This window comes from Oreochromis niloticus, linkage group LG19 (genome assembly GCF_001858045.2).
Source record: "Oreochromis niloticus isolate F11D_XX linkage group LG19, O_niloticus_UMD_NMBU, whole genome shotgun sequence".
Taxonomy (NCBI): Eukaryota; Metazoa; Chordata; class Actinopteri; order Cichliformes; family Cichlidae; genus Oreochromis; species Oreochromis niloticus.
In genome coordinates this window covers 26098493-26170581 of record NC_031983.2, presented here as the reverse complement: position 1 = coordinate 26170581, position 72089 = coordinate 26098493, and the positions used below count along the sequence as shown (strand labels likewise).

The window sequence follows — 72089 nt, the reverse complement described above, 5'->3', positions numbered from 1 at the left end:
TTTATTTACCTTAAGAAGTAAGCTACACCTTGTCTCTGTTGTGTTCACTAAAGCTTTCAAAACTGAAGCCTGCATGCTAATGAAGCAGCCCATTTAGATTCAGCTCATCCTTCATCGTGCACTGTGGAATTGGTAACGTGTCGGTTTATAAAAGTAATTCTTATCATGTTTCAGTTTCAAGAATATTTGCTGAATATCTGAAAATCAAAGTTTTGAAAGAAGTTGAACTATTAGCTTAGCATAAAGGCTTGAAAGAAGGAGAAACAGCCATCCTGTATCTATGTTGGTATAAATGAATCTGCATGCACTCCCTCATAAGGCTCACTTTAAATTAAATATGCAAGATTATTTAACAGTATATGCAGCCAGGGACTACACCGCCAAGGTCTCCATCAAGGCCACAAGTCAGCTGATCAAGTACTGTGGGGTCTTCATACAGCGATTGCAGTAATGAGGATGTTGCACAGGTTTGTTGCAGAGAAAAGAGCTGAGAAGCTGTCATTTCACTGGTCGATACACATTCCCACCTTATCTATGGCCACGAGCTGTGGGCAGTGACGAGTAAGATCACGGATAAAAGTGGCAGGAATGAGCTTCCACTGAAGGGTGACTGGGCTCTCCCTTACAGATAGGATGAGGTGTTTGTCCATTCAGGGTGGGTTCAGAGTGAGATATCTCTTGGACACCTCCTAGATGACTTTTTTCAGGCATGTCCCCACGGGGGAAGACCCCTGGGAAGACCCAGGACACACTGGAGATATGATGTCTCACGGTGTCTGGGGAACACCTCTGTTTCCCACAGGTGCGTGGGGAGAGGGAGGTCTGAGGGTCCCTGCTTCAGCGGCTGTAGCCATGAACCCATGGATGGATAGATGGATGGATGGATGGTGTTTCTTAGAGCTCCACAAGTGTACATTTTTCAAATCTCAAATTTTAGCCAGAAAAGATAAAACCCCCAAATCCTGGGAGGCTTTCAACAGGCTAAGAGCTTCATATTTATTATTTTTACACAACAGCTGAATCGATTTTCTAACATACCTCTTAGAGAAAAAGCTAATTTGCCAAAGTCGGCATGCTCTTTTGATTTGGTCTGTCCCCACCAGGGTTTTAATAGTTTTGCAATTTTCATTAGTTTTTATTTTTATTTCGTTTTGACTTCAGATTTTCAATTTTATATTAGTTTTAATTAGTTTTTACCAATTGTTTGCTAGTTTAGTTTAGTTTTTATTTTTTGGAAAATCCTTAGTTTCAGTTTAGTTTTGATTAGTTTCAGTTATAGTTTTAGTTGTGTTTGCAATAAAGTGTAACAAAATCCCAGTTTCATCATATCAGTCATTCTCTTCTGCTTATCCTTGGGTATGTTGCTATTCCAGCTACCATACCCTGCACCCTGGACAGGTCGCCTGTCTGTCGCAGGGCTAACACGCAGAGACAGACAACTCACATTCCCACCTATGGGTTCTTTAAATAAATAAATAAAGGCAGATGAACAACCATTGATACCAGGCAACTATAAAATGTATATCTTGGCCCCAATGAGACTATTAACTCTTGCAGCACCGGGTGTTAAGGCAATTGACTCACACAGTTATGTAGATATCCCAGTCCTGTTGTCTCGGGATGCATCACGCTGCCTTGCCTGGGGTTAGCTTCTGTTTCTGGGGATGAGGGTTGGGCGTGCTCCCTTACCTTCTCCAGGTAAGCTAGGTTAGCCTTCTTGTGTGAGCTTTTCAAGTGCACTTTAAGGTTTGTGGGATTTTTTTCCCTTTAGAAATGTCCCTCATAATTTGTCTCGTTCCACTACAAGACACTTGCTTTATCCAAAACACAGTCATATTCAAAGTAATCCCAAATTGGACTCTGGCGCTTTCTCCAGACTTTTCCTGACATGATTCTGCGTGTGGACGGAGCAGCAACACAGACGACTCGACTAACGTACTGCCACCTGCTGGCATAATGAGACACAGCAAGAAAAAAACCTGGAAACTAAACTTCATTTTCACCCTTGACTATTGTATGACACGCAAACATCAACGAAAACTACACGCATTTTTGCAATAAATTCAGTTAATTTTAGTTAGTTTTGTGAACACTCATTACAGTTTTAGTTAGTTTTCCTTTTTTTGTTTTTATTTTTATTTCCGTTAACGAAAATGTTTTTTCACTTCTAGTTTTCGTTATTTCGTTAGTTTTCGTTAACGATAATAACCTTGGTCCCCACCTGCACGCACTACACTTAAAAACATTCTTATTTTTTTTTTGGGTTGGTCTCAAAGATGAATTCACTCGCAGATTCAGTCTTCAGTCTTTGCGAATAAAGGTCCACAGCTGACAAAGATATAGCTGCATTAGATTGCTAAAGAAAAAAGATGATTAACTGTTGCATTTTTTTTTTTTTAAAAAGGGCAGTTTTTCAGATACAAAGATTTGAGGATATCTAAGTTTTCCTTTCCAGTAATCACAGTCCCTCTAAATGACTGCATACCCAATTTTCTTTAGTACATGTTAAGGAATACATAATTTCAGCTAATAGAAAACATCTGTATTTACACTTGGTATCTGAAGCCAAAGCAAGACATTCCTGCCAGCTGTATAATTAATATAGCTTTAAAAAAAGTCTCATTTTCACTTCACTGCCAGAGGGTTTGTGATTATAATTTGCTCTCATCCCTCTTTTTTTTGTCTTGGAACTTACACTCCCCTCCTTCGCTGGAATGTCTCCTCCACTTACAAACTATGTCAGCATGGGACCTGGTATTTTCTCTGTGTTCAGCTCCTCATATCTAGGAAGTAATTTTGCCTGTTAGCAATTATTAATAACACAAATCAGATGAAAGCCCGAATGCTGAAAAGCTAGTTTATCCGACAGATGTTTGAACTGATGCGGACGTTTAGTGCCAAGCTGCAGCATGTTCTCACTGGCTTCGGATCAGTTTGTATTTAGGCTGTGAGTGTTAGAGAGGAACACGCCGCAGCAGCATCCTTTTCATTCAAGGCCTATTTCATTAACTGCTGTTTACACGGCAAAAGGTGAAATGTGGATTTTTGGTGATCACATATTCACAGTATTTGTTATGCTATTAGCTGAAATGTGAATCAGTTACTCTGGAAAAGCTGCTCTCGCAGGATTTTGATCCCAGCGATGCTTCAGATGATTTCTTTTCACCTGAGGAACAGGCTGTCTGTCAGGATGTTAATATGCTTCTGGCTCAGATCCAAACGATACTTAGACAAAATACACAGAGCAGCAGTAAATATTGGCTGTGTTGATATCAGTGAGTACCGGAAGCATGAACTTGCTCCCAGACCTTACCATCATTTTCCTAGAGAGGCATTTAGTTAGCGTCATCTCTTTTTACATCAGACCCTCTGTGAGGGATTAGGCAGTCCTCACTGGCATTGAATAACATGGGAGGATTAGCACTTTTGCCTGTCACCAAATCAGTCTGACGGATTAGCAATCTCCACTGCCACTCCAGAGAATTCACTCCTGCTCTAAACGTATTCAAGTCAGTGTGACAGCCAAGGTGACATTGGAGTGAAAGGGAAAGAGTCATTTTCGTCAAACCCTCTGACAGAGTGTGGCACTGCGCTGTGCATCGACAATTTTAGCCTTCACGGGCATTTAGTGGGAATGGGCAATCGACAGCATGGGCGTTAGCAGTCAGGTGAGCTAGCAGATCTTTGAGTAAACTGGTTTCTTTTTTCAAATACAAAGATGTAATCTGCCTGGGCTTTCAAACTCTGGTACCTTTTTTGGGTCATTTCATGGCATAGATTCCAACTGCTTTTTGTAGACCACATGGTTGTGCTGGTGTCATCAGACCTTGACCTCGGAGTGGGGTAGTTTGATCCTGTGAAGCAGTCTAGAAAGGAGTCAGCACCTCAAAGTCTGAGGCCGTTGTTTTCACAGTGGTTTTCACCTGCTGAATGAGAGTCACTACTCCAAGTGAATATATAAGGATCTCTGGTTTCACGAGTGATGCAGAGGTGGAGCATGAAATGGGCGGATTGAGTAATCTGAGCATTGAACTGGACCCGCTGTGTTGCAGAGAAGGCAGAGCCTGAGGACAAAGCTTTGGTTTAACCAGTTGATTTTCATTCCAACCGACACCTATGGCCACATGTTCTGGGTAATAACCAGAAGAATGAGACCAAGCAGTAGAGTTTCCTTTGTAGGATTGCAAGAGATGCTTGTTTGGACATTTGGTGGGGACTGGGGCAGCTGAAGTGCTTCAGGCATTCCGTTAAAATGCCTCTTTGGCATCTTCTTCAGGTCCAGGGAGGCAACCTGGGGCAGTGCGCGATCTTGCTGTAGATGTCATATATATCTAATCTGACCTGCAAATGTGTTAGGACCACTCAGGAGTAACCAGAAAGTGTTGTGGGCGACAAGTCCATCTGGAACTTCCTGCTCGGCCAAGAAGAAGAAAAGGTATGGCTGGACCAACAGATGGATACATGGATATATAGATGTGCATTTAAAATTTCAGAAAATAGAGACAAATGCCAAACGACATCTTTTATGTGCCAACAGTGACATCTTTCAAATTGGATTTATCCCACCAACAGAACAAAATGCAGATATTCATTTGAACTTGACACGACTGACTAATTATCTAATAATTACAGCCCTATTAGAAATCTGCATTCTCATGAATTCAGGCTCCTCAGATTTGCAGTTCTCGATTAACACTGGCCAGCAGTAGCATGAGAAGATTACCTGCTTTCCCAGTCTCTTCTTTAGGTGAAACTGTTCCTGCTGTGCACTATTTGTGGATTTTTACCACAACAGTGACAGAAGCCCGAGGCTGCCTGTGACAGAGAGAGAAGCTCTTCTCCTGTGATTTGTTTACAGCGGATCCGCAGACTTAATGTAAGAGCATCAAATTATTGTTTGTGTGAGCTCAGTGGATGCTTTCACACAATATTACACCTGCCGCATAATTGGCTGCCTGCAAACATAGCCAGAGACTGCCAAATGTGAACTCCTTTGGGAATGGAGCAGGTTTGGGCCACATAAATGTTCGCTGAATCAAATCTCAGGCTAGCACACGTTCACATGCATGAATATTCCAAAAACACTGCGCAAAGTCTCATATCCACTTGAAAGACTTGTTACTAAGTGGGAAGGGAAATTTTCCACTGCTATGCAGTGGCTAGACTTCATACTGACTTGAAGGAAGAGAGTGTTTGGATAGAGCTTCTATTATATGTTTAAACAGTGTTTCATTCATGTACTCATTTAAATGACTGGTATCCCAAAAAGCACTTGGGAAGCTAGTAAAAAAACAAACCATACAGCTGAGACAGATGCAGAGAAAATCATTTAGCTGGAAGCCAGGCATTTCTGTCCCTCGGTGGACTCTGGGTGTTTGCATGAGCTCAGCCGTCTCAGCATTAGCAGTCTTACAAATTGCACCATTCAGAAAAAGCAAGTATATGCCAGAAAATCAATATAAAAAGCTGCAGACAAAGGGGCCTCTATAGCAAAGCCCATGTTTTACACCGGATGGAGGACTACAGGTGGCACACATCCCTTAGCACCTTATCTATTTTCTATCAATGAAACTAAAAGGAACAGAATAAATAGTCGCAGCTGCTCAAACTACCTGAGACACAACTCTACTTTTTAATTTTCTAGGCCTGAATTTAGATCACACAGAAGGTTGTTTTAGACAAAAAGATGAAGGGATAACAGGTTTGGACAGTATGTTATGAAGTTTGTCATTGTGCAACACTTAGGACTGTAAGTGCTTGCTAGGTATACACATAGACTGCAAATAAAATACAAACACAGCCTCCAGGTCTGCAAAGTGAAGCCAGTGCAGGAGCGCCAAAAATCTGCATTGTGTCTAATCACCGGAAGGGGGCGACTACTGAAAAGATTTCTATTGGAAAACAACCCTTTGGTTCTCTCGATCTATGACCTCAGCAAACATTTTTCTAATAAGTTTTCATGTTTTACTAAATGTAAACATGATGCTTATTTTGTAAATTATTTTTCTCATTAGAGTCAAAAAGGACAATCAAGCAGGTTATGCTAAATTTCAGACCTACTTTCAACCTACTAGTTGAAACCACATGGGCGTGCAGTGTTCCTTGGATTCTTAGTGTGGAAATAAAGAACTTGACCTTTTAAATCCAAAGGCACAAATCATGTGTCTACAAAACACTCAAAGACCCAGAAACATTAAAAAAACTTCACTTATCAGTCACCATGGCCATGTTTCTGTCAGAGAGTCTCTTTCAGTGTCTGTGTACAGCTTTCAGTTGTAACTCAAGAAAAGACACAATGCGTCATGGCTTTATTAAGTAGAGCCATATAGACTAGACTTTTATTTTGAGCCAAAATGCTTTTGAGTGCACTTTACAAGCAAACTTATGACCATGTAGACTTCTCAAGGAGGCAGATCACCGAAGCAAAATAAAATCCCCAAACTCAGACAAAGTCTTCCTCATGTCAAACTTTGGTTTGACCTTTTATAATAAGACCAAAATATAAAATATGCAGTACTATAACTCAGGTTTAAGCAATAAAACTTCATCGGAAAAAAAAGGAAATATTTGGGTATCAGGTGGCATAACTGTTAGCCATCGGTACTGGCTACATATAAACACTTCTCTGTTTATTTCTCCAAAACACCCCAAGACAAAAATCAGATTATCCTTGGCCTTATATAAGAAGCCAACAGAACTGAGTATTGATTACTTTGTGTCAAAAGTACTGGAGAGCAGTAGTTTTGCAAATTATTATCCAAGAATGGCAAATCAGTGCAGAAATGTTGAGTGCACTTAGCACATGCCCAGGCAACCAGAGTGCACCCTGCTAGTTCTCTTCCGCTTCAGTGATCCATTAAGGCTGATAAGTGGCCAGAAACATTAAAGCGACTTTTGTCATTCACAGAAACAGTGTTTTTATGTTTTAGAGAGCAATCAGGAGGAAACAGCTTGATTCATTTTCTTTAGCCTTCTGTAGATCAACAGGTCATGTGTTACATGGTTTGGCAAGAGCTAGCATGCAGATGAGAATGAGGCAGCCTCATGCAAAGACCTTCTATTTTTAGAAGGAGAAATGATACTAACCTTTCTTCCCTATGAAAGGAAATTTAGCTTCATTTGATATTCCTGTTAAAGACAACTGAAGGCCTTTTCTATCTCATAGGCAAGTCACCTGCTTAAACTATGAAATACAAAGCAGCAACTGGTACAACTAAAAAGGAAATTACAATACTGTGTTACAAAAGAATTCCCTTAATGTACTTTACAACAGATTAATGAGATACTGTACAACTCTGCATATGTCTCAGAGCGCCTGCTTACTGTTCTCTTGTGAGACCTGCGACTTGAGGAAAATGTAACGGAAGCACCAGAACTTCTTAAGTAAAATATTTCGGCAATTATTCTGCCTTTAATGAATCCCATAGTGAATAACTGAAAAAACTCTGCCTCCAAAGAATAGAGAGATGGATCTGCTACCTACAACGTCCGAAACTTTCTTGGAGTTTTGATCTTGGAATCAGCATATTGATGATGAACAGATGGATGGATTCACAGGGAGGGCGTGGCCTATCCTAGTTGTCACAGGGTGAAGGTTTAGTGCACCGTGGACAGGTTGTCAGTCAATTACAGGCCAAATACAGAGAGAGAAAACCATTCATGTTAATATACTGTGAAATCACTCATTAACGTAACATGTGTATCTGTGGGTGATACTCCAAAGACTAGCAAGGAGACATACATGCAACATTCTTGCTTTAGGGTGACAGCGCTAACCGGTACACCCCTGTGCTGTACAGCACATGTCCGGGGGAACATGCATACAGTGTGACCGCTAACTGCACCCAAGCATGAAACTCCAATGCATCCTCAATGTCAACTGTGACTGTGAAAATGCTGTGTTGAGTAATTAATAAATCAGCGAGGCACATGAAAGAACAGTATATCAATGCTTTCCAAATGAAACCCCCATGAAGAACACTGTGCTCTGCAAGAGCATGAAACAAAGAGACAGTGAGAGAGGAGAGCTGAGATGCTAACACAAACTGAGGCATATTTTGGGCTTGGATCGTTAAGCTCAGTGTGTGTGCAGGTCAGTGGGGAGTGGTGATAATTGTACTCAGGCACGGTACAGGGCAACTACTGTGAGTATAGCCCTAAATGCTATTTGGGTTACCACCAGTGGACGCAAATTATCTTTAAATTGCAATAAAATGTATTTTTGATGATTAAAAAGACTCGTAATGAAATCATATAAAGAAAAACCAGTCTAAAGTGTGAAGCAATAATAATGAGTAAGAAGGCAGCTACATTTGTATGGGCAATGAGTTTCAGGGAACACATGGTTTAAGCAATAATAATGAGTTAAAGAGAAGCTGACAGCTTTATAAGGATGAAATGAAAACGTGCCATTACTTGTGCCTCAATTCAAAACTCTCAGCTCCACAGTGGCGAGAAATGAGTGTCATTTCATTCCAGCTGGTAGAGCATTTACTCATTATGTCAACAATATGACACCATATACAGTTTTTCTTGAAACACCTGGATTTTATGTGGGATTTATTCATTTTATTCAGGTGTTACAAAACCGAGGGGTTCGCAGTGTTATTTTACAGAAAGGAAGGTAAGTCACAGTATTTAGCAAAACATACATTTTATGGTTTCCTGTAATTTGGGCTGTCTGTCTCTGTGAGATTGTTAAGCCTGTCCACTGTGTGAAATAAGGGACAGTCTTCTGCTGCAGTGGATCCATTTCCAGCACCGCTATGCTAATTAATCCCCAAAGCAGCTGACAAACACGGGGAGAAGGGAGGCTTGCACATTTCGCAAGATTAGGAAATTGCAACAAACTCAGGATGTTCTCTCATCAAATTGTCACTGTCCCAACAGCAGCTCCATCTTCGCTCAGCTGCTCCAAAGTGTAACATTCAGACACCTCCGGAATATTTGTTCTGCCGAAAAAACCGTCTTTCAGCAGACACCCTGTGCTCTTCCTCAATTACACGGTGAAATGCTTAGATTTATTCCGGCGTGTTTGCCAGCTGGATTGCAAGACTCTTACAGCATTACAGCAAATGCACTTATTTTGGCAAACAAGCAGAAACAACAAATTACTCAAAATTAGCAGAGCTTGCTCTGAGGCTGCACACACAGCAAGGTATTTATACATAAACTCAGCCATGTTATCAGTTCAAATCTCAGTGTGGTGTTGCAGAATCTGGCGTGCAAGGCTAGGAATGCTGTGTTTACAGTCAATTTGCCCTAACATGGAATATTTTTATAATTTCTAATTAGATATTATGTCATAACTAAATCTTAAAATGTTGTTGATTTGATAACAAAAAATATTCAGAAGTAGTTTAGTCACGGTAAAGTGAATGCAAAGTTGCGTAAAACTTTAAAATCATAACTTTGCAAAAGGCATTTTGCAGCTGAAATCATTAAAAGTAAAATTTCTTGCAGTTGCGTATTTATTTGCAGTGATGTCATAATTAGATTTACCTTCACTGCAGTTGAAACAGTAACTAAAAAACCTCACATGGTGACAATACTTTCCCCAAAATCTGAAAACTTCTGATCTCATTCAGATGTAAAACAGGCTCCGAATTTTTAAGAGAGGGCAGTTCAAACCTTCTCGCTATCACTCACTGTCTCACACCATGGCTTGGCTACCCTTTCATATTTTTTGCTGAGGCTTTGAGATGTCTGCTGCTGAGATTTCTGCCACCACGGCGGTACAATGGAGGCGAACGGAATTCGAATGAAATTACTTGCGCTGCTCCTTTGTCATCCTCATCTCTGCCTGTCTTCCACTGTAAATAAGTTTTCTGCTCAGTTGGATGAAGTGAAAATTATTGATGAAAAGTTATCTGTGGTTGTCACTGGCATCTTTGATGTATTCGGGCCCACATCAGTAACAAGAACTGCTTCAGCAACAAAAGTTTCTGAGACGCACTCCTCCCCGTATGAGCACAAATATTACAGGTGAGGAAATTCAATGAAGAAATAAAACAAATCTACTGCTAAATAAAGGTTGATACGTGAACTCCAGGCAATGTTGGGAGAAGAAGGACAGGAAAACTACACGAGGTAGTCTGCAGAGCGTGTGTTCCCACTACTGAAAATACTTTTTTAGGTGAGGATGCTGCCTGGGCAGAACGTGCGGCAGGCACCACTCAGAAAGACCACAAGCTCGCTGTGAATATATTCACCTATTTGCACATCAGTGAATCACACAGACTTTCAGTTCAGCGCTGCATTGCACGTGTGAACATAGCTACACTAGACTGTAAAAAAGTGCATGATGCAGCTTCAGAGATGTCACCCATTTTGGAGGCTCTGGGTGTGCATTTTTTTAAAGGAGGTGATAAGTGAGGTAAACATGCTCATATGGTATCAGCTGTCAGTCACAAATAGCTAGAACGTGCTTGCAGTTATCACTAAATTTACTCCAAATGGGAGTATAATTTACAAAATGAACATTGTGCTGTATTAAATAAAACTTAAAATTAGTTTTTGAGGCCATAAACTCATTGAGAAAATGTCTACTGAGTTCATAAATCAAATGATTAATAGGGCAAATTTCTCATAGACCTGCATACAATATGACCAAGGTGAGATGGGGTAGGCCTCCTGCTGGAGATTGGAAAGATTGCAGAGCCAAAGGCCTTTTCTATATTTCAAATACAGCCCATACTTCTAAAGCAAAAAATCACCAAGCCAAACTTATAATTATCCCAATTGACAGGCAGCTCTGCACATCTCTGCTTTAGATGCAGAGAAGGACACAGTTTTTGCAGGCATGTGGTGCCAATGCTGTCATCCTGAAAAGCCACTGAAGCTGCGGCTTTGGCCGTCAACCAGCCAAACAACCCCCACGGCAAGGAGTGTGCTCTCAGACAGAGGATCAGCCAGAGCGTTGGTGTCCACGCAACAGGACAGCTGAGAGGCCACGGGCTCCACAACTGGTGCTACACTGTGAATATAATGGCCTCTCTGTTCTTTGAAGTGCTTTATAATGACAAGCGGGTGAGTGCATTAAGACCGAAGCTCTGTGGGCCAATCGTATTGACAGGGTCGTTACTACAGTATAGCAGGTGCTCCCCAGGAGCACCGATCTGTTCTCTACCACCGAACAAACAACCTCTCTGTATCAGCACTTACTGTTTTTTATTTGTGCTATTACCGAGTGCTCAAGCAAAGCCATCCCGCGTCCTGTCACAGAGGTGGATAAAACCATGTTGACCATCTGAGACCGGAGCAATATTTGTTCTGAAATGTGCAACAGCAGGCGGTCTCGTTCCCTCTATCACACATGACAGGCAATCAGCAGCTGTTTTTATTACCAAGCATATGATGTCAGGAAATCAGTTTGATTTGTGTTTGTCTATCACCTGGTGTCATTTATTACACCCGGGAAGCATAATGTGAATAGTGTCTTTTTATACCAGACTTTTATTTTGCTATTCATTGAACTCTTTCATAAAGAAATCCACTGTGTAGATGTTGCGTTATTCTTACTTCACAGGGTGATGTTTCATTTATTTTTCCGGCTGCTGCAAAAGCATCAGAAAATGCAACATGAAAGCAAAAAGATTCAGCATTAGCTTTGCACATCGTTCATAGCTGCATTTGTGTTCTGAATCCTGAATTCAGGGCGGTTAGAGCAGTTTATCTTTGCATTAAAGAGTCAAATCCTCTGATTTGAATCAAGCTCCCCCTCACCTATCACTGCTCTAACTTTCATTCTCTCCACCTGGTTTGCTTAATTTCATGCTGTAGAGTTTGACAACCTGAAATGACATTGCCTCCCTGCTGACTTTTGCCATCACTTCCCCTCTGTTGTCCATTTCAGTGAAGTCTTTAGAACTTATCTCTGCTCATTTCGGCTGCATTTTGTTTTGCTTTCAAAGACTCCTCTGGGCTTTATACTCTATCACCTGCACAATCTTCTATCTATTTTGCCCTAATGCGTTTCTATCATTTTTACTGTACATGTGACTAAAGTCAATTTGCAGTGACAGAGATGGAGGGAGGCAGTGGGGGAGAAGGGGTGGGGGAGCTAATGATAGAATATGGGCCAGATGCAGGAAGAACTCCTGGAGATGCAGGGTTACAGACCTCCCTGTTGAGAATGAAAAGAGATGAGGGTGTGAGGGCTCGCAGGCAGTCTGATATCCTCATATCGAATCTGGCTGTGGGCTTATGTCACACTTAATTCCTCGTCTCTCCTGTTGGTCCCTGCTGGAATAACTCAATTCAAAAAGCTGTAAAAGAATCTAATCAGTTTGATTCCTGCCATCATGAAAATCTAGAGTGTTTAAAAAGTGTTATAAAGTAATTCAGTTCATTTTTAACCCAGTTGTATTTATACTCATAAGTTATAGCTGTTCAGAAACATGAATATCTAATCAGCCAATCACATGGTAGCAATGCAAAACATTTAAGCATAAAAACATCTGTGTTGGTTGAGACGACCTGCTGAAGTTCAAACTGAACATCAGAATGTGAAACAAAGGTGATTTAAGTGACTATGAATGTGGTGTGGCGGTTGATGCTAAATGGTCTCGTCTGAGTAGCTCAGAAATCTACTGGGATTTTCCCAAAGAACCATCTCTAGGGTTTACAGAGAATGGTCTGAGAAGAGAAGAGGAAATATCCAGTGAGCGGCACTTCTTAGTGAGAAAATACTTTCTTGATGCCAGACGCCAGAGGAGAATGGCCACATTGCTGACCATTAAGCAAATGTAACTCATTGGAAACCAAGGTTTGCAGGAGAGCATCTCTAAACATATAACATGTCAAACCTTGAAGTAGATGGGCTACAGCAGCAGAAGACAACCACAGTGGGTGCCACTCCTGTCAGCCAAGAACAGGAAATTGAGCTCACCAAAATTCAACTTTAGAAGACTAGAAAAACATTACCTGATCTGACGAGTCTCAGTTTCCCCTGCAACATTCAGATGGTGTAACCAACATGAAAGCGTGGATGCACCTTGTCTTGCATCAACAGTTCAGGCTGATGGGTTTGGTGTAATGGAATAAAAATATTTTCTTTGGGCCCATTAGCACCAACTGGGTATCATTTAAACACCACAGCCTACCTGAGTATTATTGCATCCCTTTACGACCACACAGTTACCATTTTCTAATGGCTGCTGATGGCTGGATAATGTGCACAAAGCTCAAATCTGGTTTCCTGCATCAGATCTCAATCAAACAGAGCAGAGGCTGTGGTGGAACTGGAGATTAACATCATGCATATGCAAATCTGCAGCAACTGCAACGTTATCATGTCAATGCCAAAGTCTCCGAGGACTGTTTTCAGCATCTTCTCGAATTTATAACACAAAGAATTAAGCTACTTCTGAAGGCAACCCAATACTAGCAGGTTGTGCTTAATAAAGTGTCTGCTGCTGTATATAGAGCCAGTTCACACCGGTAATAAATCTTTATTTGTTGTGGAGATTGTGCAGACTAGCTAACAAATTCATTATATTGTATATAACACGGGCACATCCATTAAACTGTAGCTGTTCAACATGACCCAGTGGTTTGAAGCTTAGGAGCTAATGCTAACAGCAGCTATTCTTTTTTTTCTTTATAGTTGGGAATGTTGGGAATAACTTGCTTCTGAGGTGAGCCTCACATGTATTGTTAGTGTAGTGCAGAATTTTGGCACTTGAATTTGTATTGAATTTAAAATTACTTTAAAAATTAAAAGGGTTCACTGAGTACCTGCTAACCTACAAGCAGCTAACAAGTTTAGAGAATTAAAAACTTTGGAGGGTGCAACATAAACTTGAGGCTGTTTCTACCCATGAGAAACACTGAAGCTTCTCATAAGTTAATATTTCTCATTAGCTCAGCTTGGGAAAATTCACAGGTGCAGGAAAATATCACTCTTTGCACTAAAGTGTAAATGAACGCACCACTTTATAAAAAGCTGCTTCTACAAACTGTGCTCATAAACAATCTAGAAATAGTTATCGTGGAAGTGTCTAATGTCAGCCTCCTTCTGTGTTTGTGACAGTGCCAGAGGAAGGTTGCCCACACTAACCTGAAGAACTCCTTGTGCTTTTTTCCCCCAATTTTACTGGCATCTCTTGCAAGAGTGTGTCCTCCAGAGACCCGCCTGTTGCTATGTTTTCTCATTTCTCAATGGAAAGGATGTGCACCATTATTTGCTCCTGACATTGCTGAGAGCTGAGCGCATTTATATATAGCAGCGAGAGTGGCAGATACTTCTAAACATTTTGACTTTTAGCACCTCAAAGGTGTTTTCATTCAGTCGTCACAACAATCTGCAATGCTACAATATGTATAGAGTATACACTGACTTGCATTAAGGCAATAAAAGATTATATGTTAAGATTGCAGGATGGAACTACAGTGGGATCATGATTGGTAAGAATGGAAGAACAGCTATCGATTATTGGTTCCTGTTGTCTGGAATAAACTATGTAAGCATTCCTGAAAATGTTCCACTGTAGAAAAGGAGGAGGAACCTGATTTTTACCCATTACTAGTTGCCCACAGCCTCGAGTAGTTAAACAACTTAAAACTAAAAAAGAAACAAAAACTACTGGGTTAAGTTTGGGCATGGAAACTACTTGCTTCTAATAAGGAAGGCTTCACAATTGGTATTAAATTAACCCCTTACCGCATTCAGAATGCAGTATGTCACAAAACATTGTAGCATCTTCTAGCTCACCATGGCAACATTTTTGTATATACCTATTTAGGTTGTGCCTATAGGAGTTTGCATATACACAGTTCCTGTTTAATAAGTGAACAATCTCTTGGAAGAACGTGGGCTGTCAAATCACAACACAACATATTTTACACACAACGTATTCTGAATAATTTGATAAATAATACAGTTATACAGTCCCAATTACTACAGTAGTGAAAAAGTTACTAAGATGCTATAAATTACACTCACCTGACACTTCATTAGGTACATATCGTTAGTACTGGGTTGGGCCCTCTTTTCTCTTTCAGAACTGCTTTAATTCTTCGTAGCATAAAACCAAGAAGGTTTTTGAAAGCATTCCTCAGAGATTTTGGTTTGTGGCTGTTGCTGATTTGTCAGCAGCACGTTCATGATGCAAATCCTACCAAAATCCCAAAGGTGCTCTATAAGATCTAAGATTAGGATGTGGAAACTGTGAGGGTGGACTGTTGAGTACTTCTTTGTCATGTTAAAGAAACCTGTTTGAAATGATCTGAACTCTGTGACATGGTACAGACATGAGCGACAATAATAATCAGGTAGGCTGTGACATTTAAATGATGCTTATTGGTCCTAAGAGGCCCAATTTGTACCAAGAAACTAAACCACACACCTTTACAGGATTTCCTCTTTTTTCTGGGCCATCCTCTGTAAACCTTAGAGATGGTTATGGAGTTTCTGACATCCTCATAGAAACTCTTCTGGTCACTTTGACCATTTCCACATATGGAAATGCACTGAATTTCTGCCAATTTACTCATGTATTCAGTTAGATATTTGAGTTACAAAGCAGTTTAACAAAGTAGGTAAATCTAAAGGTTGTTTTTTATCTAGACAGAAGAAACAGGCTGTATGCTAAAACTACCCTAAAGATAATATAGCTATGAACAAGTGAACACATAATGAAGAAGTGAAAGAGGATAAAAAACTACAGACAATCAAATGTCTTCATGAATAATATATTAGTCTTTTCAAATGCCACACAGCACAGCTCAATGATGATTTTTTTCCCCTGCACTTCCTATACTAATGGCAACCCATGTGCACATAGAACACCCACTACAAGCTGGACTCATGTCCAACTGTGTGTGTTTGTGTGTATACAGCGTAGGTTGACACCAATAGTGTATATTGATTTTCTGATAAATGGCCCCGATGCTGCAGGCTTTCATTAAGAATCAGCTTCTACTGTTGTCTACACTAACAGATATGATGCGGTTTGATTGATCACATACTTTAAAGCTGATCAATACTACACTGGTTGTCTGTGGGAGGGTCATAACCTTAATGGACCTAAATTACAAGAAGATGGTGTTTTTATGATCCCTTTATTTATTAGGGCTGAGGATTACAGACTATTGTGGATCATTCTAATTATTATTAAGGTTATTATGATCATGCCAGTGGTTATTCTTATTACTTTTGCTTTCTGTGCTAAATTCTAATACTAAAATTAATTCATCTTTACCTTCATTTCTCGAGGAAAGTCACGAATCCCCTCATTTCCCTTTCATATTCACACATTAATTTTTGATATTGAATACCTGCAGAAAGTAATAGCTGTTGGCAGCTTTGAGACATATTAGACTTCAGCACAGAGAAACTCATGCGGTTGGAGCCCTTGTGTGTATTTATGTGCAAGAGGAGGCGCAAAAAAAAGCCCATGCAGGAGGAGGTGCAATACACACCTGAGCAAAAAATAGGCTCTTTGAGTGTTGCAGCATAATACTGCTCCTGCGAATTAACCACGCATCACTGTTACATTTTAATCATGCACTGGAGACGGGGGAACCTTGAGTTTGTTGAAACTGACGCCTACAGAAACCAGCATCTGCAATGCTAATCACACTCCAGCAAAAGGGCCCCACACACTGGCCTCGTCTTGCCTGTCAAACAAAAAATTCGTCTCCAATAACAACCGAGCACTCTGAAGCTCGCTGCATCGCTAATGTGTTGTTTAATATGAAAAGAGTCCTCGCTGTCCTCTTGCTTTGGACACATCTATATTCAGAAGAGGAGTGGGAAGTCATGGCTCTTGTCATTATTCTCTGATTTATCTGGGACTCCCTGTATTTTATACACTGTTTAATAAAGTTAGTTCTTCTTAAAGTACTTTAAGATCAAGTGTGATTATTTCTGATATGGAGCCATTTAGTACGGGGTATTTAAAAAAAAGTAAACTAATTTGTGACCTTTTTTAAAGTGGTGTCTCTGATATTCGAAACATTTTATCGCAACTCTCTGACTAAACATTTGGGTGCTTTTACTGGTTTCCACATCTTATAGCCATTTCTGTTTTTTCTTAAGAAAAGTTACATAAAATTCCCACATTCTGCACCTTTGTGTCTGCAGCATGCGTGCTAGGCACCCTTTTAAAATATACTGTATTATTATCGTTATGAACATAAATGCCATGTTGCTTTATCCTTTCTAGATTTTTAACCTTGCCACTGGGGCTAAACGTTAGCGCTTAAACTCTTATTTAAGAATATATTTTGCTATGAAGATATTAATAGAAAACATCAAGAAGACTTATTTAACTTGACATATCTTCTTCCTTTTCCAATCAGATTAAGTGAGAGGAGAGTCTTCCTCCCTGATTGTGAAACACAGTGAACATGAAACAAACTCAAACATTACAGAGCAACCAACACAAAAGGACCTAAGTTAATTACAATACTTGCAAGGAATTTATGCGATGCATCGCAAAACACAAATAAAGCTGCGCAGAATTATTTACTGAAGTCCATGAAACTTCTCCTATAAGCATTCTATATACGACAATTCAGAAACCTGAAACATTTGCATTTTATTGTAGTGTATTACTGGGAAAGTATGACCTTATTACATGTAAAACCCTGGCAATTTAAAGTCTGCTTAAGCAATAATATAATGCATATGTGTGTTAGTTGGAGGCTCTGACAACTGGGATTGAAAAGTGGTAACTGAACAATATTTAATCAATTATTTATGGTGTAGATAAAACTGATTCACATGGTAATTATTAAGTAATTAAAGTTTCTGTCTGCAAATCTGCCTTGCATTAATAATGTTGCCTTTCAGCAGCCATCTGTTGTTTTATTGTTGTCATAATGGGTTATTTCAGGACGATGAGTTTAACGTGCACTAATATCCTGAGAATGTGTTTGACACCTATGGGGTATATTGATTTTCTGACAAACTGTACACATACTGCAGGCTCTCATTAAGAATCATCGTGATTAACTACACAATTACTTTAAAATTCCTCAATAGTAACCTGGTTGGCCGTGGAAAGGTTGAAACGTGGTAAAGTAACAGATCACCTGGTAGCTGGATAATAACTACGAATATAATTCTTAATGTTTTTTATGTTTTTTTTATCACTGTGGATTATCTCTAAAAGAGCGCATTAATGGGAAGGCCAAAGAAGTTTTTGTAAATAGAAATGATTATACTCTCATTCAGCTCAGCTCTGAGTTATTGTTAAATGGGCTCTCAGTGAAATGGACATTTAAACTTCCACGTGGATGATATTTAATTCAGATTCAAGATGAAACAAAAAACCTTCTCCTGCCTCACCATTATGAGAGATTTTGAGAAGAAAACATATTAGACCTTCAACTGACCCAGTGACCTCTTTTATGATGCCAGTTATACATTCATGTGCACTGTTGTTATATTTTTAATCATAAAAATTCTTCCTACCATGAATCAAATTGTCTACTTTTCCTTCAGCCACCAGATTAGATAGACGGGCCCTGCCATTAGGGATATTTGTATATTTTTGTAGTGCACTTATCCAAAAACTGGTACTGATCTGTGTGCAGATGAACAGTTGGTGGCTTTTGGAGGCAGGTGCAGTTTCGGGCAATACATCCCCTTCTAAACCAGCCAAGTATGGTGTAAAGATCTGGTGTAACGGTGATGCCAAAACTCCTTTTCTGCAAAGATTATTTTTAAACTATAATCGAAACCATAACTGACTAGATAAAAGCATTTCAGTATAAATGTCATTGGAAACCGCAGACAGGTCCATAACTAAAGTGACACAGTGACGCAATTTTTGTCATTTTTCCACAGTCAATTTTAAACGATATAACCGAGATGTGATTAAGACTTTCACCCTTAAGTGGTTTAATTAAAGTATTGCAATAAATGTGCAGGAATTACAGAAGCACCAAAGTAATGGGCCAGACTAAGATAATGTTAAATATATGGATTTAATAATTGGATGAAAATCATTTGTAGCTAATGACGGCCTGAAGTCTAAAACCTGTGGACATTACTAACTTCTGTAATCCCCTCCTTTAAATACTCTGGCAGGTCATTGAAGAATATTCACTTTCTTTGCCTCTTGGGCTGATTTTTCTTTGGCATGCTTTCAGTTATTATTCATTTGCACTGAGCATTGAGTACCTTCTACTTTTATCAGCAGTCACATCATCAGTAAAAATTAGTGACCCTGTCAGCGTTGCATGCTAACACAACATTCCTGGCATCATGTTTGACAGATGATGTGGCACGCTTGGAATGATGAGGTGTTTCATTCCATCTCCCTACTTTTGTATTCCCATCATTCTGGTACAAATTAATCTCAGTTTAACCTGTAAAAATAATTTTATTCAGAACTGTACAGGCAGGTTCAGTTCTGAACAAAGTCAGAAGGATATATCAGTCAGCAAGTTGGCATGCAGACTGGAGCAGCTAGGGATTTAACCTACAATTAATAGATCACATGCTCTGCCTCCTGAGCTACAGCCACACCAACCTCTCAGGCCTTTTGGTGAGCTGGACAATTCATTTAATGTTCCAAAAAGTTAATTCTGTTCATCTGGATGCAGCATTTTTATTGGGAGAAACATTTCGTCACTCTTCCAAGTGACTGCAGGTCATTTGCATAATGGCTGAAACTAGCACCACTGGTGAACAAAGGGCTGTGAGGTCACTTTCTTGATCATTAATATACAAATTGCCAACAGTCACTGATCAAAGGCCATTGATCAGTGGCCATTGGAATGGCTGCAATCACGGGATTGTAACATGGTGAAAGATGCACCTCCTCGTTTCAGAGATGGGAAACCTGCAGCCAGCTGAGACTGAAGAAGTCACTTGGATGAGTGACGAAAAAATGCTACGTCCAGATGAAAAGAATCAACTTTTTGGAATTTCTTTTCCTGGATGATTGAGCATGCATCAAGACAAATTAATTCCCTACTTTTAAATATCAGCCACTGAAGGTTTTTGCTTTCTCACTGATGGGCTTATTATTTTTTTTTTTGCCTAATTATGGCCTCGGTCACTTGCATGAAGTTGCAACCAAATGCGAGTAATACATTTAAATTCATAACGAGATTTTTTATCTGCTTAATGTATGATTGCACAAGGGGGCCAGCCTCACCTGGCCATGAAACTGCTTCTCAAGCAATTGTTACTTTTGAGCTTTAATGGAATCTAGTCAAATAAAATTTACTTGATTGGTTCATTGGTATATATTCAGTATATATCTCAAAATTACTGGTTCATGTTTATGATGGCAAAGAATATTTTTTGCCTGTACTTAGACTAAGACAGACGTTTTGGTAATGAATGGTAGGATGCTTTTTTAATTACTGTCATTTAAATCTGGAGGATCAAGAAAAGTCGGCTGACTTTTGCATGCTTAAGGATGGAGGGAAATCATCCATATCATATCTGTAGGTGTAACTTTGTGGTTACACTGTAATCTATTTTAGTTTCTAATGTTATATTTGATTTTGTTTTTTCTTCTGTCCTTGGTTTGCATGTACATTTCTTTTTCCTTTTTTTGCCTTTTTGAAATGCCTTTTATGTTTTATTTATGTCTTTTATGTCTTGCCTTGCCTTAGATCTTGTTTCTCTTATTTCCTGTCATATATTTCCTGTTAGATCACAAACAATAATAGAAAAAAAATCCTTGTCACACTTGTTGCAGCAGCATGTAATCAATCCCTATATTCTTCCATTTGGTTTAAGTTGGATTTCTAATGTAATCCAACTAATGCCAATAAAGGGAATCAGTACAAGTAAGACAGAGCTTAACAGTCAGCGCATAAAACCCAAACACTGGCATTGCTTTTCTCCATTACTGGCACCATCTGAGGGAAATAAAAGTGCCAAGAATCAGCCAGGCGGTTTGTGTGCAGCTACGCGGGTGGGATGTTAACTCATTAGTTTGCGCACCCACAATGAGGGACAAAAGCAGGTGGAGGGGTTGAGCTTGATTGGTAAGGCTGTGGAGGTCAAAAATACAGTCATGGTAAGTATGACCAGCTGTGGATTACATTGAGGCAGCGTGAAGGCTGATTGGGAGTTAAGTCAGGAGAAAACGGTGGTGGCGCGGTGATTTCCTCAGATGAGTTTTGTGCACTTGGTTATTACCCAGAAATCCTCCCGTGTGACACAAGACACAGACACGGCAAGCCTTGAAATTTCCTTGCAAGGGAACAGAGGAAGAGATGCGAGAAAGGGAAAAGGAAGCCTGCCAGGGTTGGAGAAAATAAACAATAGAAGGTTGATAGGGTGGTAGGGGAGGACAGAGGGGTGGAGGCAATCCCACCTTACCCTCTTCCCCCCCTCCCATTAGCTTATCTCATTCCCCCCCCCCAACCCTTAACAAGGGATAGTTTTCTCCTCGTCTCTCATCTCTCTGTCTCCCTCTCTTTCTCTCTCTCCCTCCGTTTTTCACTATCTCCCGGGACCAAACACACCCCTGACAGGTTGCCATGGAAACGCCTCACACACACACACAAACACACACACGCCCACACACTCACCCACACTCTCTCTCTCTCAGAGACACACGCTCACCATCACTCTCTCTCGATCTTGCAGCGGTAACGCCTGTACCCCCCCCCCCCCCCCCCCACCAACCCCTCCATTAGCATCCCTCTTGCTTGGAGACAGCAGGGGCGGCACTTGCCGAAAGCCCTGAGGTACAGCAGAGTCCTCCATGCACCTAAATTCATTTGTTACAAGAAAACTTCTAAAAACCATACTTTTGTGTTCCAAAATCCAAGGCCACAGCATGTATGCATTTGTTCAGTGTGCTCACCAAACTACTGTTCCCTTTTTTTAAAATTTTTAATTAAAAAAAAAAAGGCTTACAAATGCATTTCTGGTCATTTCCCCTGAACTATGCTCTCTATTATGAAGATAACAATGGCCAGATTCAATTTGCACACAATTACTGTAGCCATGCCATCCTCAATTAATGCCCACGGAAGTCAGAGAAGAGCCAGTAGCTGGAGAGTCCCTTGGCTGAGCATAAGTCATTTATAATTCAGTCCTATTTCTCATACTTAAGGTCAGAACAGGAGCGTGTAAAGTGAGGGTTTTTTGCAAACACTCATCCGCATGAAGGGATATCTACACTATATCTCATCCCCGCAGGCTTTTAGGGATCCTGGTCCACTCTGAGGGGGGTACAAAAAAAGGACTGTGTTCCTCAGTGTGTTCCTCTGCTGCAGGGCCACACTGACTCACAGCAGAACACCAACTTCATACAGAGCTTGTATCATCCCCCGCCGTGCAGCACAGGAGGGTTTTTATCTCTCCACCTTGTCAAGTGTGTTGGTGTCATCATGTCAGACAGTGTATAGATGCGATCTCTTTGCTGCAACAATCTCAACTGGGGGGGAAAGAAGTCACATCCACAGGCGTCACCATTCATGCGGGCGGTGGATTGTCTTTTTAAAGACAATCCAAAAGACAATCCTTTGAAATTTATATATATATATATATATATGTATATATATATATGTATATATATATATATATATATATATATATATATATATATATATATATATATATATATATATATATATATATATTTATATTATATTGAGTTTTCAGTCATACGGTGTGATACATAAAGTGTGATCACACAATGCAGCATCCTTTCTTCCCTCAACACCTACATCCCTCCCAAAACGGAGGCAGAGCTTTTATCTCCATTCACGACCACAGACCTCATGGGGACCTCATCAGCTCTCCTGTTCGCATTTATTTATTTATTTATTTGAATAACTTGCATCCTTCCCCCCTGAAAATATTCTCACACCTCCTGCCCGGAGAGGGACTACGCCTATAGTCTGCTGATGAAACCAAGTGTCAATATCTTTTCTTTTTTTTCTTTTTTTCAGCGAGTTATCGCCCAGTTCATGAGTGAGTCGAGAAAGGTTTTCGTTCATGTTCGTCACGGATTGAAGTGAAATATGAATTTGAGCTTAAAAAAAATATATATAGATATATATGTATCTCTCTCTATATATCAGTGTTACAACAATTTAATGGTCGATGAAGTATCACGAGTCTTACCTTTTACCTGCTCCGCCACATGCCAAAATCCACCTTCACGTTTTACATCACTGAGTGGGAGTCCGAGGCGCGCACACTCTTAACACAGACTTGCACAGACTGTGAATGCAATCCTCTCTCTGAGTTGGTCTCCTTCCACTCTGGCTTCCATGGAAAAACTACCTTATAATAGCAGACTTTTTTTTATTTCTATTGGTTTTGTTTCGTTTTTTTTAAATTGGTTTCCTCTCCGGTTATCACGCAGCTCAGTGTTTCTGAAGTCGGCTCCAGGTTTAACGAAGCATCGGCACCGCGCTGGATCACGGTGTGTGGAGAGAGAGAGGGAGAGAGAGAGAGAGAGAGATGCGTCAAGCCAGCAGCGTGTACAGAGTGGCATTAAATGTTGGCCTTCAGAGTAAAAGCCTGAAAAATGCTCTCTGACAGTTGTGCCAAACAGCTGTCATTTAGTTTGGGTGAATCCTGAATACATTTATAGGTCAGCAATCTGAAGCAGTTTAGTCTCGACTTAGATCATTATTGATCTGGATCATTAAAACGTACAGGACAGTTTATTAGATAAACCTTTTCAGTATCAGTTGGGACGGCTTTTGTCTTTGAAAATGCTTTAATTTTTTGTGATGTGGTTTCAACAAGGTGCCGGAAACATTTTGGGTCATATTGATGACATTACAGAGTTTTGGTAGGTTTGTCTTTGCATATCCATGATGTAAATCTCCCATTCCATTACATCCCAAAGATGCTCTTCTGGTTTGAGACTGTATTTTCTATATTGTCATGTTCAAGGAACCAGTTTGGGATGATTTGAGCTTTGTGATGTGGAGAGATATACTGCTTGAATGAACTGTCATAAGATGGGGACGCGTATTCATAGAGGGATGCAACAAAACTCCAACGGGCCAAAGACATGTTCTTCAGAGGTGCTCGTCTGCACGACTTGGTTGTAATGAATGATAATTTTACTTACTCATCCTTTACAGTCAGCTTGGCCAAGTCACGTATATCATCTTTCTTTCTCAGTTTGATACACACTTTCAATTTCAACAGCTCGGTTTGACCATGTCTATACGACTAAATGGATTTTGTTTCTGCCATGTGACTGAGAACATAATCAGCTGTACCTAATAAGGTGGCCAGTGAATGTACATATTCAGTGTACAAAAGACAGATTTTATTACATAGTCCTTCCAGAGAAGCAGCTTTTATTTGAACCTGTGGTGGTTTTAATCTTGTTCATCTAAAGCCAATTTGCAGTCTTGGTTCAGCTGTTATTAAAATGGATCTCGTTTACAGTTGACTTAGTAGCATTGTGATGGCAGGAAGCATTGCATTAGTGCTAAGTGGCCAGATGATAATCTGGGTAATCACAGAGGATGTTTCTGGGTGCAAGCCTTAAGAAGGCAGTGCATGGAAGTATAAAGCACACGGTGGAAACTCCAACAGAGCACAGCACCAAATTAAACTTTGTTTAGTGAGCAGTAATCCCACAAAGTGGAAATTGTTGCCTTGTACAAGATGGTATGATAGATACAGAATTTTGTAATAAATAATGTGAGACTCCATTCAGCAAAAGTCAAGTCAAAAGAATGCTGCATCTTAGTGGTCTCAGAGGGTGAGGATGCCACTTCTGAAGAGCTAAAACAAGGCTTAAGGTGGACTAAGATATACACATAGTGGATAATGGAAAAGGACAGTATGTTTTCCATCCTATAGACACTACTATGTGCAGCTATTTGTCTACTCTAAGTTATAATAAGAAGTGATTGTGGAAGCTGTAAAAAAACAACAACAGTGTATGTCAGATAACCACTTCCCCCCCGCCCAATCCCTCTGTTTCCCACCTTAAAAGATAAAAAATACTTTACTTATCCTGTTATCCAGCATAAAAGACAAAAGTGAAATAATGCATTAAATGAGGAAATTATTGATAAAGTAATTAAACACTTGGAGCTGTTTGCTGTCTATCAGCTGGGCTTTTCTTATCAAAGCTATGGTGGAAGTGAGATGTTACAATCTGTTACATTTTACATGCAACATAATAGTGGTAATGATGCAAAATAATATGCTTAAACATCAACCTGTCATGTTTGAGGTTAAAATGAAAACTGGACTCATCTATAAATCCAGGATATTATCAGGTATTAAAAATAAATGTTGTGATTCCAGCTTTTAAACAGTAAAAATACATTTTATGATACGAAGAATTAAAGAAGGATTTATTAATTCATCCAAATATTCCATTCTTTGTGCTCAGGGCACTAAACAAGAAGATGGAAAAGAAGAGGCACAATGATGACGATGATGATGACTCATTCTTGATGAATCAGATCAGAATGTCACATTAGCATCAACTCCAAAGCTTTCTACACAACAGGCACTAATCAATGCTCCAATCAATTTCTGTTGAAGCAAACGAACCTTTACATCACAGGTGGATGATGCTGAGACTCCTACATAAGCTTATCAGGGTTTTAAGAAGTCAATACCTGGCTCATGTGTCACCCTGAACAAATATTTTTAAAAAAAGAAGATTTGATTTCACGTCTCAAAGAGCAACAGCGTGCCCTTTGGATGATCCGCACACCTGGAATGGACAGTAATCATTTTTTTCTCATATGATTTAATTTTGAAAGTTTTTAAAGGAAGTCCCATTTTATATTATGCTTTCTTGCCGCTGGGTATGGTGGGACTTCAGTCTTCCAAGTTAATCATTTTGCTTTTACCAGAGAACAGCAGCTCACAGCATGGGACGAGAAAAAGAGGAGCGCCTGTGGGATCTGTGTTTCTACCTCCGCTCCCCCCTTTTCCACTCATTTCTTCTTTCTTCGCTGTGCCCTGTGAGACTTTTAATCTGTATTCACCTTCTATCCATTCATACCTTTACCTTTGTTATTCATATGCGCCACATTTCCCCTTATCGTTCCCTCATTTTAATCTTTTGTGACACACTGTAGCTTAGTCACAGGGGACCCCGCCGACTCAGATGGTATAATGAAGATATGAAATAACTGAGTGTTTTCTTACACTACTATTCTTGCGAGGACAAAATATTCCCACAAACCAGTTTAAAAATTATATGTCACTATTTTGGGCCCAGGTATACATTAAAAGTAAAATTATATTTAGGACCAGATAAAGTAATTTATTTTCACTTAATGCTGAGCATCACTTAATTTTACATTTATAGTTAATTAAACTTTAGCAAAATATGAATCTAAAAATAATAGTCATTATATTGGTTGTATTTTATGTATTAGCATAGCAATTAAAATAGGCCATGCAAGACTCAAGTTCAACGATAAAACAAGAAGAACAAAGTCACAAAGTGACTCAACAGTTAAGAAAACAAGAGTTTGACATAAAATTTTAAAGGTAAAAGAATAAAATGGTGGAAATTTAAGAATGTCAAACATATAAAATAAAATTTATATGAAAGCGCTACCATATAAATTAGACTTTAACAATGATATAAGAGAGGAGACTGATAAAGCGAGTTGGAGCTCCTCATGCAGGTCTTTCCACATCCCAAACTGTAAACGCTTTATTGTGTATTAGTGTGAGGTAGGACTAGTGAGCAGACTTCTGCCTGAGGATCTCAGGCTAGGCACTGGTTGGTATAGGACAGCAGTCCTAATATATATTCTTGAGTCCAGTCATGAAAAGTAAGAGGTAACTGTCACGGTTGGTGCTGTGTGGCAGGCAGGATGTAGGACCCATAAGAAATAAACTTCACAAAAAGCAAACCAAAACCTGAACATGGACACTAGAAACTAAGAAACATGAATAAGGGAAACTAACCAGGGCCAAGCAGGGAGAAATAGCACAGTGAGGGTAAAATACAACACAGAGCAAGGAACACAGGGCTCAAATACACACTGGAGTAATCAGGAAATGGGAGACAGGAGGGGAACACAACTGGGATTAATTAGACATAACAAGACAAAGGAAGCAAAACTGGATACATTTACATGAGACAAGGGACCGTCAAAGTAAAACAGGAAGTATAACACAGAGACCTGACTGACCGGGAAGACAGAGGAAACAAGGAGACGAGACATGACACGAGGAGGAACATGAGAAAAGCAAAATAAGAGAAACCAAAATCATAGAACAAAATCTATTACAAGGAGAACCAAAACAATTAAAGATATAACCAAAACACACAAAAACACTGGGCCGCAGACTCAGTGTTACAGACAGTAACACCCTCAAATCAACTCTAAAATAAATGGTCAGCCAGTGTAGAGTCTGAGGAGCTGATGCCAAATGTTAACCTTCTGCTGATCAAAGTTGAACAGTTTCAAGTGGAATGGCATGGAATGACCCCAATGGGAGGGCCTGTACAGGTTTGTTCAGATGAAGTGAAAAGTCACACTATTTACCGTCAAAGTGCAACTGAAGCTTCAGCCTAATATATCAGTGCTTCTTACAGACATCTTGACATACAAAGTTTCAGTGCACAGACAAAAGAAACAAAAAGAAAATATGTTTAAGATACTTCACGTCGAAAGGTGATCAGATCTACGTTTAAAATGATTATCATGTTACATATACATTCATTAAAAAGGCTTTTCTGGTCATCGCTCACACCCTCATTTCTTTTCAATATCTCGCTGTGGCTATTTTACTTACTTTCAACCGCAAAGCAATTGCACAGGTTGCCCTGAGACTGCAATCACCTTCAGACAAACTGCAAACACTCTGCAATCAATCTGAGTCAGTCAACAGAGATGAGTCCAGCTCATCAGTGATGTATTTCTTTGCAGTAGGGGACTCAATTCAACTTGACAGCTGGTTGTATTCAGGTTATATTCCTATATAAAAGCAGGGGTGCCGAGCGCCTATGTCATTTTGCAGTTACACTGCTGTCCTGCAGCAACTCTGTCACTATTTGTGAAGGAATTTTGGTTTCAGATATAAAGATGCAAATAGATGATGTGAATTTCTGTTTAATGTGAATTTCTGTTTAATGTGAATTTCTGTTTAATGTGAATTTCTGTTTAATGTGTATTTCTGTGTATGCAGATGACAACATATTGTTAGTTTTTGCTGGTGTATCACAGTAAATTGCCACATCATTTCAGATTGCATAGAATTGCTAACTTAAAGTCAGTCTGAGATAAAATGTCTTAATGCAACTTTATCACCTGGTCTGTGAGTGGTCACCAACCAGCTTCCCATCTTTGAAACAATGTAAAAGGCAACCGCTGTTGTCAATACTGTGACTGTAGCATTAGGCAGCTTGGCTTCTCTCTAGCAACAAGTGTTAAATATCTACCCAGAAGAGAGTTAGCTTAGCAAAAACAAACAGCCTGACCCGCTCATAAAAAAGGAACAAATTAACAATTCAATTTGCAAACAAAGAAGTGAAAAAAACGTTTTGCTCAACATCCAATGAATTGGTGAGTTTTGGAGGCGCTTCGAAAGCAGTAACTCTGAACAGTCACAATCTACCCGAGGTTCTATTTCACCTTTCAGGTCTGAAAATGGGGACTAACAGGAGTCAATGGAAGGTTCCCACAAGCACTGAAATACAAATTTATGCATGTGTGTCGCTGTGGGGAGGATGGCAGGAATATTGATTTCGCTGTCTTCATTAGCATGTACCTGTGGGGCTAACGTCTCTATGGGGTTCCGGCGAGACAAGCCAGCACTCCACTTCTCTCCCTGTGGTGAAAGACTGGCTTGCTACTTCCCTCCTGCGCCGCCTGACACTTTGGACTGAGAGCGAGACCAAAATAGAAACAGTAAAGACAGAACCGGAGACCAAAGAGGAGCAGACACAGTTCTGGCATCTATGGCAACCAAGCTTCAAAAGAAATAAAGCACAATCTAAAACGTCCAGAGCCATTTACACTTTTTATTGCTCCATAATTTATTACACTTCCATTACTCGTGGTGTCAACATGAAATATTTCTGAGTTTTTGCTGCTGTAAAGTAGCTTTAATTACATTAACTTCCAACTTCTAATTTAGCGAGCTCTGTCACCGAACCTCAATTAAAAAGGGAAAAAACAAAACAATCATGTTAAGTACAGGGCGGTAATCCCTCCATTAGCATTTCTCAAGACAGCCCTGTGATTTAAGAGCTTATAGCAGGGTCCAGGAATTTAAATCAGCTTCAACTATGACAGTTTGTTCCCCACAGAAACAATTTACACATATTAAACTTGTGTATTTATTTATGCTGCCTTTCTCTCTGTGTAGCCATGTGTCTAAAGCCTGCAGCATTATCACTTTGTTAGTGCGGTCTAAAGCATACAGTATGTTATGGTAGCATACATTATATAAATGAGCTGATGGTATTTCTCGCTTTCAGTTTTGACCTCCGTTTTGTCTGCACAGCCTCAACAAAAAGCTGCCGTGTTTTCGTTTTTGATATTTTTATGCCATCACTGTGACTCCGGGGATGGCAGGGGGCGGATGGTTAGCAGAGTAAGTCACTCAGTTCAACACTTCAGTCCAAACTGAAATGTTTTAACAACTATTTGAGAGCTTGCCTTGACATTTTTGTCCAGACGTGCATTGTTCCCAGAGGATGGAGTAGACTCACTTTGGTGATCCATCCAGAGCCACCATTAGGTTGACATTTCAGGTTTGGAGGGAAATATCCTTCCAACTATCAGACTGGATTGCCCTGCTGGAGTCATTCATGTTCCATTTGAAGTTCAAACGTCCCTCCAGAAATAAAATGCCCGTTCATTTTTATGACAAATCCATTTAAATTCTCATCTCTCTCGGAGCTGCATTTACAGTGTTTATTGGCAATTAACAAATGACCTAACAATTATCAACCTGTTGATCACTGCGGGCATGTAAGCACACTGACAACATAATTTAGTTCAAGCATAGCAGCTTCCCCAGGCCTGTGCTCTTCATTGTAAGTGGTTTTTATTCCTTTCGCAACCATTTAAATAATAGATTTTTATTTCTGTGTCATGCTAACATTTGGCAGATCCCATTTGGGAAAACACAGCTATATTGTACATTAAACATTAAACAGGTAAACAGTGTGTATAGAATGCTTTTAATGCTTTGTTTTAAGACTAAATTTCCAATAAATTGTGCATGAGGTAGCAGAGTAAAGACTATAAATGTTGCATATAAAACTTGTTTGTGTATCATGCAGAGACTGAACAGAAATTTTTAACTTGCTTGATCAATACATATCCTAATAAATAAAGACTACCGTTGTTATGGTAAATATTCATACTCAAAAATGTTGTGAATATGACAGCAAATAGACTTGCTCTTTATTAAGGTACACCTGTTCAATTGTTCATTAATGCAAATATCTAATCAGCCAATCGGATGACCTGCTGAAGTTCAAGCATGGGGAAGAAAGGCGATTTAAGTGAGTTTGAATCTGGCATGGTTGCTGATGCCAGATGGCCTGATCTGAGTTTTTCCGAAAGTGCTGATTTTTCTGCACAACCATCTTTAGGATTTACAGAGAATGATCTGAAAGGAGAAAGAAGAGCATCTCTGTATACATGAGATGTTTAAACCTTAAAGCAGATGGACTTCAGCAGCAGAAGACCATACTGGGTGTGACTTCCTTCAGTGAGAAAGAAACTCAGAAAAAATGTTGTCTGGTCTAAAAAGTCTTGATTTCTGATTCAAAATTTGGATAGCAGAAATTTAAACAACATGGATCTATTCTGACTCCCGTCATCCATTTAGGATACTGGTGGTGTAATGGTGTGGCCAATATTTTATTGGCGCAGTTTGAGCCCTTTAGTACCAGATGACCATTATTGTTGCTGACCATGTTGATCTCTTCGTGACCACAGTATACCCATCCTCTGATGGATGCCTCCAGCAGGATGACACACCAGAGCTCAAATCATCTCACTCTTTTTCTTGAACAAATGAGTTCACCGTACTCCACTGGCTTCCACAGTCATGAATTAGAGATTCATATGATGGGTTCACATGTGCAGCTGATAAATCTGCAGTAACTGTGTGATCCTATCATGTCAACATAGACCGAAATCTCTAAGTAAACTTTTCAGAACCTTGTTTAATTCATCTCATGAAGAATTAAGGCAGCTGAAAGCAAAAGAGAGCTTAACACAGTACTAGCAAGGTGTACCTAACAAAATAGCCAGCAAATGCAGGTAAGTCTGTAAATACAATCAATTTGCATTTTGACATTTTTGATTAATAAATAGGAAATATTTTTCCACTGTAATATCCCCAGTGATGAAAACATAGGGAACGTGACATTTTAATGTTCTTTCTTTCTAATCTAACTCAAAAGGTCAGATGAGGAGATTGTAAACTTAATTTGAGGGTGACAACCTATTTCATATACGCCAAGCAGACACAGCTGGATCCGAATGACACTAATTATGCCTTATGAAGTAAAAGTCACTTTCACAATCGTCTAATTTGTCCTGAATTAATACTAATTTGTTTGGCTTTCCAGTTCTGCCCAGAACTCATTATAGAGTAGTTAAAAAGACACAAAAACTCATGTAATGTAGGACTAAGTAAAATACATTGCATATTAGTGAATATATTAAGGCGGCTTTTTGGTTAAAACTAAATGGTTAAAAACTGGGAGGATCGAGACTGTATTATTTAAAGGGAGAAATTAAGAAAAAAGCTTGGTACCTCTTGTGTAATTTAAAAGCATAAAAGTAATAAACCTTATTAAAGGATCTAAGGGGCTAAGTGACCGCCAAGTGCAGGATGTTTCCTTTTTCTTAACACAGCCTTCTTCCCCTGTCCCAGAGCCTGGTAGCAATGGAGCCTCAGGGTCACAAGCATCTGGTTTACATCATAAATGTCGCCTGCACTCATGCAGAGGTTGTGCAGAAAGGCAGAAACAACAGGGACAGAAGGCACACCATTTGGTCTCACCTCCGAGGCCCGAAAGAAAACAACCACGCCGTCTTGACTTCGCCATGCCAAAGGTATTCTGCGTCTATGCCAGCCCTGGGACCAGGCTGCCTGTACAAGGTTGGTGTCATTATGGCGTACTGAGTACATGGATGTCATGTGGTATAAACAGGGTCATGCTTGAGCACACCAGTGTTGTGAACATGTCTTGGGCGGCTTTAAACATAGAAACTTTTCGGGGAGAAATTCATTCCTTCTCTGGTGCACATTTTGCAACTGTCAACATGAATCTCAAACTGCATGTAGCGAGGCATGAAGTGGGACAGTTATATAAAGTTTACACCTTCCACAGGTCCATCTGCCCTCCACTGAGGTAGCTCATGCCTGACCAGTCTCTAGGTGATCGTATGAACTACAGTGGGGTTGCATAAGGCCTTAGATATTAGGTTGTGTGACAGGTCGCCCTTAAACAAACAGCAGCACCTCCAGCTGATGTGCTGTGCCACCGTAGTTGCAGTTCCCCAGTCTGACTCAGCTTGTGCATTGCCACTGCTTAAAGGTCACGGTCTGAAGTAAACACCCAACACACAGATATTTGGGATCTTAATAGGACTTTCCTGGGTAAAAAAAAAAGGAAAAGCAATGTTATTTGACATTCAGTAACATCAAAATACTGTAGACTCATAGAAATTGTTTTAATGGGTGTAGAAGTGACCTTGTGGTTATGGTCTTTAACTTTGACATTTTGGGAAGAACTTTTATTTATTTATTTTTGGTCTTTTTTAAAGGTTATACAAGCGAGAGTTTGAACATTATAGCAGCAAATAAATCTGCCACATAAAGATACAGTAAAGTGAATTTGTCTTTAGAAGGCGATGAACACAGACACACTCTCTCTTTCTGTGTTGTAATCCAAGTTTTGGTTTTGCAAATAAATTTCTAAAGGGATGAGCGTGAAAGTAAAAACGGGTTAGCAGAGAGCACTTTGGCATGATCAGCCAGTCCCTCCCAAATAATTTAAACATATGTGAACTTCTTTTATTTCCTCTCCATGTGAGAGTTGACTGCTGTGTCACACAACTACATTTACGAGGTGAAACAGAGAGCAGAGGAGAGCAACCTAAAAGCAGGAAACACTCTCACCTGAAACATATAATAGGCTTCATTGTATTTTAAAATGGTAATGCGCTTACTGTTCGAAAAAAAAAGTGAAGATGGGAATGGACATGGCTGATGTACATCGTCTGTTTTAGGTTGAGGTGTTAATGGCATTAGGACATTGCCTTAACCTGTAAAGATGAGAAGATGGATCACACTATTATGTCTCCACAGTGAGAGGGAAGCCAGAGCCAACAGATTACAAAGACAAGAGTGTAATGAGGCTCCAGACAGTAACTGCACCAAACCAAGATATAATGCCAGCAATTTACTCCCCAGTAAACTGGATTCAAATACACAAGATGTAAAAGGGTGATCTTAAACTGTGCTGGTAGGATTATTTGACCTTTGGATGTCTCCCTGCCACAATTTACAACCTCAGCATCCATCATGAATTGCTCCCCAAAGGTGACACTGTATCTGTGGTTTGACTGCAATGCCTTCAGGTGTCTGAGACTCAACATTAAGAGGAAATGATTTGAACTGTGGTGCATCCCAACTTGCCATCTCGTCCCAGCTCAGAACACACTGACAGTGGAGAAGCTTTTTGAACAAGTGCAGTCGCGTCACCTGGACCACCGCTTGCCAGATGTGGTTGCAGTCAACTTTGTCCACTTACTGAGAATAAAAATCAAGTTAAAGGATGGCGGTTTTTGAGGGCCGACGCAAGAGACATCTTCAAAATCGTTCGGAAGTGGATGAAATGATGGCCCTGAGTGTGAGACTAGTCAAATTTCAAATGAGAATTTTATGGACTTGTTTTCATATCACAACTTAACAACAAAGACTTTTCTGTGATATGGATCATCTAAGACAGATCTGAGACTTAACTCCTCATGCCTACGTCACAGTCTGTGGTGATCTCCTGCTTTATTCACTGCGAGGGGTATATTTGAAGGAAGCTGTGATGAGCATTAATGTAAAAGTGCCCTTGTTCTGAATACGAATAAGAAACATTAGGGGAAAGAGCTTAAGGGTGACATATACAGATAAACGATGTAATAAGGAAAAAAACGAATCACTGACTCCTACAGTGAGAAGATTCAATAGCTCTGTTATGCTGTGGGACCGTTTTACCTGCACGGTTTGGGTCCAGTTCTTACAGAACAAAGCATCACTTCAGATCTCAAGCCCTATGAAAAGAACACCTATGTAAAATTGTAAAGATGTTTTAGACCATCATCAAGGTTTTAAGACCATCCTTTAAAAACATAGAAGAATAAATAACTTTATAAAACTCATTTATGATACTGTATTTTTTACTAATACAGAATCTGCAGAAAGGGAAGGTTGTCTGAATTTAGAGGCTCATGTGTGGTTTGCACAGTAGGCATGAATATTAACCACTTTATCACCACCGAAGCCCCCTGCGACTTAAGAGCAGCGTGTGAAAGGAACACTGCAGTCTTCATTCCATCTTTACTGACTTGTGGGAGGTAAATTGGGCAGGAGGGAGTAGCAAATACTGGGCAACCTCCTGCAATAGCAAGCAGCAGGGTGTTCAGCGTGTGTAATGAAATCACTTTACCACCAATGCTTGGTATACGAGAATATGGAGGCAGTGATGAGAGGACGAAGATTCAGACCACAGAGCTAGAAACGGGCCATTAGTGCCTCGAGGTTTTAGCCTTTTGGAGTTTACTTCCTCGTGACCTCTTGTTTTTTTCTTATCCCCGTGCAGTACGTGTACCACAGTGATTACTGTTACTGTAACTGTTCAACCTCCTGATTTGTATAGTTTCAGCTGTAGTTTTGTAACTCAAGTTTAATTCTGTGCTGCATACAACCGAGAGGAGCAATTAACAAAAACACAAAGCCGGTTTATGATGCACAGTCAAGTCACAACGCCCCGATCTGTTATACAGTCTTGCACAAATGCACTTGTTTGGGAATTACTGAGAGATAACAGCCGCGAAGAAGTGACAAGTGGCTCCGAGGTGGGCGTTGAATAGTCGGAGGCTGCATCACTTTGTGCTACACAAAGGCAGCAAGTGACTGCAAAGTTCTCGAAGCATAAAATAATAGCAGAAAAGCTGCAATTAGAATTTTTTTTTTTTTAAATGTAAATGTTCTTATTAAACAAACACTGCATCAAGAGGCTCGGTATAAGATAACTGCACAGCACATTGTGTTATGAATAAAATGTGTATTAATGTGTACTAATCCACTAAAGGCAAACACAGCTCCAGGATGACACGGTGTAATTATGTGAAGGTTGTGGCTTTGTTTTAGGGGTATTCATAATAAATATGCAGGCTGGCAGAAGCACTTACTGTCATATTACTAAATACTACATACCACTACACATATCTATAAAAAGAAGGCTCTGTGTATTTTGAAGGATATCTCTGCTTCTCTACAAGAGCAGCAATAATGTTGTTAGTCTTTGCAAGGGAAGTATTGGCTTATACATTATATAATCCCCAAGACTGCTGCAGGCAACATAATATACTTTCCACCTTTTTATTGCATGTATGCAGTGCAGTGTCAGTGCTTTGAAGTATCACTACAACACCTCTTTGTTTGCTGTCTGTAAATGTCTTGTTTGTGCACGACTTGTGCAAGGAGGGCATCATTCTTTGAAATGCATATAAGATGGTGTCCTCTTTTATTTAAAGTCTACTGAGACGTCCGTCCTAAATGTGGCGATTGCGTTTTCACAGTTTGCCCGGTCAATGTGAAAAAAAAAAGTTGAATATTCTGTGATTATATATGTATTGCAAACAGAGGTAAAAGGAGAGTGGCAGATTAAACACTGAATTAGGGCTAACGTTGCTCTCTGTGTGATGAGTGAGCAGAAAAACTCAATGTGTTGACTTCTGGTTTTAAAGGGCTAATGTGACAGTTTTGTGTTTTGAAATTGATTTACTGAGGGATATTATCCGGTGCTACGTTTGTAATATATCTGTGAGAGGAAAAAGCAATGTTAACCTTTGCTTTTAGCATCTGATGAACAACGACATTTGTGGTAAATGCTGACCAGTCCTGTGCATCGGCTTGGGGAAAAACTAATTCCTTGGTTCAGAACAGCTTCAGCTCGTGGATGTTGGTGGATTTCCTCACATGAAAATGTTGCTTAAGGTACTTCTTGGGTTATAATCTTCTAGTTTTAATCCATACCATTCATTCTTCATTGAGTAGAAGCCTTCTGTGTTGAACATTGTCATTTTGCTGCATGACCCAGTTTATCTTATAATTCAGCTCACAGACAAATGTCCTGCAGCTGACCTTTAGAGTTTGCTGGTATAATCAGAATTCATTTCTCTATCAGTGATGATGACCAGGCCAGAAAAAGATGCATCAAAACAGACAAACTGTGGCACCACTAATATAGTTCTCATGCTACGATTCAGTGTTTTTCTTTCAGGAAGTTTATTTTACGTTCAAACAGCCTTCTGCTTGTCCACATGGTCTTTGTAGACGAGCAGTGACTTTCTCCTTGCAGCCCTGCCATGCACACTTTTCATGGTTTTCATAGTGCTCTCCTGGTTACACATTAGGAAAGATTAGCCAATGGAAGAGAGGCCTTCAGCTCTTCTAAATTTACCCTAGGATCCTTTGAGACCTCCATAACTGTTACATGTCTCACTCTTGTTGTGGGGTAACAGTAGTTTTGAAATTTGTGCACAGTTTCTCTGATTGTGGATTAGTGGAGTCCAAACTCTTCCCAACCCACCACCACCCAGCACCAGGCATCATCAATAACTTGTTCTGAAGGCCTCAGATACACTGCATAGACCATATAATGGGCCACATCTCTTAATTTGTGAATTCAGATCTTTTCTGTCCTGCTACCAAGTGTATAAAATCAAGCACGTAACCATGCACTCTGTAAAAGTAGTACTGTAATAGGATGCCACTCCCACAACAAGTCAGTTTATGACATTTCTTCACTCCTACATTTTCTACAGTAAACTGTAAGTGTTATTATTGCAAAGGGATTAAGGAACCACAGCAGCTCAGCCACAAAGTACCAAACTACATAAAGTTACAGAGCACGGTTGCTGAGTCCTCACGGCGCCCAGTGAGTAAAAGTCATCAGTGCTCTGCTGATTCACTAACCAAACCTCCTCTGGCATTAACATCAGCACCAGAACTGTAAGCTGGGAACTTCATGGCAGCTCCTGTAGATGTGATGCATCAGGGGCCCACTGCTTTTGTCTTTATCATGTATCTCCTTTTGCAGAGCTCTGATGCCCATTGCAATCCCTGTGACCGAAGAACATCAGATTCTGATTTCAACTTTCAACAGATATGTAACATCTGACTATTTGAGATATGGAATAAACGACAGGGTATAATATTTTCATTTAATTTTCCTGTTTGGGTTCTCTTTATCTACTTTTGAGACCTTTATGAAAATCAAACTTTGTCTTAGGTCACAGTATATATAGAGAAAACTCAAAACTCTTCCTGCACCTGCACGCAGCGTGAGTCGCATTAACAAATCTGACTTTTGCCTGCTTTTCTTCCCATGTGGCTGAAAGCGACACTTACTCAGCTGACAGCAGGAAGCTCAGCCATGCCACAGTTATGCCAGGAGACTGTGGGTGGGTATAATAAAGCATTATGAAATTAAATGCTAAAACAGAAAATATTCACCTCACTGGATCGAGAAAACAAATGAAATACGACCACGGAATCTCTTGAGCTCATTTGTCACAGATGAATGATGCAGACAGTGCACGAGGGGTTATTATTACCAGCCAATTTAATGCATAACTGCTGGTGCAAACACCACAACACTTCACAAAAGGCAGCGTTAATTAGCTCCTGTTTGTGTGAAACCCTTGCCTTCCTTTGAAAGTTAGATGAACGAACGGCTGAAATTAATGAGAAATTCTATTGATTGGCTATTTTGAAGTTGTTTGGAAAGTGTTCGAGCTCATTGACTGACCCACTTGTTTTAGAAGAAATAACGTTTTAAGTTTTTTTTTCTCACTTCTTTCAAAGCAGTACTTTTCCATCCTGCAGTTTCACACCCCTGCTGGTTTTTATTCCAGGCATCTAATGAGCGATTATTTGACACCTGCGATGGCAGGTGAATGCAATTAACTGCAATTAACCAACTGGTAAGATAGATGACCAGGAGCTCCATGGGTCCTGAGGACAGGACTGACAAACCACTGTATTAAAGAAACAAATCAGTGTTAATTAACGCAATGCAAACTGATTATCAGAGATGTCAAAGAAAAGAAGAAAAGGGCAAAGGTTCTTGCAGAAAAACAGCCATGTGAAAAATGATTAAACTAACCAACAAAGAGGCTGATGACGCACATAGAAATGTGTCACATAATAGCGTGTATGGTGAGCCCAGTGGATTTGTTTTCTTTGTGAACAGGCTGTAATCATCTCCTGTGCTGCTGCTGCTGCTGCTCTGACGTTCACCGCTCTTTGTAGATTCGGCCGTCATTCCAAGTCTGAGCCGTCATGGCTGCTTTCCCACTCCTAGCCAGTATAAAGGTGGAATTTGGCAAGTGAGAGTTCAAATTGATGATTTCTACCAAATCCCTTCTAGAGGTCCTGGCATTCATCAGCTATCTTGGAATTTATTTTGAATTAACTTTGATTTCGGTGGTTAATGAGACGAGAAAGTGCAAATACAAAATATCCAGTCAAATTTTTTAAAAAATTGCTGATTTTATCACAAGATAAGTTTTTAAAAAAGGTCTCTCTCTTATCACTGCTCTCACCCAGGATATGGTAAAGTTGGGACCAAAGATATCCCATTTTATTTTGTATCACTGCGGCAGTGACTGCAAACTGTACTGACAGTTTTCTTTAAATAAAATATTTTCTTGAACTAACCAGAATTCTCAGCAACACCTCACATCAACACATCTTCTCCTGTTCTCTTTTCATCTGACAGAGTGAAGTTTTGTTTGACTTTTGTTTGTTTCTGATAAATACTGCAACTTTAGCTAGCAAGGCTCGATGTGTGCCAGACTGCACAGAAACAGCCTCCCGTGTGTGTTTGGCAACTGCACAAAATCATCTCAAGCTGGTTTCTCGAACATGGCAGTGAATTCACTGTACTCAAACGGGCTCCACAGTGGAGCAGCTCTGGGAAGTGGTAGAAAAGGGGATTTGCATCATGGATCCCACAGCATCATGTGGCATCATGCATCACACAGCTGCATCTGCAGCAACTGTGCCAATATGGATCAAAATCTTAGAGTTGAATCCATGACATGAAAAATTAAAGCGGTTCTGAACGCAAAAGGGGGTCCAACCCCCTTGAAGTGGCCGGTGAGTGTATATTGAGCTGTTTGAAACACTGCTTTTGAAATTAGCCGCTACTTAAAAGAAGCCATTCTGTCGAATTAGTCTGCCGAAGCGCCGCGCAAGCAAATTTATTGACATCTGCATGCGTGAGAAGGATGAGAAGAGAAAAGCGAGTGTGCAGGCGGGACCATTTGGTGACTTGACTGTCTGTATGACATCAGCTGTAAGGGCCTGCATTGTATCTAACCACCTGTCAGATTGAATTACTAATCAACTGAAGGTGACAGAACGCCATTCCAAATCATTCCAGCCCACCTTAAGACCTGCTGGCAGGCCAGGTTTGGAAAATCTTGGACATTTTCCCACCGTTTCCTCCGAGCACCAGAAAGCATCCTCAGGCTTCGGGATCTCATATTTGAAAGTTAAGGAAAATCGCTCTTCAGACCTGTGTCGTAAAGGTGATCAATGAAATGTTCAAATCAATCCTACAGTGCATTGAGCACCAGCAAAGTGAAGCTAACATGAAAATAATATGCTGTTTCTTCTGAGTGGGCTGTCAGGACTCGGTCTCAAATAGGTGCACAGGGAGTTATTTGGATCAATACTAAATGCCTCACGATGCAATGCAATAACTGCTTTACACCGCACGGCTGTGTCCTGTGTGCTTCTGTGATAGTGTGCCAATACATATATTTTAAATATATGCGCCTGGGATTTCAATTTAATCTAAGTGTTTTCGATCGCACAAAGTGGGCTAACTGCCTGTCTGATTACCCCCTTCATTCATTTAATCTGGGTTAACAAATCCCACCATTGATCCTTACAATACATGAAGATAAATGAGGGACTTGAATGGGCCCTTGGGAAAACTGATCAGCCATCTAGAGAATGGAAAGCTGATAAATAGTTGAGCTTCACAAATGGCTTTTCCTTGCATCCTTTAGCTGTGGGGTATTACACAGTATTATGTCCTAATTATAGCTTCTGGCAACATATAATTCTTTAGTGTTTAATGTTCAGTCTTATGGACGGCATTTGTTTCTGTGCACTGCTTTTCAACCACTATGAGTCTTCTTGTGAGAGCTTTTACTCTCACAGTCTCGCAAGCAGATAAAAAGTTGTGTTTTCATGTTTTCTGCTTTTGCTGATTCTTTGAAACTTCCTCTTCACCTCTGCACAAACACAATGCCTCTTTCAGCTCCTGTTGTGCCATAACTTAATTTCTTTTTTCCTATGAATTGAGCTGCAGCCATCAAAGCCTGAGATAGGAAACACCCAGAGTGACAGCAGTGCAATCCACACGACACTAAGCTCCTAAACCAGTGCCTTTAAAGATGAAAGCTAGAAGAATGTAGACTTAGGGCTGTAAACAAATCCTTGCCTGCACTGCCTACTGGCCTTACAAACACTAATTTAAAGTTAAATGGGGCTGCAGCTCCCTCCAGTGTAAAGTGATGGACAGCAGTGAAATGATTACCTATTAAAACCTGCCAGCAGTCGCAGCATAAGTGGAATACTCAGAGTCGCAGTAAAACAAATCAGCTAGGTAAATATTCCACGGTAACAATATTTAATGTTTTGGCTCATTGGTCTTTTCGGCTCCAAAATCGCTTTGTTCTTTTTGAAATCTGCTCATTTTAGCCTTCATTTCACATTTCCCCACCTGGACTGCATCTTCTGTCTGACTGACGTGACCCTTGTCTCACATTGGAGGCTTTGGGATTTTGATAAGTGCCACTGATTGGGAAACAGGAAGGCCCGGCGGCCCCTACAGCAGACTGGAGACTGAGAAAATTATGCTTGATTCAATTTGCTACATTGATTGCATTCATTGGTGCCAGTGTTAGTCCGTAACCCCGTTTAATAAAGTGACCATGTCAGCAGCCTTGTGTTTACAGGCTTGGTTTTATTACAATTTGCTACACAAAGAATAAGTGTTATATTTGTCTGTGTTTATGATGTCAAAAAAACAAACTGTTGTTGGGATGAGTGTAGGACATGACTGAAGCTGTGTCAAACTAAACTGATTGGACAGAGATGGGCACACACCTGTGAATGTGAGGTCCCACAACTCACACTGTATGCCAGGACAAATTAAAGCCATGAAATCCAAGTCTCTGTAGGCAAAATCGTGGTGAGCCATAGCTCACAGGGAGGATTTTAAATCCTTTTAAAGGTTTTCCCAGGAGCACTGTTACCACAAAACCTGTGAAATGGAAGAAATTTGGAGCCACCAGACCTCCTGCAGCTGGCTAAATTAAGCAATTTACAAGAGGAGCTTTGGTCAGAAAGGTGAACAAGTCACTCACCGAGCTTCAGAAGTCCTCAGCAGGGATGTGAAAACAGGCTGGGCAGAAAACCATTTCATTCAATTCATCACTTTATGTCAGAGCAGCTAGACAGAAGCCACTCTTAGCAAAAGGCAAATGACAGCCAAGTTGGACTTTGGGATTTGGGAGACAGTATTTAAAGAATTCAGAGCACAATGAAAGAATTATTTGGCCCGAATCACACTTATTATCTGGTTATTACAGTCCTTAGAGCAAAGGATGGAGATGGTGGGAACACCATGTTATGGGGTGCAGAACCAACAACAGGTAAACTAAACTAAGGGAAGGAAAAACGGAGCAAAAATGATCCACTCCAACTCACAATTACGTTTAAGGCAAAAGGTTATTCAGCGTAGCTTGAGAAGAAAACATACAACTCTCTCTACTTAAAATGAAATGTACAACACAATAGACCTCTTCAGCATGTGAAGACGTCTGAATGCCTTCTATAGTTGCTATACTGCAGCTGATAAGCAACTAATGGCAGCTGTGTTTAAGTGCTTCAGTGCCGACTCCATGAAGCACACTGAAGACACACTGAAATCCATTATCTCGTGTTTAATCCCCTCGGTGTAGTTCCTCCATTAAGGCACCTCTGAGACACTGCAAATCTGAATTTGACAAAAGGAAATTAGGAAGATGTTTCTTACATTTTTTAACACTAATGGCCTTGATGCAGTATTAAAAGGTTGATCAATTCTTAGTGATTCCAGCTTTTGCAGAACACTTTAAGACTCGGTCTGTTGGAATGGATTTCCAAAGGCTTATTAGACCTTACAGTCCTGTTGATCGATGACCCTTAAAGCCCTTCAATTATGTTAGAACAAGTTTTAACCTTTGTCTTTATTTTTTTCCCAAATTTGCCAGTTGAAGCACATTTCAGACATTTTTTTTTATTCTAACTACCTGTTAATTCTGTTATTCATTTATTCTTTGAAAGATTTAATCACTTGAATCTGCCCCAAGGTCGTTTACTGTGTTTGTGTATAATCTTTACAATAGAAATGTTTCTTTATTGCTGTATCTGATTTTTAAGTTATTTAACATTTTATTAACATAGAAATCTTACATATTAGTTAAAAGTACAAAAATCTGTGAGGTTTCTGTGGCATTTTGCTGCACTGGTGCAGGCTAATTACTGATTCGAGGTGTTTTGAAGCATCTGCTCTCAACAGAGTCCATTATTACATGTTTTACTAACTGTGTTTATCATGTAAGTGCATGCTTATAAAGGATCTTACATCAATAATCAGCTGGGCTTTAAAGGTTACCACCAGAACTTCAGCAGGGACCTCATTAAAGAGCCACTTAAAGCTTCATCAGATCAAGAAGGATCTACGTGTAGAAGCGTCGCCTGCTGGTTTATTAGAAGAACACCGAGAACGTGATGACATTTGTCACGACGAAGTGACATTTTGAAAGCTGCTCTGGTGGCAATGGACTGAAGCCGCGTTTCCCAAACTAATCTTTTCTTTCACAAGTGTTTTTTACTGACATTTTAAGGGATTTTAAAACGAGGCAGAGCCAGATTTCACACAAAGTCCTCTTTTCTTAAGAATAATCACATCTACATTAGTCTTTTTACTTTACGGCTGATCTGCCCGTCACTGCTGATAAGTCAACTTCAAAAAGTCAGTGTCCATCAATAGAGCATCACCACAAGTCAATTAGCAAAGCGTTTATAACAAGGAATGTACCACTTACAGACAGCAACCAAAAAATCCACAATTTAACAGTTAATAATTGCAAAACCAATGTTTTAATTATATTAACACTCAAATGAATATATGTCATGAAACACTTTAAAAAGGTGGATTACGTGCAATGGCTCAAGGCAAAAAAAGCATAAAACGAAGGTCTAACATTCTAATAATATGCAAGCAAATTAATATAATAAATTAAAAGGGTTTAATGTCATTAAGGATTACAGCCAAACCAACAATGCTGTAAAACGGGTGAGAAATATACATTTTCTGATTCCCTGCCATTCACAAAATAAAAATATAAAATCAGAACGATTTTGTTTAGTAGAACATGAAGCACTCTAAATGTCATCCACTATTAATACCTCTCATTATTAGTGTTTGTGGAAGTTTTTGCATTCATCTGTTTTCCATAGCATTTCTTTTTTCCTGTGGTATAAGTTCCTGGGCAGGTTATGGCAACATTTGGCATGAACTCTTTATTTCCTTCCAGATTGCATTCCGCAGAGTCTTTTGCAGCAAAGTAAACATGTGCACCAACAACAAAATAAGACAAGAAAATGAAAAGAGGCACATAAGGGGTTTCTCAAACAACAAATTTGTTCTTGGTGGTTGAACCGCTTTTGGTAGCGGTGTCTGCATGAGACTGGTAACCAATAGTCATCTTCATGGGAAGCCCCAAGCGTTCCTTGTAAACTCTCCTGTTGAAATACGAAATGACAACGTAAGAGACTGAGGAGGCCTTCAGTGCTTAGAGTACTTAAACAGACCGCGATCTGATCTGCCTCACCCTATGTGCGTTACAGCTTCGCGGTTCTCGTAGTCTGACGTCCAGACGGCTATTTTATCCCCTTTTGTGCGGACGTTGACCACGGCTCCGCAGACATCGTCGCTGTAGTCGTCAAAGGCCTCTCCGACTAAGCAAAGCAGCTGGTGAGAGGATGCAGAGGAAGAAAAGCTGTTGTCTCGACATAATGAATCACATCTTCATTTTGACAGCAACTTAAAATCCTCCTGATTCTTTGCGAAAAAAGAAAAGGCACTGAGGTCGTCGAGGTTTGTCATATTCATTACTGGGCAGCTGACATTTTTAAGGATTTCTGCTTTTTTAAAATCAGTGACACGACATAGTATTTAGTGGCATTTTACGCTGACATTATTATTTCTAAAGTTACTACTTAATCGCAGTGTGATATTTCAGCAGTATCTGAACACATTTTGTTCTGACAGCTTCGATATCTTCAGACTGCCTCGGCCCTGTTTGAAATGTGAAAAACTTCTGCAGCCGACCCAAAGCTTTAGTCACAAACCTGATCATGACACGAGCAGAAAATTAAAGGGTCTTTGGCGTTTTTTCAATAACCGATCTTCTGATGACTCACTTGCTTTATTCTCCATCAGCAGCTTCACTTTCCAAATTAAGTTCTTTCCAGCTAACGATGAGCTACAGCAAGATAAGTTCAGGATCAATGGCAGGTCAGAACAGGAAGAAAATTAGTAAGTAAGAAATCACTTTTATACAAGTTGAATTCTTAAAGATTTTGAAGAAGAAATTATTTGTATCCTATTAAACACAATCATAATGTGAAATACAGTATATAGGGTTAATCAGTGGGTAAGTGAATCCTATCCTATATATCAGTGGTTCTCAAACTGCGGTACGTGTACCACTGGTAGTACGTGGGCTCCCTCTAGTGGTACACAGGAAATCTCAAAAAAATTTCTTAAGATTAATTAATTATAGCATGTTCTGATTGAGGGATTTCTGAAAAATTCAAACGTACAGCTCTGCTATCACTTCCGACATAAATGAAGCCAGAAAACTAAACAGCAGTGACGTTTGTAGGGTTACTGAAGTTGGGCTAGCTGGTATATAATGATGTGCTACGTGGTGGATAGCTACACAGCTATGTTAGCACAACATAAACAAAGTGAAGCTGGAGGATGAACACTAACTTTTTTCCACTAGATAAAAGTTAACGTGAGGGTTCCCGATGGTTAGGGACAAATGCAATCGCATGTCGGGATGATGTAAACAGACCAAACTACAGTCGGGAGAACAACTGAGATAATCCATCCACAATATGAGGTTAGTCAGTAATATACTGCTGCATGAGCTGGGCTGTAGTTACATCGAGAGAGGCCGACAGTGATCACTGACCTATTTTCAGGGGCTTGTTGAGATTAAACAGAAAAAGATACAAAGCTTTAAAACATGTTAAAAACACAACAGCCTTAATAAACTAAATAAATAAAGTAGTTTGGACCCAGAAGCAAGTTTCATCGTGTCATCACTTAAAGATTGGATATCCCACCTGCTGTGAATGTTTTAATGCAGTACAGTTGTTATTTTTATCACTTGTCACATCCTGTTTATGACAGTTAAAATAAATAACATTCATATAAGAAATAAAATTGTCTCGTGTAAACTGTATATGGTGTTAAATAGGCCTGTACTTTAATGTCGGTCATAAGGGTGGTACTTTAAGAGTCATATATTTTATGAGGTGGTACTCACTGGTATATATAAATTTATCCTACAGGATTTAAACTGGAAAAAGAGTTTAAAAGATGCTAGTTTTAAAATTTAGATTCTTTGTATTTAAATGTTTTTTTTCATGATCTCTGATGTTGACGTTGAGATTTGAATCTTAGTCACCTCAACCTCCAGGTCAGCGTCACTGAGATTCAAATTCACCAACATTTGTAGTAGATCCAACTATTGTATGAATTTTAAGACTATATGTCACCTTGTTCTCAAGTTATCGCATTTAAAAACCTGCCTAGGAATAATATTTGGTAACTTGCTGATTGGCTGGCTGATTGTAGCGCTCACTGCTGCCCCAGGTGGCCATATGCATTAATTCAACACAGTATAAGTGTTCCAACATCCCGGTGATATTTTTTTATATCACCGGGATGTTTTTATATCTTGTGAAAATGTTTTTCTTTTCTTTCCTGCATCTGTGCTGAGCATCGCTCGCTGTTAGCACCAAGCAAGCAAACCAATTTTCAATTGCTCTCATTTGACCAGGTTGTGATCTCAAACCTGCAGCTCAACACGGATTCACAGCAATCGCACATTTGCTGCCAAGAACATGAAATCAATCTGAGCCGCGGCTCGGTTCAGCTCTGAAAGGTACGCTTGGTTGTAATCACCCCTTTCTGCAGGCAACAAGTGTAATGATAACATGGTCTAACTAATTATGGCTGCCAGCATGTAATAAATGTACTGCTTTGGGGAGAGGTTAGAGAAATGATTATTATTGTCACTGGTTTAAGCAATGGGATGAAGAGCACAAGCACAGTCAAACCTACAGTTTCCAGCCAGTAGCGGTCCAGGTCTAATCTCCTCTGCTGCTTGGTGAGTGTAACCAGCCAGCGCCCGCCACGCTTGTTCCTCTCATCCTCCCACATGGGTTCAATGCCATCCTGCAGCAATAGTTCAAATCGTCAGCACACATCCTGAGCAGCCTCTAAGAATGAGGTTTCAACGTTGCCTGCAAGCACTGTATCTTTCCCACAGTTACGCATTAGATGTTTGCAATGGAAAAAACGAAAAAAAAAAAGAAGTCAAAGTCAAAAGTCAGTGTGTATGCAGCGAGTGCTGAAACAGCTTTTTCCTAAAGATTCACCTTCAACTTATTTCCACAAAGGTTTTTTTTTCTTCCAGAAGATTTCCTTAATGTAAATTTGTACAGATGATGACTGATAATCACTGGTGTGATCCTACATAAAGGCTTGAGTCCAGTACTTTTTCCACTTTCCTCTCTCTCCTGGCTGTGAGCTGACTTTTTCTACACCTTGTTTCCCTTCCCTCCAGCAATGATGCTGCTGTTTTTACTGGAACTCTTGTCTTGGCAGTTCAGTCAGGTATTGTTCTGTTTGCAGAAGCTTTATTTGTTTCTGTTCAGTGTTTGGACAACCACTGCCTTGAGGGGTATGATGTGGGCTGTGGGACAGACCCTCAAAGCAGTCAACTTCAGTACCGGAGAAACTCCGATTGTTTTACAATGTCTAAAATAATAATAGGATATCAGTTTAAAACACTTAACTGATTTCTACTCCTGTACTTCAAATGTGGATGAGGCCTCGGGCCTTTTATTTGCTTATATAGTATCTCAAAATAACTAAAACTAGCACAAATGCCATATCTCATATCTATGTAAAGACATTTTCCAGCTTAAAAAGATGCTATGTAGTTTTTTTTTTACATGTAACTTTGAGAATATTGGAATACTTTTACTTAAAACATAGACTGTTAAAGAAGACACTGACAAGCAAAGGTCACTAAAAAGCCCAATTTAATTAAATGTATGTGCATTTAAAGACAACACTCACTGCTTTTGTCCAGAAAAGGTAAACGAATCAAACATACCTTGAAAAGTGAGTAATCACAGCCTGACATGAGATTGCTTGACAACTGGATATGGTTGTAGAGACTGAAATAAAAACAGAAAAGCATTAATAAAATCATATTTCACAACATATTATATAGTCAGGCTATCTCACAGCTTGTTTCTCAGTGAAAGCACAAAAGAATCCCAGACATTTATTGTTCCTTACGCCCAGAAATCTTCAACTGTGTCAAATTTAGAGATGAGTCGCAGGTTGGCCTGCCATGTTTTGCTCTTGTCATTCTTGAAGAACCACAGAGACCATCTGTTGTTTTAAGCAGAAAACAAAAATTAGCATAAATATAATAGGCCCATTATTACACACACAATGTAAACAAAGGCAAACAGAACCACTGAGCTTCTGGGCAAATGAGCAACGTATGGATGCACAGGATGCAGATGATGCTTGTCCCAAATGCTCAACACTAAACTCTCTAATAACTCAGCAACAGGTTGGCAAAAAATGAAACTCTAATAAAGAATTAAAGCAGATAGCCTCCCACAGTCCAAATATGAGCCAAATAAGGTCTGAATAATAAGCCAAATATCTTCAGCTGTACTAAATCCACAGAGCAGAGTGTTTGATGAGCATTTAGAACTTTGTGTGAATTTTTCTAGTTAACCTGTTTATCAGACATTTGAATGTTTAGTTGTAGACCATGATCTAAGGCCACATATATTACACAATCCCTCTCATGGGCTTCAACAGGCTCAATCACCCTTTGACCCTGAAAACAATGTGGGAGGTAAGAAAATTGAGGAATGCATATCACTGTCAATACAAATAACATTAATCCGTTTCAGATGCTTTATGGCACTGTCAATGTTTTGGGATATTTAGCCATTAGCATTTACCTTCTCATCAAAATGAGCTGTGAGACACCACTAAAGTGTTTAGGAGCCAACTTTTCTTTTAGCTGACTGGATCTCAGTCGAGTTTGGCTTGTATATTTGACCCTTTTGGACATAAAGACCCTTGTGGAATTTAAATATGCATAAAATATTCATTCACGGCTTATTTGTATTCAGCACAGAAGGTACTTGGAAAGTATCCAAGTATGGATTGAGAGGAAAAACACTGAACCCCCCTGGACAGGTCACCACGCCATCACAGACAATCACAGTCTTACTGTGGGGAAATAAAAAAGGCTTGAATCCAACGCTCTGCATGCATAAATACATGGATACAGGTACAATTTAATAAAACACTGTATATATGAGTTTTTCCATTTTATTAATGAATTGGCAGTTTTAAGACATTAAGAAAATGCAATCAATCAATTATATTTACTGTCACATACTGTGTATTTACCAGATGTCTACAGGTTAGGGGGTAATTTAAGACTGTGATGAAATGCACAACAAAATTCCAAATGTGTTTATTAATATAATAATAAGATGGATAATGTTGTTCTGAGACTGAAACAGCTGGCTGTGGGACTCCATGACCCCATCAGAATCAGCTGGTTGTCTTGGTACGGTAACTTTAATAACTATCCAGTGAAGCCATACAAAGTAAGTACATGGTGGTGGGGTGAAATCTGGCATTTTAAGTCACCTAACTTTTCCCATCTTTTGATCCTTTAGAATTCCTACATGTACATGAGCTACGCACATTAAATTTTCAGAGATGAAAAACACAAGCTAAACTCTGTTAAAAATCTGTAAATAATTTACACCCACTCAAAGTGTCACAAACTAAAGCCAAAATCTCACATTTTTATTAATTTTTTTCTTTAAATAATAAACTTTGAACATCAATATCATGGGATATATCACTTTAATCAGCAAAGCAGCATCAATTTAATGTCCGGCGCTTGTACTCTGGATGTTTTAACTGTTTCATACTAGACTGATCCCCAGCTCCTCCAGTCTGCATGTCAAAATGTTTCTTGGGAAAGATACTGAAGCCCAAATTACCCTGATCCATCCATCAGAGTGTGTATGAGTGTGATCGTTAGAAAACGCTTACAGGCATAGAATAATGCATTGCTTTGAGTTCTCACTTGGAGTAAAAATGTGATACATAAGCTGGTCCATTTACCATTTAATAATTAAATGGAGAAAACCCGAAAAGGTGCTTTACAGTTTGATCTTCCCTTTTCCAAAGACGGAGGTTTCTGTGAGATTTTCCAGGAGTGTACTGCAGCCCTTCCAGCCTGCTGGGCCTAAACTGATCCCCAGCCTAAGCACTCTTGTATTTAACAGAAGCTACAAATGTTACATCAGCTCATGTATCTGACGGCCTGCTGTTACCGTTTTTTGTACATATAAACTCAGCATGAAAGTAAATGACAAACAATGATTTAATGATGCGGTTCCACTGCATTATCTAATTTTGTGTGTGTGTGTTTGGTGGGGGTTGAGTGGGACAGCGTCATGTGATCTGGAAATTCTAGCCGTGCGATATCAATGAAAACACTGAACATCCATCAAAAACACATTTGAGATAACTTCATATTTTAATTATTAAATGTGTATTTATGACATTTTATGGCTGCTTCAATTCTTCAATCTTGTCTTCAATCAAGCTGAAAATTGCTTTAACTCATCAAAATCTATCTTGGAAACAAAACACATTTGCATTTGTACTTCTATTTATGTTTCTATCATGCAGACAAATTGTGTAAATGGCTCCTCTTCCTCCCGTGAACACAGCACTCATTGTTTTCAGTGAGTGGTCAATTCATGTCTTGCTTTCACTTCTGCATGAGCGGCTGCTTCGGCCATGAGGAGAAACGGTCATTCAGTTCTTGAACTGAGCCTTGTGATCAAACATGAGTGTGACACAGGTCACCAGTCTTTTCTCTGGAGTTTGATGCACTTTTCATCTTGACATTTATACACTCCCACACACATCTGCAAGCAGTCGCTCTTACTGACGGTGATCAGATGCTGGCAACTGAAATGCTTTTGTTTTGTTTTGCCTCCAAAGCCCAATTTTCAAGCTACTTAGACAAAAATTACTTTAATTCAGTTGAATTAAAGCAAAGCCTGCCTACTTGCTATTCTAAAAATAGTGATTAAGGCTTTATTATACAATTTTAAACTTTAATAACAGTCCTTAACAAACTGTTATGCAAAGCAAGGAGGCGAACAAACTATCAGACTTTTTGACTTCAGCTGATAAGTGGTACTGATTTACAGGCCTATAAACACATCACACAGACCATTCTCACACACACTGGACACATGCATACGATTTGGTAATGAGAAGTGAGGCAACAATTATATAGATTATTTGGGCCTTAACAGACTATTATTTACTATTCAATAATGTGATAACAAGTGCAACACACAGTATGTTTTTTTGCCAGAAATAACAGTAAAGCAAGTGTTGGCAAAAAATAATTTATACGAGTAATTCTGATCTTTGGTTTTCATCTGGAAAGATAAAGAAACTTTGAGACTGTGGGAGTTTTTAAGACTTTTTCAAAAATCTTTTTTTGGGGGCATTCAACAGGTTTTCTAGGCGTTTTTCTTTTTTTTAATATATAAAAGTGCAAGTTTTATGTCCTGGTAACCACTGAAATGAAAGTTATTTGATGAGCTCTACAGCGTTATTTAAATTAAGTGCCCTGAGGTGTTACCAAAAGTGTCATGACTTGCTTGAAGGAAAACTTTGGGTCGCTTTACATAAACTTGCGGTCTCTACCTGTTCTGGAGCGGGTGTTTGATGTAGGCCTCTGGGCTCACAATCTCCTGTCCAGTCTGCTCAGCTCCATCTTCATCAGGCTGGGTAGGACTTGGGTTAGTTTCCTAAAAAAATAGATGGAGGCTCAACACTAATAGAAGGAATACAATAAAACTGAAGACAACATGTTTGAGTTCTGGTTTTTCCCCTTGTTTACTCGTTTCCACTAGTAGAAGTCCCGTTTTTAAAAAAAGAAACTGATATTTTAGCCTAAAACGAAACTTAGATCGACTTAAATTCCGTGACGGAAGCAGATGTTTACGGAATCCATTACGAACATCTGGAACACATTTCACTATGATGCGAGGAAAGACTAACTAATATTAACGATAAAATTACTTAATACAAATTAAAATCTAGAGGCCATCTTAAACTCGGTGTGTGATCTACGTTTTTTTGTTTTTGTTTTTAAAAAAAAAAACACATTAAATATAATTTTTGAGAGGAACAAGATAAGGAATTCCTCTGTGCTTCTACATCATTTACCTCAGCTTACAGCACTGCTAACAGCGGATCGCAGAGGTCATGTGTTGAACCATTCTGACAGCTGGATTTTTATTTACATAAAGTCCTCCTCAGATATAAGGTATGATTTCACGTGCCTCTAATAAACACATATTTCTTGGAGGTTCACTTCACTGCTGCGCAATGTCCGTCACTAAAAGTGACTGGTTTTCAGGTGAGAGTTAATGTGCTTCCCTCGTTTGGTAGCAGTAACGTCAGCCTTGAAAGTTGGGAGATTTCCACATACAAGCATTCCTGTTTTACGCCTCGCTCGTGGCACCCAAGACAAACTTGAAGTACTCAAAACAACACGTGTGGCCCCAACAACGCTCATTAAGCATTTACGGGCTAATTTTAAGAGTTGTACGTGAAGTTTACGGCAGACACCGCCCTGTAATCGAAGCGAGAAGACCCTCATATGTTTTCATGTGTTCTTTACAGAAAGTACTCACCGGTTCGGCGGTCGCCATCTTACAATTCTCTGTTAGGAAAGTTTCTGTTGATTGGACCGAACTATGCAACGTGACGGTCCCGCTGCGGACATGCGCCGTGCATGCAGCTGCCACTGGCTGGCTGCCCCGACTGGCTGCTCGTCGTCGACTCCACCCCTTGTGCAGACGGAGCAGGCATGGCGAGCACCGAAGCTAGAAGGGAGTGTGAGACAGAGGGCTGCAGTAAGGACGCCAAACTTCAGTGCCCCACATGTATCAAGCTTGGTATTCAAGGTTCCTATTTCTGCTCGCAGGTACTTCTGCTTTCCCGGTTTGTCTGCTTTAAATGTGAGCTGGTGCCGCGCGCCGGGGCCCTCTGTTTTATCACGAGGTTGCTAACTGACAAGCTAGGTAGCTGTGTGTACGTGAATCTATTGGTAAAGCGCAACTTTTTGTGAACGTTGCGGATGCTGATTAGTTGTATAGTGGCACACAGACTGATGGCGATAAATAATGCAACCAGTGATTGTAACTGGTGCTACCTGCTAACCACCAGGCCGAGGGTAAACGCTTAGCTAGCTAACTTATGGCTAAAGTGAGTCATGTAACGACCCTGGTCAAAATAATAGCTGTGGCCAATTGGTGTGAAGTTGTCTAACGTAAAACGGCTTATGAAGTCATAGTTATTGTGTAGGAATCACATAAAGTGATGCAGTATGTTGCACACACTTGCATTTGAGTTGTAAAGTGATATGTCACGCAACTCTAGCCCGACAGATCATCCTGGTTCTTTGGTTCCCATGAGACCAAACATCTGTAGGAAATTTGTCATTTAAAGATGGAGTGTTTATGCGTTGGGTCTCCTACTTGGCTGGAAATCAGAAGAGCTACATGTAGTATGCAAACACATTTCTTTCAGAAGTTTGGCAGCTTAAAGTACTGACAAGCACATTGGTACGCCACTTGTGTTTTAATTACCAGTAATACCACGTGGATATTTCCTGTGTAGCTGCAGACACTGGATTAGAATGATCAGTAGAATTTTGAGTAAAATCTCTTCAGATTTCTTTTAAAAGCTTGATAAATAGTTAGTAATAAACACTGTCAGCAACACTATCTTGTAGTGCAGAGGTATTTGACCCTAAAGGTCTCTGCTGTGAGTGCAGTTTTGGTTCTGCTGCCAGACTCGGCTTTCCACTCTGTGCCATTAACTGTCCATGCTGATTTATAGGACTTGATGGTTTCTGTTTGCAAATCAGCAAATAAGATGGCCTTTATCGATGGCGGCAGGCCATCTTTTTTCTGCTATTTCTCAAAGTAAAGTAACCCAAATTTCAGTTGTAGCTGACTATAATTGAGTCATGTGGTTGCGATCATGTGTGAGTGTTGCATGTTGTTGATATGGACTTCACTGAAAAATTTGTGCTGTATCAGTAATAACAATAATTTTTCTCTGCAGGAATGTTTTAAAGGAAGCTGGGCATCTCACAAGTTGCTGCACAAAAAAGCAAGTAGGTGTAATTGGACACTGTCTACCACTGTGCTATCGTGATGTTTAGCTTATATGAACAAGCAGCATTGTATTTATGTGCATGTTATTAATACAGAAGGACAGGTTGACTGTGCAAAACCTACATGTAGGAAGTAACACTACAATCATAAAATGAGACTAAAAGAAACATATTTATAATAATAACAGACTATACTAACTACATTCAAATATGCTCCTGTAATATCCTAGCTGCAACTAAACCTGGAAAACTGAAAAGTGCAAATATATCACTGCACTGCAAGTGATCACACCATAACTTTGAAAACACTGCAGTCAGTGCAGACATGGGTACACACACTACGAACAAGTACTGTTAAGAATTTAGAGCTATACATTACATACTGTGGACTGGGACAAGGAAGTGGCACAAAACAAGCTAATGAGGTTTTCTAAAAATAGAAATAAAAAGTTATTTAGTCCTTACAAGATGCAGTAACTACTACTAAAACAAAAGCTACAAGGAATTTAAATAGGACAGTGGGACAAGGTCAAATTAGTGACTGCGAAAAACAAGAAAATTCCAACACAAAATAAAAAACGCACTATTTGATAACCATAATTTGAAACAGGTCTGAACCAAGAAAAACCTAAAACAAAAAATATACCCGCTGCATCGCTAATTTTCCCACGTGCATGAAATCTAAGTCTCAGCAAATTCATTCATCAAACCCGTAACCACACTGAAGCGTGACTGTCAAAAGAAACACCTGCATGGCAAGATGACCCAACTCTAAGGCAACACACATCCATTACCACAGATCAAAATCATTTACAGCTTCCTTGTAAGACTCCTCTGCCAATCAAATGGCAGCTCAGAAAGTTGAGAGGTGGCACCCCTTAGATATATATGTGTCCTTTTAGAGTCACCAGTTGATGAAACTTCTTTCTGTACTTTGTGCCAGATGATTGAGATACACATAAAACAACTCACAGGGTATGTTGCATATTCTTTTGTATTTTAGAGGAAGAAAAGAACCAAAATGAATCTAAGAACTGTGTGGAGAAGGAGATCAACACAGACCCATGGCCAGGGTACCGCTACACAGGAAAACTACGCCCTCACTATCCTCTGGTAAGTAATGAAAAATGAAAGGGCAGTCAGAACAGCTACACTCCACTATATAGGGCTGCATTAACCTGCACTAGCCAAACAAACTGGACTTTGGGGATCAAACATGGCATGGTATGGATAGCCTAGCTTGAGTACACTACTAAGCCTAGTTTATGGTCATTGCATTGGTTGTTGCGTGTAAAGTTGTCTTGCTGACAAGATAAACTAGGTGTACACATAAAAGGTGAAGTGAAATGACATTGAGTTATCTACATGTAATAAAATCATCCCAGCAAGTATTTTACAGATTGTAACAGATCAGGGGAATAAAAGAAGCCAACAGGAAAAGCATCATCTGAACTTTTCAGTCGTGTCATCTCACTTGGCTGTAGTTTGTGTGAAAAACTATTGCCAACATACAGACGAAAGCTGTTGGATTAGGACATCTGAGAATCTAGACACTGCTGATCCTTTGCTGTTAGCTTCCCGTGAGATGTGTTAGGTCTCCTGGTACCACTGCTACTGATGCGAGGTGTAGTAAATGCACATAAAGCCAGAATTAAACTGAATACATCAGTACGCTGACACTGATATCCGGTCCAGCTTTATGAATCAGGATCAGACTAATATGTGATTCAAATATCAGAACGGTGCATCAAAAAAAAAAAGGGGGGGTGGTGGTGGAGGGTGCATTCGATTTATAACACAGCACGAAACAGTACAGGCTCAAGCATAAAGATAAGAATCATCTTATGGCATTTACCTTATTCAAATGAATGGAAGTCTCAAACAGAGACTAACAGGAAATGTTAAATTTTGTTACTTGCTTCAAGGATTCTCTTATATAAACACTGACACTCTGAGTTAACCTGTCTGTCTTTCTTCTGGGCTTCTCTGTAGACTCCCATGAGACCTGTGCCAGGTGACATCCAAAGACCTGACTATGCTGATCATCCCAGAGGTAACCAGATCTCTTTCTGTTCCAGCAGAAGTGATCTTTTTATTTATTTTTTTAAGCTGTAAATCCTTTTTGACATGTCACACTGTGCAGTTCATCAGAGGTACTGTGTACAAGTAACAGGATTCATTCAGGGATGTCATACTTTTGATAAATCAGAAATCAACCCTAGCTCCATTGGGGCATGAGACATGATGAGCATAAGCTGTGGTGTCTTGGTATAAAATGATAATATTTAACTGACCTGCATAACTGATGGGTTCATTGGTATTTTAGTGGCAAATAAGTTACTTTGTAAGTATGTCTGTGAAGGTTCTCAGTCATCCAGGTCATCGTAGTCAAAGGAGTTTGCAAAGAAAAGCGTCTGGACTTCTTTAAGTTGCTTGAAGACGTTTCACCTCTCATCCGAGAAGCTTCTTCAGTTCTAAGGTCAAATGGCCGAGAGTCCCAGATTTAAACCCTCATGTGAATTCCTGAGGTCAGATGGCCCAGGATGTGAGTGGGCGTTAAGGCGTCTGGGGAGGGAACTCAAAGCTGGATTATAGATGGCAGACAGTTGGTGTCGTAAACCACCGCCTCTGTTCAAAGATGGTCGCTCACAGTGGACATAGATGGCCTCTTTCACTCCTCTTTCAAACCATCTGTCCTCTCTGTCCAAAATGTGAACATTGGCATCCTCGAAAGAGTGACCTTTGTCCTTAAGATGCAGATGGACTGCTGAGTCTTGTCCTGTGGAGGTACATACTTACAAAGTAAGTATGTGTTGACATCAGCTAAGTGGGGAAAAAGTGCACAGTGGGGTATGCAAATCCAGATTATTATCACAATAAATGAGTTAGAAACTAATGGCACAGATTTAGTAATGCACGAATGAGCTTTGAGAGCTACTACCTGTTGAAGGCCCGTCTCTGTCTGTGTCTGAACAATGCACTCATCCATGCATGCGTGTTCTGCCATTTTTACATGAATGCACAGATAAGCTGATACGTCTTGTGCTGTCAGCTAAAGATCTGTATACACAGAGGATAGTCTGAACAGGCAGAACTTAATGAAGAGCCACGTCAGCAAGTTTTGTGCTATAATTGAAATTCAGCAGTTTATCGAGATCTCTGTCACTAGTTCATTTTTAATTTTGCTTAAGTGGGCATATTTAATATGGTGAGGCAACCGTGCCACGTTCAGCCACAACAGCCAGTTTACAATTGAGCTCATGCATTAGAATTAATATCACATGGTTTATATTCAGATGCAGAATTAGATGTGTTCTTACTGTTTGTCCAGGATTATGTTTGTGTACTCATTTCTAGTCTTCGAGTCCACTCAAAGGATAAATTCACACATGAGCATCTATGTTCTTTTTCTTACATCAGGGGCAGAACACATTTTACACTGCATGCAGTAGCTACTTAGTAACCTTATTGTACAGATGTGGTTGGGCACAGACCATTTGATTTGAGCATCATTTTCAACTTCTAATAATGAAATTCATGTTACTCACAATAAAGTAGACCCTACTCACTGACAGGAAAAATGTAATCCTGCAGTTACATGTGGAGTTGAGTTGACAATGAATCAGTGAGTATTAGCCTGAGATATAATGGCTATACTCTCGTTCTGTATTGCTTCTGTCCTTGCTTCTGTTTAAAAAAATTTCCTTGTTGGTGTTAAGTCTGATTCCCAAACCCTTTCCTGAAGTCCATCTCCAGACTCTAACCTTATTTTTAGCTGATGGTGTTGTTTAGCCTTTCCAACATACTGTCTTCTTCAGGATTTTAAGAGTGGGATGGAACAGAGGAGCAGCTCATTGTGATTCACTGTGTTTCTCAGTAGCCACTCCTTGGGGGTGCTGAAAAAGTGTGGACTAACCCTTTAAACATTCACTGATAGATTAATCGTTACTTCTCCCACAGCGCTCACTGGACTGTTTTTAAATCTAGAGCCTGATATTTCTTGTCTTGATCAAGATCAATCTGTAAATCTCGATTTAAATATCTCTACATGGGCAAAGTATTGTGCTTAGTGCAGGTTGTTTTAAAGCTGCTGTATACAGTATGTGAATATAATTTCACAGTTCAGCTTTTGGAGATGTAGCACTTTGAAATCAGTGAATATCATGTAGGCACATCTGTACTGATGCCTTTCTAAGCTGAAATAAAACCAGACTTGAATAGTCTTCTGTCTAATGTCCATGTAATATCTCACGGTGATCTCTCTCCCTCGTTGGTGTTGGATTTATTGCAGGGAAAAGTCAACCTGCTGACAGCTGCGCTGTCACGCTGTGTTTTTTTATCACCAGTTTGCTTCTTTTATGTAAATTATCACAAGCTGAGATTACTCTAACCTGCCTTATTTTACATCTATTTCTCTGGGCAAGTCGTTCTTTTTTTGCAGCCATGGCAACCTCTGCATCCGTGTCATCTGACTGCATAGATCCACACTCAGGTAGTCATGGTTACAGTCTCCTTTCATTCTCCTGTGATGCCAATTCAGGGAGTGAAGCACAATTGATTCAGGACAGTGTTCCCCAACATTCTGTAGCTTGTTGTTTATTTCCTCAAATAAACCCATAATCGGAAGTGGGTCTAACTGCAGGAAATTGACTTTGTCGTCGCTAGGGCATTTTAAAAGCCTCTGCATTGTCATAACAGTTATAAAAAATAACCAGCGGAGAGCTGTTAAACAATTTATTGTTTTGTAAAGATTTTCCAAAGGGTTCCAGTCAGGTAGCTGACTCATACAGATTATTAAATGGATTTAAATGATAACTGGTAAATAGGGATTCTTTAATAACTCAAATGTGGACAGTAAGCATCTTCAAATCAGCTGGTACACATCAACTAGCTGCACAACCCAAAGGAAAAGGCTGAAAAATGCCTGATACAGGCCTCTTATTAGTTGAGGCTCGGTCCCTCTTCAGGGCTGAACACGAGCTTTTTCAGCAGTGATTGTCATTATGAAAACATAATGTACACACTGTCCTTTTCTCATACTCCGCTTCTTCTCAGAACAGGTGTATCAAAGCGTTGGTAAGTCCAATTGATTTGCATTGTCACACTGTGGCCTCATCAGGTCAAAAGGACATCAGCATTTGAGTCAAACACTAATCTGTCTCATGTCTGTGTTGCTAGGCAACTGTTCACATTCATCCAGCATTCATCTGGTCGAGTTAATAAATTATGGACCAGCGAATTATTGATGACACGGTGCTTTGACCAACAGATATTTGTATGCATTTTGCAGTCCAATAAAAATGTTGGGATCTTGTTGGATCGGTCGTTACCAAGCTGACCTGCTGCACTGAGACCTGCACTTTTGTTGTTCTCCATATAACAGAAGCTGCCGAGCTTTGTTCTTCTGAGCCGACGGTGTGAGTGTCATTAGACCCTGTCTCTGCTCAGGTGCTGAAGCTGTAGTGTAGTCTTTATAGGAGTGGCTAGTTATTCATAGCAACACAAGATGCATTCATGCTTGTTAGATGTTTAGGGCTGAAGCTGGCAAAATATCAAAACAGTTCAGCTTGGTATGCGCTCAGGACACTTTATTAGGAACACCAGCACAAACTAATAGACACAGACTGCAATCTGATGCAATTCTACTTTTACACTTGTGATTTTTGTTGATATTGTGAGAAAGATGGTTTGGTTTTGTAGTGGATTTAATTATACTATCGGTCCTCATGATCATACATGAGGTCATACCTGAGGTGAGTTTATTTTTCAGATTTATACCTTGCAGCTCCTCTGCACAGACTGTAGCTGTACAAGCAGTAAAAAATTAAACATCACAAGGATTTCACATTAAAAGTACCAAAACTAAACCAGGTGGCACTCCTGTGCTACCATCAGTAGTTCTTCACTATTCCTCTGATACATCAAAAACAACATTTATCTCCTAAAACAAGGAATACCTGTTTGTAGTGATTAAACTTTTATCATGAGAGCGCACCCTGGGCTTAGACTTTAGCCATGGCTTTCTGAGAGTAGATTTGCCTTCTGCTATAGAGAGTAGTATTTGTTAGTTATTTATTTATTTAGTTTTACAGATGTTCACCTGTTCTTACACAGTGGTTTCTACTGAAACCAAATGAATGTTTTCTGATGGTCTAGAGGTGGATTAATTGTGTACTGTGACTTGTTGAAGCTGCGAGGAGTCAGAGACAACTGAAGGTAAAGCTCATAGGACAGTATGGATTAACATCATTGCCTTTATTTAAGTATCTACATTCTTGCATGGGGTAATAGTTACAGTTGCACCAATTACAGTGTAACTGTAAAAATTATAGTATGAATGACAATGCCTTGTGCCTTCTCAGTAACAGATGATTTATTTGGTTGTCACTTGTGATGGAAAAACAAAATCAATCAGGAAAATGTAAATCCAGTAGTGACAGTCTGGAAATTGATAGACTGACAGCAGCTGCTATTGCAAGATCCTGGCTGAATGAGCTCATCAGTTTCACTGAGTATTGACGTGTGAGTGATGCCAGTTGTCTGTCCTTGTTTCCTTCCCGCAGGGATGTCTGAGTCCGAGCAGTTCTTGAAGGGGACGTCACAGATCAAGACTCTTTCCCCCGAGGACATTGAGGGCATGAGAGTTGTATGCAAGGTAACAATCAGTATTGACTGTCTGCTTTCAAGGCGTGCATTTTTAGCTAACCTTTATTGCAGTGCAGTTTTGACACGTGTGCCATTTGCAGCTGGCAAGAGAAGTTCTGGACATTGCAGCCGTGATGGTGAAACCAGGCGTTACAACAGAAGAAATTGACCACGCTGTGCATCTGGTGCGTTGTTTTGAAACATGACACAATGCCTCATTTTTGGATCGACTAAACAAAAACTCGCCTTATGGCTCATTATAGTGCATCCACATGTCAGTGCCAGCCATGTAAGCAGCTTAAGCACTTTGGTTTGAACTGTTAAATATATCAAATGAACTCATTTAAAATGGATTGTTGATCTTTAATATTTGTCATACATTTACATTTGTACTCCGTAGTTGCACTGCTGCCATCTCTGTAACGTACACACTTTGTCTCGACAGGCCTGTTTAGCAAGGAACTGCTACCCCTCCCCTCTCAACTACTACAATTTTCCCAAATCCTGCTGCACGTCTGTTAACGAAGTCATCTGCCACGGCATCCCAGACAGAAGACCCCTGCAAGAAGGAGATATCCTCAATGGTGCGTTCACTGCCTCACGTCTTCTCATATCTGTCCCTGCTTTACTGCCATCGTGTGCTTTAATACTGCAGTGTTTAAAAATGTATTCATATTCCCAGTGTCTAGCAAAGTCCTGGGAATGCTTGAGTTTGTATGTAGGTAAATGTTTGAGGTGGGGGGAAAATAAAAGGGGAATTGGGATGACAAATGGTTGTACTGAGATCCCAAAATGGTATCAGCAGGAGTTTGGCCAATTTTAGCCTCTTTATGAATATTTCTGCTAAGGCGACGTCTTCTATCCGCCACTCCCCTCAGAGCGTCTGATGGAGTACTTGCCAACAACTCATCTCTCGCTGCGTGGCCCGACAAGACAAATAGTTTCATTAACCTCTACCAGTGGGGCTTTGCCAGTCAGATTCTCTGCTGTCTATATTTTTCCTCGAGTGGGGAAAAGTCCCAGTTTGCAAACTGGCACTTCCAATTTTATCAGCAGTTTTTTAATAAAAGGATATTTTGTATTGCCTTGCAAATGGATACATGTTTTCTGAAAACTTGCTAGCGACTGTTATTAACTGCTCTTGGCAGGTCATTCATAATATTGCTCCCTTTGTGTTAAACATAAAAGAGTTTGGTTTGTCATCTGACACAATGGTTCTGACATATTTGTCTTCCCACGCTCACGCAGTGGACATCACTGTGTACCACAATGGTTTCCATGGCGACCTCAACGAAACCTTCTTTGTTGGAGAGGTGGACGAAGGAGCAAAGAAACTGGTTCAGACTACGTATGAATGCCTTATGCAAGCCATTGACTCTGGTAGGCTCACTTTCTGTCTTTCTAACATTTTACAGCGATGGTGGTGTTTTGTGTTGATGTGTTGGATGATATTTTATCTACCCTTGTTTAATCAAAGACGCAGCTTTGGGTAAATCAGCCAGTATTAGCTTATTAGGATTATTGGTATCAATATATTGAGGTCATTGAATAACAATAATTTGCATTATAGGTGTTGCCATAGCAGAGTTTGGCCACCAGAGAGCACTTACATTTCAGAGCAAGTCGAAATTGATGGGTCATTCCTCAGTGACCCAGTTTGTGAACTGCAATCCTTAAAGTGGCCAGGATATTGCAAATTCTGATCATCTACATGTGCATGGCAACTGGGATGCACCATCTGCTGAGGAACATTATGCATTATGGAAGATTATCAGCTAATCTGATTTTTATTTTCTGGTCTGGTCTTTTGTCCAGTTAATAGTCAAAGATATTCAATTGACTGCTGAAGGCAAACACAACATTACCTTTGTGAACCTGAAATAGGAAAATACTTTACATTTTGAAACATTTATGTAGAAACAACATAGTTGTTTTCAATGTCAAATACTTACATTAGTGTGTGTGATTCAGGAAGTAAACTAAGCCCCGTGTTGTTTTTTCCTCAGTGAAGCCTGGCATTCGCTACAGAGAGCTGGGTAACATCATCCAGAAGCACGCTCAGGCCAACGGCTTCTCTGTGGTGCGCAGCTACTGCGGCCACGGCATCCACAGACTTTTCCACACGGCTCCCAATGTGCCGCACTATGCCAGTGAGTAACTCCCACGGTTAGCGCTGAATGCGTTAGCATTAATTACTCAAATGTGCATGATTTATGTTCTCCTTAATTTCCCAGAAAACAAAGCAGTTGGTGTTATGAAGCCTGGCCATGTGTTCACCATTGAGCCCATGATATGTGAAGGTGAGTGTAACCTTTGTATGAATAATAATCTTTACAGAAATAGATCAAATTAATATGTTAGAAAACTGCCTTAATTAGACAATTTGCAAACTACATAGAGCAAGAGACTAAAACTGGAATACTATGTCAAGTTAAACATTGTAATACTTGTTTCTGTTTGCAGCTTTATTGCAGTGTAGTTCTCATAATACACCATAAATGGTGTTTTGCTTGGTTTTTAGGAACAGAAGCCTTTAAGATGAGTTGATTAGATAAAACTATTTTGTTTCTTTAAAGCGAAACAACCAAGTTGCCTTCAGAAATCACCTTCACAGTCGAGCATAGACTGGGGCAAGCTGAGGCTGTTAACAGATTCTTACAGGGTAAAATTGTGTAAAGCCAGTCAGGCTCCAAAATGGGTCATTACACTTTAAACCCCTTAACTATCTCACAGGTAAACAGTGAGTCATTGCATAGCTCAGAGGCTTTGTTTTGTCGATTTTGTTAAATTGACGTTGTGTAAGCCAAAGCCAGAAATCGTGTGCGTGTGTGTAATGTCTCAGGTGGCTGGCAAGATGAGACGTGGCCAGACGGCTGGACGGCGGTGACCAGAGATGGGAAGCGCTCGGCTCAGTTCGAACACACCCTGCTGGTGACGGAAACCGGCTGCGAGATCCTCACCCGCCGTCTGGAAGAGAACGGACGTGCTCATTTCCTCAGCCAAATGTAGACCGGACAGGAACGCACCAAGGACTGGACTTTACCAAACACACACACACACCCAGCACTTCTGCAGCTCACACACAAACACATTCGCACACACAGCACATCGAAAAATCATGAGGCACCGCTCCTGAAGCTCAGTGTAACTGTAGCTCTCATGGCTTTCTGAATTAAATATCGGTTCCTCAAAGTAAATGGAAGTACTTGAATGTGTCTTATATCAAATGTGGATTACTTTATTAGTGAAAACTGTATCCTCTGGAGGAAATATAAAAGTATTTATGAGATTTGGTTTTGCTTAGTGGTCAGGATTGATAGGCTCGTTCTCACCTCTGGGTCTTGTCATGCCCAGAGCTGTCACAGGCTGTCTAGTTGTTGTTGTCAGTGGTGGGTGGAGCTCAGGGCAAATTCAACTAGTACACCATGCTTTGCTTCTTTTTTTCCCCCTCAACCTCTGCTAACTTAATCACATGTCATATAAATTTACCGGTTGTGGAGTGAGGAGAACCAGCAATACTAGAGAGTACAGGGAAACAGAGTCCACAGAAAACCAACAAGCAACTTAAAATTTAGGCTTATCAAATTAAAGTTTGGCCATGAACCTGCCTTAGTTGCCCGAGAGCTAAAGAAAACAATCGGTGATGAGTTGATTTACTGTTTAATGGAAGACGAGGCTGATTAGCTGACTACACTATGTCACCGTCTCATTCACCTGTTGACGTGTCCAGTAAAAGTGCTGTAACCTAATTGTTATGTCTTGAATGTGGCTATTATTAGTGCTCATCCGGTGAGGAAATTGGCAACGGTTGCTAGGAGAATTGTGACGTAGCCTCAAGAGCATCTGCGCGGTTATCCAGAAAGACAATAAAGACCCTGAACCTGTAAGTGGTGGACTTTTTGGCCCTGCTTTGAGAAGTCCTCCTTTGGTGTCTCATGTTTTCAATAGCCCCGTTGTAGCAAATTAAAATGTGAATCTAGAAATTGAAACTAGCCGGCTATCTCCATCGGTGGCTCCCCTCTCCTTTTACTCTGCAGTAGTCACCATTCATCTCGATGACGGGATTTTCCTCGTGCAAGAAGCAGCATTCGGTATTTCTATATTTTCAGAGGACTAATGTGATCAGAGTTTCTCTGCCATCTTTGTATTTCTTCTAATGGAGTAATAAATGACTCTTCTGTAGCTGTGTGTGGGTGAGTTTGTCCTTCAGTAGACTGCAAATGAAAATCCCAAAAGTGGCTTAATTTAGCAGCCTTTTATTAATGGAAGTGACAGTTTGGGTTCTTCTCAGCCGTAATGCCTTTTTAAACTCAGAGGAGGGCAGTGATGATCATTTTGATTTTTGACTCTTTGTTTACTCCAGTCTTACACAATTTCATCATTTTTCAGTGCATTTTCCTCTGCTTCATTCATTGGAAATGAATTTGGTCCCACAAACTTGACGTTGTCTGTTTTTAAGAGTTGGAACTCTGATTCTCTTTTATCATCTACGTTTTGTCCCCATGTGCAGTTTGATGCTTTGAAAGGTTTCTAGAGTAAAAGCTTAGCATTTCCTCGTGCTAATTGCACATTTGTAAGTTATCTAGCATTACTAATGGATCTTGTTGTGTACGCTGCTCATCTACCGTCTCCTCTCTGACAGTCTTCTCTTATATTAATTACACCTGTGCATTTCCCACATGACAAGTGAAAATGTCTGCTGTGAAGAAAATCCTGTGCGGTTCACAGTAATTAACCCCATCAAGCTAAAAAGGCACACAGTCTTTTTTTAATTTAGTCTTTCATGTGTTTGCCTAACACATCAAAACGGTTGTAATTCAACACCACAGAAACGTAGAAGAGGTCAAATTAGTCTTTGAATATGGCTTTTGACATGTTTCGGTCAACTACAAATGATATAGTTGGGAACAAGCTTTAATCTTTTTAATTTCTTTGATGGAGAAAATGCGGCTTGGTTTAAAACTGATTATTCCAGCAGCAGAAATGGGTTTTCAGCCAGAGCCAAAGGAAAGTCAGCAGGATTCCTCTTAATTTGGATCATTTACGAAAGTGCAATGCTCATTTTGTTAATCAAATGGTCAGAAATAACAAGAAAATTAATAGATTGCTTTAATAGGCTAACAGAGATTTATTGATTTTGACTGCATGCAGACCAACTGTTGTGCAGGAGAAACACCCAGGTACGGTCTATAGCCATGACATCATTTCAACTCAATACCATAAATGCACATAACACCACAGGTGTGGAGATATTTACCTGACAGTACTGGGTTTGTATAAAAACAACAAACCAGATAAAAATGGCTACACCTCTGGTTTGCTTTGAGCCAGCCCTCCTCCTTCATTGGAAAGATATTTTTTTTCTGTTAATTTTATTTCAATCAGTAATATTTGAGAGTTCACAGCCTTTTACAGAGAAAGCTGAAATGTCCAAATACCTCTGGATATTCCAGATGTACCTTCGACCTTTGAGGGAGAAAAATTACTGAACCTTTCAAAGTAGATTCCATCTATTCAGGATGTGACAGTGATCCCATCAGACAGGCTTTTTAGCCATTATTTTCACAGTCTGATTTCATGAGCGTGTGAGGTGTGTGATTGTGTGTAGATGGTGATGTTTGAGCCCATACTGTCATACAATATGAAAGATTGGGACGAGGGATACATAAATAACGAACCTTCCTGAGTGGAAATGTAAAAGCACACAGGAAACTTGATTTCTGAACGGCATAATCACATTACTTACTGATGGGCATCACTCGAGAATGAAGTCGGGCTTACAGAGGCCAGTTGCATCAAACAGATGAACCCTGGGAAATGGCCATCTTTGTTTAATCCTCTAAATATATAGATCATAATGCTGACCCAATACTTTGGAAAAAGAAATGTAAGCAATATTTGATGTGTATCTTTGTTTCATGAGTGCCTACATACGGGAGCGGGTTTAATGAAAACAAAAATTATATATTCTGATGTCATAAGGTTAAAGTTGTCACTGACATCTACTTAAACTATGTGTATCTGTGTACACTTAATTAAACCTCTGCATTGAATCTTTGTAGAGCCTAAGAAAGTGACCATGTCCATTTTCAGTATTTATACCTGTGCAGCTGCATCAGTGCTGATGTGTAATGTCAGGTTTCAAAAGGCTTTGCAGCTACGATGTACCAGCGTTTTAGATTCAACACTGAATCAGAATACTTTATAAGTGGCAGGGGGGAAAATGTTGTTTTATAGATGCTCACCTAATATATCAATGTGAAAGCTAGATAATATAAACTGTATAAAAATTAAAACTAATTAAATATTTAAAAGTTGATACAATGTACAGTAAAGACAAGATATTGCAACTACACAGAAATATAAACATTCTCTTAAACCTACGAGCTGAGAGCGATGACTTTTCAACAACACAGGAGACAAAATACTGTGATTGCAAGAAATGCATATTATTATAATCATAATTTCCTAATCTAAAGACCTTGCAATGGGTTCACACCTGCAGTGATAAAAAAGGCATGTTTATATGCCAGGGAAGATAATCTTAATCTTTTCTGTTAAATAATTTGGGTGCAGGAAAGTTTTATTTTGACTGTAAAAGTCATACTGGGATCAGAGAAACCAGATTTAATTTCTTGTCAAATATAGTACAAAGGTCCTGCATTAATTCCTCCATTAATCTTCTTTAGAGGCTTAAATTTAAGATCTTAGATTATGCCTAAGAACTTAAAAACTCTCTCTTTTTAAAAATAAAAACTATGAAATTGGTCTTTCAAATAGGAGCTGTTTGTTTTTTTTTTGTTTTAAAATTGAGAAGCCTCTCTCCCACCAGTAGGAAAATCATTTATAAACAGATTCAAAAGTTGTGGGCCCATGACTGAGCCCTGGGGGACACCCATTATTTCAGAGTTGCTCATTTTTCAGCTCTCCCACAGCCTCCTTTCTAAATAACAAACAAGCAGAATAACGAGCCGCGTCTCTTGTGTTTGCTGGTACATTTATGTGGAACTGGGTTTTGAAACTCATTCATTATCAGAATATTCAAATGCTTCAAGTATTGTTTGGTTTCGTTTCCAACAACACTTATGCATGTGTAATAAATCTGCAGTCAACATCCTGGGAATGACAGATTTTTGATCCACTGGTGAAATCTACACAGAAAACTGAAACCACATGTTGGGAGGAAAGGTATATTGTGCAGTCATTTAAACAGTCTCAAGTTAATCTGCAGTGTTTTCGACACACTTTTCTCCAACTTCAACAGGCTTCCATGTCCATGCTGTTTCTAAAAAAAGAAAAAAACAAGAATCACATATCACCTTATTATTCATTCAGATGAGATCAAAGAATACTTCTGAATAATCTGGGTTTGATTCCTCTGTTTTTCTCTCTCATAATGTTCTCTCTGTGTATACGTTCGTATGTGTTCCTTCAGGGGAGGATGCCGATCAAAGCGCTGTCTTGACTGTGAATTGCTCAAATAAAACAGACTTGAAGAAAGACTTGTAAGATTGTTTAATAACCGTACACAGTAAACAGGGAGCTAGGCCTTATTTTTGTATGCTCCGCCTTCTGTTAAATTTGGTTTCATTCAGTGAGCATAATAGCCATTTTTCTTCATCAAATGTCCTGAAATGAAATAGAATTGCACAGATTTCTGTCCGGTGAGGTAACAAAGTCTCACTGCCTTCACTGTGCATGGACATTTCATGCTTATGTGAATAGTCAATCCACAAATTCCAATTCTGAACCAGGAGAAACTGGTTGCTGTTCTGCATTTCTTCTTCGCATCATTTTGTTGTCCCTTTGCATAGTGATCTCTGTCTCTTTGTGGTTGTTTTGCACCTTTTTTGGGTCTCTGTAGTTGTTTTACATCTCTTTACAGTTATGATGCACCTTGGGCGAGTCATCCTGTTTCTTCTTGTGACAGTTTAACCCCTTTATGTATCGTCTTTGTGTCTCTTTGCAGTCATGATCTGTGTTTTTAAGTCACTTTTTGCATGTGACACCCTGGGCAGTAGGACCCCAGCAAATTGCTTTTTGCAAGAATTATATTTAATGCTATCAGTTCATTAAAAAAAAGACATTAAAATGACATCATGTTTTTCATATGGTGAGTTGTGCAGGAGCCCATGATCCCTGCGAGGCCTAGTGCCCCAAGGCAGAACACAGCCAAGGGCAACCCCTCAGCCTGCAGGGTTAGGGTAAGTGAGGGGCATGAAAATGATGGCTGCATCTTTCATGGTTATCTGATAAATAATGTAAGCAACATTAAGCAAAGCAACATTAATTAAGCGCTAAAAATACCAAAGAGTTCTTTAGCAAACAGTATCAGCTTTCAGCTCAATGGGCTGGTTGATATTTGGCTGCCCTCTAGAGGCCAAGACTATTACTCCTACAGGTCTGTTCATTCCAAATTGCTTATCACTTAATTCTTGATCCTCTTTGAAAGAGTCCCTGCTGATTAAGGTGGATCAAATGAGATTTTCCAAATATTTGTTTGACAGAAAAAAAAGTCAAATGTTTAATTTCTAAAAATATTATTTTGTGGAAACAGTAAGTACCTTTGGTATTGCCCATTTAGCTGATATAGCTTCTTGTAGGCATAAGTCTTAGCCTGTCTCTGAAATGCACATGCTAAAATTTTGACTGCTGTCACAAGCTGCATAATTTGCGAAGCTTTCACTCATAGCTGCCTGCCTTAAGGTTCGCTACATTTGTTCAAATAGATTTTTATCCTCATGTACCAAAAGTGCCTAAGAATGATTAAACTAGTCTGAAGTTTTAACTTATTATAGAGGGAAGAAATTCCTTTGGTTAATTTTGTACACGATACTCATTTTAATTGGAAAACCACTCCATGCATGAATGTTGTTGAGATATAATCAGTAATGTGCAAAACAGTGGTTCATCTTCTTCTCCTATCAGCTTATCTGTGGTGAACCCTTGTACGAATGTGCAAACTGAGTGAAAGTGCATAGTGAGGGGGAGTAGGGCCTGCATTGGAATTGGGCCAGTCTCTCTTTGTCGAGGTCCTGGTGAATGTTTTGCAGGATTATTGGTTTAGGATTACAGAGTTGTGGTCCAGCTTTGAATAACAAAAATTTAATTGGGTTGTTTTGTTTTTTGGGAGGTTTAATACTTAATGATTGTTAGGTTGACAATACTAGTTGTATTTTAATAAAGTTTTTTTGTTTTTTTGTTGTTGTTTTTTTTAACTTTCTGGAGCCTGTAAACTGTTTGCACTGATGTTTGCTTTAACTAATACGAGTATATCCACCCTACCTGTGCAGACTGCCAGATTGGAAACCTGCTACTGTTCATTTGATATTTACTTCAAAATGAAAAATCCTTGTGTCTATCGCCTTACAGAGCTAGAGAAAGATTTTCTGAAACTTCACTGTGTATGCAGTTAAAGTTAGACGAGATCAGTTAGTTGGTAAGATCATATTCCACTTGCCACCGGGCCTTTTGAAATGTTTGAAGCGATGCAGGAAAGTTTGCATTTGTTTTCTGACGTTTCTGAGCTTCACAACTGAAATAAATTGAAAACAAGCGATCAGAGTGTCAAGACAAGTCACACCTGATAAGAAGGGCATGGTGGAAACTTTAAAAGCTGCTATTGTCAACACCAGACTGCAACAGACTTTTTGCTTAATTGAGCAGAAACAGAGAAGTTTAGGAAAGCAGCTGAAAAACACCATTGCCAAAATAGTCTGAAGAAAGTGCAGCAAATGAGTGGTATTCATTAAAACTACCTGCCTAATAATGTGCAGTGGATACTGTGGCTTCCTATCTCTGGTTATGGATTAGGTGGATGTGTGTTTTTCCAGTGCAACAAGTGGATGCTTGTTTAGATTGGGATTTGCATAGTTTGAAAGCTGGATCTGGAGTTTTTTTTCAAAGCAGTGTTTCCAGGACTTTCCTGCTGGACAGTTCGCTCTGACATTGTTCTGCTGTTGGACTGCTGTCTATGTGTGCGCCCAGTCTGTAGCAGTTCTTAGCTGGCTGGTATATGTCGCTATCTTGTGAATGTGTCAAAGTACACACTTACACATGAAAGCCAGAACCAAAGATTTTTATTGCATCAGGTGCTTTATCTTGTAATGGCTATATTACAAGGTGGTGGGTGGTAGGTAGATTTCAAGGCAAGTTTTCGGGCCGAGCTGCTAACAGGAAGGCAGAGAAGTGATCAGGAGGAGCAAGGGAGAAAGTGTGGATCTGTGCCACACAGAAAAAAATGATACCAGCAAACTCCTTCTGGTGTTGAGCAAACACAGTGACTTTATTCATTCATTTAAGCTTTCATTGTTGCTTGGCATAAAGGTCTACCCTGTAGTTCTTGTATGAGCCAAGTCATAGAGGTAAGCATGGCTGGCTTTGTCACTTGAATCGACAGAAATTGCTGCAGTATCCTCTCTCTTATCACAAATTCTACAAGAAACCAGCAGGACTGCTAGGGGACAAATTGTGGCATCAATCCTAGCAGAATAATTACAACACAGCCTGCCAAGTAAAGCAAACATTTATATTATTAGGCTGCGCTGTGTAAATCTTAGCTAGACACACATCATACAGACTTTAATGACATAAAAACCAATAAAACAAGAAAACAAATCAGGAGTCTCACAGACTAATCTGTTTCATGCCATTTTTATTTATCCATAAACACAGTTGCATTTTTATTTTTTGCTTATATGAATTCATATGAACGTCCACAGAGGAATTCACTGAACTATTTAAGCTGATTGTAGTGATACACTACTGGATTTATTGTTGCTGGAAGCAGCACAGTGGTCTTATGGTGGAGAAACACTCATGACCGCCCGGATGCTGTGGAAAGAGAGAAGAAAACTGAGTTTCACTTTTGCAAATAATAACTTGTGTTTTTCTTCAGCTGTGAAAGGCAAATCTACCATTTGCAGTTCTTCATGAGTTCAATGGCATCATTGGCTTGATCCAAAGTCATGTTATGACTAATAAACTCGTCCACTTTCAACTTCTTGTCCAGGTAGTCTTTAACCATCTTGGAGACGCCGTCCTTACTCTTAAATCCTGAATCGCAAAATTAAAATAAGAGCCACATTTTAGCACATGTAAACTTAAAGCTGCTTTATTTGTGATTCATAAGTCAGTGATAATAGTTATTTGTGGGGACGTAACAGTTTAAGGTCAAGGGGTAGTTGTGGGGAACAGTAAAAACAGGACCAGGAAAGAACGAGAAGGAAGCCAAACAAAGCAGTATGGTGAGTATTAAGTTCTTCTTATAAACAATCCCAATTCAAAGAGATCGTTCTTATTAATAAAGCGATGTTGCAAAAAAGAAAAAGGTCACAACTCAGTCTTATGTGTCTAAAGAAGGTGGAAGAACACACAAGCAACAAAGAATAATGCACTTCTGAGGCCCACCCTAGTTGCTCCCACAACTCCAAACTGCACCAAGGACAACCACACCATAGTACCTCTCCATTCCCTGACAATCAGTGTAAAGACAAAGAGAAAACCTGTACCACGCGGTTCTTCCCTAACCTATATAACATCTGAGAGCTAATTGCTGACTGGGTCCAGGTGCTGAATGAGGGAATGAGCAGCAG

At 39.7% G+C, this 72089-nt stretch overlaps 3 protein-coding genes across 3 annotated transcripts in view; 1 reads left to right on the top strand and 2 right to left on the bottom strand.

Moving 5' to 3' along the window:
• Nucleotides 1-43273: 43273 nt before the first annotated feature.
• On the bottom strand, nt 43274-52491 carry eif4eb (eukaryotic translation initiation factor 4eb). Its single transcript, XM_003445435.5, has 7 exons — nt 52361-52491; nt 51366-51469; nt 47880-47975; nt 47692-47755; nt 46632-46745; nt 44104-44243; nt 43274-44014 (listed from the first exon to the last, which is right to left on the bottom strand). The coding sequence occupies exons 1-7, from the start codon at nt 52376-52378 to the stop codon at nt 43900-43902; spliced, it is 651 nt and encodes a 216-aa protein (XP_003445483.1). The 5' UTR covers nt 52379-52491; the 3' UTR covers nt 43274-43899.
• Nucleotides 52433-64677, top strand: metap1 (methionyl aminopeptidase 1). Its single transcript, XM_003445436.5, has 11 exons — nt 52433-52653; nt 53799-53850; nt 54854-54963; nt 55843-55903; nt 60414-60505; nt 60597-60680; nt 60941-61079; nt 61744-61875; nt 62502-62645; nt 62730-62795; nt 63338-64677. The coding sequence occupies exons 1-11, from the start codon at nt 52462-52464 to the stop codon at nt 63502-63504; spliced, it is 1239 nt and encodes a 412-aa protein (XP_003445484.2). The 5' UTR covers nt 52433-52461; the 3' UTR covers nt 63505-64677.
• A 6442-nt stretch (nt 64678-71119) lies between these two features.
• The window catches only part of LOC100702001 (alcohol dehydrogenase 1), a 7113-nt gene continuing 6143 nt past the window's right edge, over nt 71120-72089 (bottom strand). Inside the window, exons 8-9 of the mRNA XM_005477573.4 lie at nt 71412-71550; nt 71120-71328 (exon numbers count right to left, since the gene is read on the bottom strand). Of these exons, the coding sequence (XP_005477630.1) occupies nt 71295-71328; nt 71412-71550 (173 nt within the window). The 3' untranslated portion in view covers nt 71120-71294. The remainder of the gene's footprint in view (nt 71329-71411; nt 71551-72089) is intronic.

What these genes read in the sequence shown, in the direction of transcription:
- eif4eb (XM_003445435.5), bottom strand. An exon ending in ACCGCTACTGGCTGGAAACT is followed by an intron (nt 44,244 to 46,631) that starts GTAGGTTTGACT and finishes TCCTCTCACCAG; the next exon opens with CTGCTTTGCTTAGTCGGAGA. An exon ending in GAAGCTGTAACGCACATAGG is followed by an intron (nt 44,015 to 44,103) that starts GTGAGGCAGATC and finishes GTATTTCAACAG; the next exon opens with GAGAGTTTACAAGGAACGCT.
- metap1 (XM_003445436.5), top strand. Translation starts at nt 52,462, where the DNA reads ATGCAGCTGCCACTGGCTGGCTGCCCCGACTGGCTGCTCGTCGTCGAC. An exon ending in GTTGCTGCACAAAAAAGCAA is followed by an intron (nt 53,851 to 54,853) that starts GTAGGTGTAATT and finishes TTTGTATTTTAG; the next exon opens with AGGAAGAAAAGAACCAAAAT. An exon ending in TGAGCCCATGATATGTGAAG is followed by an intron (nt 62,796 to 63,337) that starts GTGAGTGTAACC and finishes GTAATGTCTCAG; the next exon opens with GTGGCTGGCAAGATGAGACG.